Source organism: Pituophis catenifer, unplaced genomic scaffold (assembly GCF_029215685.1).
Source record: "Pituophis catenifer annectens isolate HBS135680 unplaced genomic scaffold, rPitCat1.0.hap2 SCAF_1, whole genome shotgun sequence".
NCBI lineage: Eukaryota > Metazoa > Chordata > Lepidosauria > Squamata > Colubridae > Pituophis > Pituophis catenifer.
In genome coordinates, this window is record NW_027256881.1 from 339,293,750 (window position 1) to 339,365,838 (window position 72,089).

Sequence of the window (72,089 nt, forward strand, 5' to 3'; positions counted from 1 at the left end):
AAACCTGGAAGCTTTCAGATTCAGATTTTTCCCAGATATGCCAATATGACATCTCTAATAAAATGAAACTTTGAGGAAACTCAAGCCTCAAGAGTTTTCCTTTGTTGGGGGTGTTACTTGGAACCCTGACAGTTACCTAGTTTGGGCAATGAAACGTCTGCAAGAAAACCACCAAGCTCAGAGAACACCAAGGACTCATGTCAACTCTAAGGTACAAATATTCTCCTTTATTAGTAACTTCTCTCTTCACCAATCCTTGGTTTACCAAGGAGCTCCAGAAAATACAGCAATTGATGATGGAGTACTGAGAGAAATTAGAAAAGAACTTGACCAAATGTCAGTAAGAGTGTTAAGAGTAGCAAGAATCAAGACTTCTCTACCTTGATGGCTTCAAATTATGTCCCAGGAACCTAAGAGCTGCCTGCTCTTCAGATCCTGCCTTAGGTAAATTTGAAGGACACCATGAGCTCAAAGTCAACAGAACAATGTTCCTGCTGATCCTTTTAGGAACATTGTTCTGTTGACTTCGAGCCCATGGTGTCCTTCAAATTTGCCTAAGGCAGGATCTGAAGAGATGCCCTGCCCAACATCTCACAATAGGGTCCATTTTGGAAGTACGAAAGAGCCTGAGAACTATCACTTTTGGGCTCTTAGCATTTAATCCCATCATTCATGGTGTTCTTCTGGGCTGCTTTTGAAGGTTCAGAATAGAGACCCTGGGCTATAGCAGTTTCACTTCCTGAAACGGAAGTTCCCCTTGATGGGTGGAAGTGGAAAAAACAACCAGATAGTTGCTTCTTTCCAGAGTACTGGCATAGTTTCTTCTTCCTAGTTTTTCAGCATCTGCATAAAGCCAGTGTGACTGTTGATTTAGGATGTGGTCTTGGTGTATTGCTGACACCCATATATCTCCACCCTATTTTGAGGTAGTTGTTAAACAAGGCAGTTGTTAAGTGAGTTTTGACCCATTTTATGACCTTTCTTGCCATAGTTGCTAAGTTAGTAGCATGGTCCTTAAGTGAATCTGGCTTCCCTATTGACCTTGTCAGAAGGTGGCAAAGGGGAATCACGTGACCCTGGGACACTGCAACAGTCATAAATATGAGTCAGTTGCCAACCATCTGAATTTTAATCATGTGACCATAGGGATGCTGTAATGATCGTGTGAAAATTGTCGTAAGTCGCTTTTTTCAGTGCCATTGTAACTTTGAAAAGTCACTAAACGAACTGTTTTAAGTTGAGGGCTACTGGTGCATTGTGACTTGGAAGTTCTATTTTCACAGGTATTGGTAGGTGGGCAGGAGCTCTTCCTGGAATGGGACACCTGGGCAAAAGTAACCCACACCTTCAGTTCACTCTTCTGGGGTAGTTATTATTCAGAAACTGCCAACAGAGTAAAATGCAGCTGCTCACTTGCTGGAGGGGAAAAAAAATAACACTAGTTATGTGAGCAGCACTGACTGCCAATAAGTTTTAACAATACAATTCAATGTGATTTTTAACATGGGGGTGGGAGGGCTTTATAGCTTGACTCCCTAAGGGCAGGAGATAAGATTTTCTATCATCCTCCCATCCTTTTAGAATAGCTGAGGTTCAGATGATGCTCTCCCTAGTGGTTAGTAGATGGTTAAAATAAGGCTGTTTCACAGATTTTTAAATCTGTAGTAACAGTTACTTTGGACCAGAGACACTAGATAAGGTTGGTGGCTTTGTCCCTTTGGAGTAATTGATATTTTGACAATGTAAATTTGCTGGAAGTTCTTAAGAATTGGACAATATACAAACAATAAATAACCCGTTAAGTCTGCAAAGATAGACACGAGTGCATCTACCTGCAGATCCTATTGATAAATTTAGAATTTTCTCCTTTACAGCAAATCATTTTAACATGCAACACAAGCCAATTATGTCCTGGTGATTGACATGCTAGGACTGCATGAAAAGGGGAATCCGAGCACTTTCTTAGTGTTTTATCAGAAACAAGATGGAGTCAAGAATGAGGGTCATTTCATACTTATGGCAAAAGTGGCTGTATTTTGAAAAAGTTAGGAATTAGCGGATTTAAAAGTTGCCACATGGCTTCAAGCCTGAAGGGCATTTGGGATATATATATATATATATACCAGGTCCCTCTAGTTGTGTTTTGTTCTTTGTGTGCAGCACTGAGCAGGAATCATTTTGGCCAAATAGTTGACAGGCATGTGAACTTCAATGAATCATAGAGCACAAATTATCCAGTGGCAGAAGAGAGAAATATGAAAATGGCTCCTGACCACCAATACAATCCCAAAAGTAACTTGCAGTTTAGAAGGTCCTATGAGAAATTCAAGCATTTTTTTTTTGTAAAAAAAGAAAAAAGTGGAGACGAGTTTGCATTTCTAATCCAAATGTACTTTTCTTTATTCAAACCAGGGGTAATCGCTGGTTAGTGCAAAATGCACCCCCATATTTTTTTTTATTTTTTTTTTGCCTGAGGGAAATCTACATCTTCGCAAGGCTTCCATTAACCCCCTTAAAGAAATTCATATCCCCAAAGAATTTTTTTTAAGAACATGAAGCCTCAATTGAAATGCTGTGCTTCAAGAAGTGATACGGTGATCCCTTGCAAACAACTCTGCTCCTGGACTTTTTAATCAGATCCAAAACCAGTAACAAAATGACAAACGGACATACTTAAAATTCCTTTCCTATTTCCACTTCCCACTTTTTTTCTTTTTTTTTTTAAATAACTCCCAGTTTCTGGACCAACCACACATTAACAAAAGGAGGTTCAAAACTTGACCCTCTAAGCAGTGCTAATGGAAACCCTGTTTTTTTTTTCTTTTAAATTAAAAAATAAGCCTGCATACATAGTAGAAAATTTCTCTTAAAAATCTCACAATCTGTAAATGTATATATTTTTCTTCTTCTTTGAACATAAAAGTTTACAATATATGGTAAAACAAAGGCTCAGGAAAAAAAATAAAATTTTCAACAAAAATAAAGAAACCTGAAGATTTTTTTTTTAATTAAAGCTGAAGACATTTTTAAAACCCTGTAGTTTGAACCAGTGACACTCTTTATTTTGTGCTGATGGGTTAAAGAAAAGATTTTTGTTTAAAAAAAAATGCAGTCCAAACACCACTGACAACTTTGCTTTCAAAAGCTGCCTCCTCTTTCTCCCCCAACACCCCTCCAAAAGATGTTACATTTGTGGTCCCCCCTCCCCCCTCTGGTAAAGTAGGTGATTGTCACAAGTTCATAAGTCTGGGCTTCCTGGGTTTCAGCTGATACCAGATATCCTGCTCTGGACAGAACTCCCTGATTTCTAGGTGGGCACGCTAGCGTCGATAGGGGTGAAAACCTTGAACGTTATGGTTCTGTCCACGGCCAAAACCACTGCCCCCTGCGGGCGGCCCACTTGAGGGTGGTACTGAAGGGCCTCCATAGGAGGGGGGCTGTTGGCTGGGGTCGGCAAAGCCTTGTCCAAAGCCACTCAAGTCTTGTCCATATCCTGGAAGGAAGGGAGAAAATAAAAGGAGAGGGTTGATGAAAAGTCAAGAGATGGAATCCTACCAACAGTCAGCAATTGAACTCCAGAGAAACCAGAATAATAAACTCGAGGCCAAAGGAAGGAAACACCGGGGTGATCTCCAGATTATACAGGTAGTCCTCAATTTACGACCACATCGGAGGCCAAAATTTATGCTGCTGAGTGAGAAATTTGTTGAGTGAATCACGGCAGTTGTTAAATTAGGTTTTTTTTAAAATTTGATTTATATGCCGCCCTTCTCCGGAGACTCAGGGCGGCGTACAATGCGTTAAGCAATAGCCTTCATACTTTTGTATATTTTATACAAAGTCAGTATAGTAACCCAGTTGTTAAGGGAATCTGGTTTCCCCACTGACTTAGCTTGTCAGAAGGCTGCAAAAGGGGATCACATGACCTAGGGATGCTGCAACCATCATAAGTGGTGAGTTAGCTGTCAAGCATCCAAATGTAAATCACGTGACCACGGGGATGCTGCAACAGTCGCATGTTTGAAAAATGGTCACCAGCCACTTTTTCCGGTGCCAAATGTCTATGGAGATTCTCAGTCATCCCGATCATAGTTGTCCCAAAGCAACTGGACTTTCTGGTTTTTCTTTCAAGATGTTTCGCTTCTCATCCAAGAAGCTTCTTCAACTCTGATTTTTTTTTCAGTGCCGTTGTAACTTCAAACAGTCACTAAGTGAACTGTTGTAAGTCGAGAACTACCTGTGATTGCCATAGACTCTAACCACCAGTCATACTAGCAGGGTTGGCTGATGCTGGTATCGCAGAACATCCTCCTCCAGTGTTATTTACAGGTAGTCCTCGACTTACGATCACAACTGAACCCCAAATTTCTGTTGCTAAGTGAGACGGTAATTTTACAGCCTTTCTTGCCAGAATTGTTAAGTCAATCATTGCAGCAGTTAAGTTAGTAACATGGTTGTTAAATGAATCTGGCTTCTCCGTTGATTTAGTTTGTCAGAAGATCGTAAAAGGTTGATCACATGACCCCGAGACACGTCAACCGTCACAAATATCAGCCCGTTGCCAAAGGCCTGAACTTTGATCATGTGACTGTGGGGGGGAGCGGTATTGCAACTTTCGTTAAGTGTGGAAAATGGTCATAAATCACTACTGTCAGTCCTGTGGCAACTTTGAACAGTCAATAAATGAATGGTGGTAAGCCGAGGATTACCTGTATACAATTCATATGGCCACTCATCTCATTATAGAGATTTTGGGTGACTAACCACATACAATATACATAAGACATTTTAAAAAGCCCAGCATACATTTAATGATCACCAAAAAAAGACACTAATCTGTAATAATTCAAAATGATTAACTCACAACCCCCCAACCCTTCCACTCCTGTACACCCAGGAACAAATGTGCGTTTTTCAACGCTTTCTAAAAAGTTGGCAAGGTTAGGGCCAATCCAATCTTGAGATGGGTGCACTCTTCCTGATAAATACCATTGGTTGATTAGGTAATAGTACTTTGCAGTTCTGGGTCTGTGAATAGGTCAGTGCTTTAGTATTGAAGAGTAGGGAAAATGGGATGGAAAAAAGGAACCCTTTCCCACCAATTTTATGCTTTTCACAGCCAAGTTACTTCTTGGTCACGTCTAGGTATCTGCCTAGTCTCATTGACAAGGTAGTTAAGAGGAACAAAACCAGCAAATCACCCAAGACATTGGAGCAGATGCAGCTTGATTTAATTTGCAAATAGACTTCTCGACAAAACCATTCTGACTTAATCTGCAGAAATAGGAATTGGGCTGCTTGTTTCTTTGCTGTAAGCAGGTCTTTTTCCTGAAAATCCCATCTAACTTAAAAAAAATCATAAAAGAGAAGAAATTGAGGAGCAAGGAGAGCTGAGAAATTCCAATATAGGGAGCTACATTATATCAAGTCTGAACAGTAGTCCATCCAGCCCCCTCCAGTCTGTTCTTACTGGCACTGGGATTCGGTCTTTGGAATGTTTTTCCCCTCATTTCCTTTCCGATGCTGCTCAACAGGGGGTGCCAGGGGCTGATCCTAAGACCTTCTGGATGTGGCCATGAATACTAACTTATGCTCCTACTCCCAACTATTAGCATCCTGCTTTCGCAATTGCTCAGACTGCACAGATTGTCAATTGCAGATTTTTTTTCAGTGCCTTCCCCTGTACCCTAATCTATAAATAGGAATCTCCCGTAAATAGGAACATCAATTTCTTTGTTTGCTGAAGGGGAGGAGTGTGTTTTTGTACAATTTTACCTTTCTAATGCCACAGCACACAGACTGTTTATGTGCAAACCTACACAACTGAGCCAACTGGAATAACATTTTCAGATTTCGCTTTTTGCTTTCTTTCAAATATTCCTTCCTGAAAAGGACTCCTTGTAACTTGAAATCTGTCATTTGCCTTCTTGATTAAGAAAATTCAGAGAAAGGAGGCATGGAAGTGGAGGCAGATATCTTGAAATAAACAGAGCGTCACTGCAGCTCCTTCTCTAAACTGTATCCAATCCTCTTTGAGCATCGAAGAGGTAGAAATATAGGCTACAGGAGCCGAGATAGTCTTGTGTAGTTCTATATTTGCAGTGTCTTCCTTCTTTTAATACAGTTAGTGTTCAAACCTACCAAATAATTGTCAAAAACTTTCACTTAACTGTATCTGAATGCATTCAGAAGTGCTGCACTAGTGCTATCCTTTTGCATCATTTTAACAAAATGAAAAAAAAAACCCACCATCTTAAATCTTTCTTCCTCATTCAAATAATTGGGTGTTTTCATTAACTGAAATTTATATGCGGTTCACTTCTCCTGTCACACATTACATGTAATCCTTGACTTACAACCATAATGCAGCCTGCTAATCACAATTATATGCTGTGACAATCATAAACTGGATCACCCAGGTGACTGATTTGATTGTGTGACCTTTTTTTTTTACAGTGGTTGCAGTTGTTAAGTAAACAAACGGTTTGCTATGGGCTAGGATTTGCTGAAAACCACTAAATGCCTTTCTTGCAAAAACACTGTGAAACAAGTAATGTGGCCACGGGATGCAGCAAATGGCCATAAATGCAGGCCAGTTGACAAGCGCCTGACACAAGGTCATGTGACTGCCACACCCCAGTTGTCATAACTGGGTTGTGAGTGCCCCGCAGGGAGGCTGTTGTAACTTCCAATGATCACTAAGCAACCAGTCGTAAGGCGAGGACTACTTGTATGATCTTCTTCAAGCTTGATCAACAGTTCCCTTCAGAAACGTTAAGACTGCAGTCTGCAAAGTTTTCAATCAGCTTGGTTCCCAGGTGGGAGAGACAGGTTTGTTTGTTTGTTTTTTAATTAGATTTATATGCCGCCCTTCTCCGGAGACTCAGGGCGGCTTACAATGCGTTAAGCAATAGCCTTCATCCTTTTGTATATTTTATACAAAGTCAGCTTATTGCCCCCATAAACTGGGTCCTCAATTTACCTACCTTAGAAAGGATGGAAGGCTGAGTCAACCTTGAGCCTGGCGAGATTCGAACTAGCAGTAATTGCAGACAGCTGAATGTTAATAACAGGCTTTTTTTAGTCTGTTGAGCTATCCAGGTTTAACCAAAGGTACCAAGAATTAAAACTGGGAAGGGGGAGAGAAAGAAGAGGAACTAAAACCCACCCTCTTCTTTAAGGCACTGGCAATTCACTAATGGTAAACTACTAGACTGAAGTATCCCTGATATTTAATAAGATCGAAGATGTGTCTATTTTCTAGAAAAATCTCATTTTTCTGTGTTTGATTGCCAATGGAAAAAGGTATCTAGAATTTCGTTCCAATAGTTAACCTGAGACTTTTTCCACCCCTTCTGGGTGTCTTTAAGTTAGTTTTTGATTCCTGGTGATTGCCTGAACAAATCCCTGAAGTTTTGGGGGCAAGGTTTTGGGGAAGTGTTTTTCCTCCTAAGGCTGAGAGAGAGGATCAACCAAGGTCACCCAGCCGTCGTTGTGCCTAAAGTAGGATTTAGAACTCATGGTCTCTTGATCTCTAACTTGATCCCTTTACTACTGCACCAAACTGGCTCTGTAACGTGAAACCTGTGTTACTGAAATTGCAAGGGGGTAAGAAAAGATGAAAGTTTAACCTTTTAAACTTATTTTAAACCCAGTTTAAATTAAAAGTTTTAATTTGTCAGAATGTTAAAAAACCTCTTCAGGTTTTTGAAAAACAAGTTCTGATAATTACAGGTAGTCCTTGACTTATGACCACAATGGAGCCCAAAATTTATGTTGCTAAGTGAGACATTTGTTTAGTGAATTTTACTTTTCTTGCCACAGTTGTTAAATTAGTAATACAGTTGTTAAAGTGAATCTGGCTTCCCCACTGACTTTGCTTGTCAGGAGGTTGCAAAAGGGGATCACATGACCCCAAGACGTTGCAACTGTCATAAATGTGAGTCACTTGTCAAGCATCCAAATGCAAATCATATGACCATGGAGGTACTTCAACAATCGTAAGTGTGAAAAATTGTCATTAATCACGTTTTTCAGTGCCGTTGTAATTTCCAACGGTAACGAAGTGAACTGTTGTAAGTCAAACACTACCTGTATTACTTCTCCCTCCTTCTGCTATTTTTTTTTATCTTCAGCGTGTTTTTGGCTCAATCAACTTTGCAAATTTCGTATTAACCCCCCCCCAACCTCATTTGTTGAGACCCATAACTCCATGTCACATACAGCTTCTCCACTGAACTTTTATCAGAGGCATTTCATACATTTAATTCCCTTGCACATTAAATTGGACTTGTCGCATTTATTCTAAGAAAAAAAAAATCTGGAGTGTGCCCCAAAGTGAAGATGAGATTAAAAGCAAATAATTATTTTTAAATAACCAAGTTAAGTGTGGGAAGAGCAAGTCTCCTTCCACATACGACACACCCAAATTTGTAACTCATTATCATCAATACATTTTTCTAAAATTGAGATGTTCTCTTCTATCCACAAACCTTGATATTTCACCTACCCAAGAGAAAATCCTCTTTAGCCAATTTTAAGAAATGTACGTTAACAAGAACAGAAGGTTACCACACCTAAACCCCAGGGAGCAGATGTGCACAACAGTATTTGTGTGAAAACACAGAAGATTTTTTGGTATTAAATAAGCAATTCAGCAAACTATTTGCGTATGGTAGCAAAACAAGCTTGGGTGAGATGAATGACTCCTTGAAAGGATTTTTCAGTGGAAAGAATGCCTTACCCTCTCCATACATTGAAAGAGGTTACACCCCTGCAATGAAAAAAAAAGGTTACTTGTCTCCCACCACCCCCTTCCCCACAAGAGATTACAAGTAAGAGGATTTGGTGTAAATAGGCTCCACCTACCTACGGTAATTCACTTCTCAGCCTGACCATAAGTGTGAAAACAAAGTATTGGCCCGAAGCCTGAAGGTTCTTGAGAATAGGTACCCAGCCCTGGTAAAAAATGGAAACCAGGGTGACTAAACCCCCAAGAGAGCCCTGCACAAAAGCTACAATTCTCTTGGAAAGGCGGCAAGGACGACTTACCCATATTGGAAACTTAGGATCACTTTTGCATTTGAGATTGGTGCTGAAGAGTCTGGACTAATGCCAGAGGTTGTTTTTTTTTTAGCCATAACTATAGACCCCACTACTGCAAGTATCTTAGAAACAGCTATGTATTTTGAAATGGTAACATGCAAAACAGGAAAAAAAAATCCCACCCTTTGGTTATATTGCTTACGTATTTGTGTAGATATATACATGAAAAAAGAACTTAAACACATAATCTTTGCTGAGCTCTTAAGTTCGGTAGGGATCTTATCAAGTTCTGGATACATATATTTCATAGAATACTTTGCTATACTGAGATCTAGAATTTTTTTTGTTAGAGGAGGTATACTGGGATTATATTAAAGAATATAACAAGTTTCATAATCTCCCTGTATTTTTCCCTGTCCTTCATTCTCTCAGGTTCCTCTCTTGAAAAATTAGTGATTTAATCGGATGATAGACTTTATGCAAAACTCATGTCAAAATATTAAGAAAATATTCCACATAATTATAAAAGGTGTGTGGGTGTATATGAGCTTGTTAGAATATGACAAATATCTAATCTGTTCCCTTAGTCTGACTTTTTAAATTCTGTCCTCTGAAATTTAATTCTGGCAAGGATGACCTAAGGATTGTGCAACATAGCATGAGATATTAAGTGTGCTTATCGTAACAATTCAGCTAGCTCTGGCAAAAGGCCATCTGCCCCTCAACAATATTCCTTGAGTGTAACTCAGTGGTTCCCAACTTTTCTGACCTCACGGACTGCTGGTGCTGGGAGGGGTTTTTTTTTCACACGTGCAACCTAGATCCTGCGCATGCACGAATGAAGCTTTGTGCACTCGCCTGCCATTTGTGCAGACCGGTTCACAACAACCTGCGGATTGATACAGGTCCTACAGACTGAGTGTCAAGGATCCTGATATAACTGAAAAACACTTGATAATTTCCTCAATATAAGAATCTGCCCAGTAGGATATTTAAATAGTGTACATTTGTACTGCTTTCATCTGTCTGACATAAAAAAAAGATGTCAAAACATGAATTCCACATGCGCCATCCATTATGTGCAGACAATTTCAATAAGGCACTTCTAGGCAATGCTCTAACGAAGAAGGCTTCCTGATGGGGGATGGAAGACACTTTCATTCAACTTTACTTTTTTCATTCCAAACATTCATTCATTCTTTGTCTTCCTCTACTCAAAAGCCATCTGATAAAAGGAAAAATCTCTTCAAATAGCACAGTGCCACTCTTAATTTAAATAGCTGTCTTTAAAATTAGAACAAAAGATGAAGATACTAACGAAGAATATAAACATCCAAAAGCAATTGATGAGAAAATGGTTTTAAGATGGAGAAAAAATTGAAAAACTGGCTATCACTATGACTAATATGATAATATAATATCAGAATTATGTGATGACATGGAGTAAAATTAAGAAGGATATGTTAAGGTGGGAGAAATCACAACTGTCATTGGAATGAATATTTTGCTAAGGAGGAATTTTTTTGTTTTGTTTCAAACATTCTCTATTCTGACATCTGAGGTACCATTTAAACAAAGGCAGAAAGATATTTTTAAGTTTGTATGGCAAGAAAGAAAGAAATGGGTTAAATGTGAAATACTTCCGGATGCAAAGGAACAAGGAGGAATGGGATTGCCCGATTCAAAATTGTATTTCGCAGCCTGCAACTTGGTTTGGGTGAAAGTATGGGTTTTGCTGAGAAATAAAATAATTTTAGAATTGGGAAAGCACAATCAGAGATTTGGATGACATGGTTTTTTATGTTACACTAAAGTCAAGGGAGATTTTAAGAATCCTAATTTAGAAATGCCATATTGAGGAATATGGAACATAATATTTGGGAAGAATGCTTGGAGAAGAAAAAAAAAAGAAGAATCACAATCATTGCAGGAGTTTTCTTGATTTCCCCCAGAAACCTAAAAATGGGGAGCAGTATGTCTCTCAATTGTGTCATCAAGGCAAAGAAAGAAAAATTGTGGATCATCAAGAAAATGGAGGATATGCATGTGTAAGACTGTAACCGGGGGCGGGGGGGGGAAGGGAATTGCATTCAGGGCCAGATTAGTTCAATTGTAACTAGCTGATCTATGAAGATCCAGTGATGAGTATTTCACATCCAGCTAATAAAAGCTTTACAGATAGTCCTCAAATTACAACTATTTGTTCAGCGACTGTTTGAAATTACAACAGCGCTGAAGGTATGGTTGTTATAACTGGACTTCCGCATTTCAGTCATCCAAGCACTGCTGCACTAACATGGTTATGATCTAGGCACCTGGCAACAAGGTTGCATTTATGATCAGTTGTAATGTCCCACAATCACATTTGCAACCACCACCACCCGGCCGGATGGGGTAAGTCTCCCCCACACATCCACCCTTCCTCAGCCCTTCTGCGTTTGTGCCTGGTACTTATGGTACTGCATTTGCACCTGGTACCTGAACCCCTCCCCGAGGGGTCTATGACAACCCACCACGGACAACTCGTCACGAAACAACCTGCCTCTGACAACTTGCCAAGAGACAATATAATATCAATAAATGATGGAATGGAATCATTAAAGGATGCAAAAGAAGGGGAAAAAAATTAAACATCAATGAGAAAAATTAAAATGATTTTCTAAATTATTTCAAATAATTAAACTGAATTATTAAATTGTCCTTCGAGTTGTCACGTGGTGAGTTGGCCGAGGCGAGTTGTCCCATTCTGCTCCCCAAGCTTTGCTGCACCTCCTTCCCACGTCCATGCACCCCCACATCCCTGTGCGCCCTTCACTGCACTTCCTTTATGCACCCCCTAACACTCTTCTCAACTCAGCAGCATCTACTTACCTGCCCTACCAGCCTGCTTGCCAGCCACCTGGGACTTGCCAATTCCTGCTGGCTTCTCCGTGGGCTTGGTTGAGAGAAACCATCAGGAAGTTGCCTCACCTAACAAATGTGGGATTCAGTTAATGATTGAACTGAATCATTCAACCGGGACTGCAGGGATTGCTGTTGCTAAGTGATTGCCTTTGATGACTGCATTGCTTAGCGACAGAAATTCTGGTCCCAAATGCTGTCGTAAATCGAGGACTATATGTATCTTGCTTCTAACAAAGCCTTAGCCTTTATTATAAAATAATTTCTGCTAGATGGGAGGAGAACTTTTTTTCGTAAGTAGATGGAATCCCTGCAATCCCAGAAGGAAGTCAGCCTGGATCTAGGAAGGCAAGGGAAGAATTTTTATGGAATATCTGCTAAGACATTAGGACTTGTTAGAATTAGTTATTAACTTAAAAGCAGCACTAAGATTACTAAACAAGAATAACTCCGAACAACGGTGAAACTGTACTATTTAACTCAAAATGTAACATCTGTAACTTCATCCAGTTTTGAATGTTGAAAATTGCAAGTATCTTCCTGAAAGGATTGTGTATTCATGTATATACAATTTTTTTTGCAACTAACATTTCAATAAAAAAATATACATTTATGCGATGTACAACTTATTTTTCCAAATCCAATTTTTTTCAGATGATTTTTAAGTACCCTTTAATTCAAGAAATATGTTACTTGTGATAAATTCACATTGACCTAGATTCAAAACTACTGCCAGTGCCCCTGTGCAGGGGGTTGGACTAGAAGACCTCCAAGATCCCAGATTATACAGATTAACAGAGTTGGAAGGGACCTTGCAGGTCATCTAGTCCAACCTCCCACCCAAGCAGACCCTGTACAGTTTTGACATCCCTTTCAACTCTGCTTTTCTGCCACCTCCATGCCAAGCCATTATTCCTCAAGGCAGCAATGATAGCTACAACTTTAAATGGCAAATGGCTATCCTCTACTAGTCCCTTCCCATGAATGGGCAACATATTCACAGGACATGATTATCCTGTCTGGATCCCAGAGACCAATTACCTTGACAAATGGTGATCCTAAGTTTCTAAAGCTGGCACACTTTTAAAATGTGAAATTGATACCACAGTGACAAAGGGTAGAGGGAGATCCTTTGTCAACCTTACTCACATTACAGCCCCCTAATTCTATTTCCCAACAATATTATTACAAACAAAATGAAAGGTAGCAGAAAGAAAGACAAGCAGCAGGGAAAAGCTGGGGCCCGGAGCAAGGGCCACAGCTCTTGGAACTGTCACTTACCAAACTGGCTATAGGGGAAATCTGGTTGGGCAGCTGGAGGCTTGTTCATGTCCTGAGTAGGCTGAGATGGTGGTGGAGGTGGAGGGAAAGCGAGTGGTGTTGCCCCAGGGGTGGCAGGTGGTGGAGGAACACCGGGAGGAGCAAACTGGTCAGGTGGAGGAGGTGGGGCACCATACCCAAAGCCTAAAGGGAGGAACAGAAACCAGGTAAGCTTTTACAGTACAATTCACGTCCAAGTTCCCCAGCCGTGGTGGCGCAGTGGTTAGAATGCAGTACTGCAGGCTACTTCTGCTGACTGCCGCTGACTGTAATTTCGCAATTCGAATCTCACCAGGCTCAAGGTTGACTCAGCCTTCCATCCTTTTGAGGTTGGTAAAGTGAGGACCCAGGTTGTTAGGGGCAATAGGCTGACTCAGTAAAACCGCTTAGAGAGGGCTGTAAAGCACTATGAAGCAGTATATAAGTCTAAGTGCAGTTGCTATTTTACTGACTTGAACCAAGGCTAGGGAAACAAAGGGAAATGCCATCTGGCAAGGATTTTTCAAAGACACCTCCTCAAATTAAAATCAAAATAAATTTTTCCTATTAACGACTCTGTAATCCCTTGCATCAGGGTGGAGTCAGGGTGACTGAATGGAGCTGAGCATTTGCTGGCCGGATGCCCTTCCTGAAGCCTATATGGAGTTCACAGCAAATATTTTCTTTTTACATCTAGAGAGAAATATCTGCCGCTGCCTAGGATTGACCTCACAGCCTCCTGATTGTGAAGTGACAGCTCCACCTCTAGGCTACGACACTGCTCATCAAATTAAAATCAAGGAATAAAGCTAGGAAAATAATGTTCAATAAGAATTTGGAGCGAGTGGACACCAGCATCAGTCCAAAACATGAAGCCTTAGGCTCAAATTCAAGCTTGGTTTTAATAACATACTCTCAACCTATCCTACCTTACAGGTGGAGGTGTGCCACATATGAGCTATTTCATAAAACCTGGAATTAAAAATGTTACACACAATTAGAGCTGGAAGGAGTACTTACTGAAGGGCGGAGGGGTGCCATATCCCTGTGCGAAACCCTGCGGGGGTGGGAATCCTCCTGGAGGTGTCGAAACAATGTACGAGGTAAAAGGCGGCGGTGGAGGTGGCGCTCCTCTACCTGGTGGAGGGGGACCATACCCACCTGGAGCCAGTAAGAAGTGTGTTGAGAAAATCAAAGGTACTTAACAGATGAGCCAACCCCAAGAAAAAGGGTGTTCCCAATCTATTGCACTAGGCATCATATTTCTCCAAAACTTGGGGGCACTAAAGTCAAGAGGAATTGTGGAATTAGGCATTCAAGCTATTGAGACTGTGGAAAGAATCCAATTTAAATCATTCTCTGGTGTGAATAACTAGCTTCTGCATGAATATTTCTTTCTCCCTTTTTTAGGAATTGGTTCTACAGCACTTGTAGCTAGTAGACTTTTAGTATTTAAAATAGTCTCTCTCCAACTTCCATTTCTTACATTCAAATTGAAGAAACCAAACACTCAAATTTTTGGTTTTTTTCAACACTGAGGAAGACAGAACGATTTACTGTGGGGAGAAATCTCTTCTGACTTTTTGGTACTCAGGAGTTCAATGGGCAACAGCCATTCTCACAAAGTACCGTATTTTTCACTCCATAAGATGCACTCCCCTCCCTCCCCCCTTTCCCCCCCCAAAAAGGTAGAAATGTCTATGCATCTTATGGAGCGAATGAAGCTGGTCATTTGGTGAATAACAGCCAGGCCACGGCAGCGAGCTCCTTTTACAGTGCTGAACCCCGCCTCTTCTGTCTTTGTCATTGCCCGCCTCTGTGGTCCTCTCAGGCTCCACCACATGCCCTCACTACACTGTTGCTCCATATTCGGCGCTTCATATTCACCATGAGACAGCGCTCCATATTCATATTTTTTCTAGTTTTCCTTTTCTAAACCTAGGTGACTCTTATATGTGAAACATACAGTATTTCATAAGGACCCCAATTCTCTTCTCTAGCTTTAATCAGAGTTGATTAAACTCCGATTACATGCATTTCAGCTCTTTGAAAATAGATCATAGGTCACTCTGTGACTCACCTATTATATATTTTTCATCCTACACATTTGAGGATAGTGCAACTAAGGTAACAATAGACAAAAACCTGTAGTGTGGTAAAAGATTGTTCCAGTGACTTCCGGAACATTCTATTGCCAGACCACCAAATGGTCCGCCACACCCCTTTTTAAAATATTTTTTTTTAAAAGCAACATTAGATAAAGTACAAGAATGCCCCCATTTTTAAAAACTGCCATAGATACAATTCTATTTGCTTTGAAAATAGAGGAGGGGGGAAAAAATATCTGAAGGTCAAATCCAACTTCAGGTTGGCAACAAGGCTTGCCAGAACAAAAGCAATTCTTAATTATTATTCAATTCTTAATTATTTTATCCCACTTATATACCATCAAGCTCATATGAACTGGTCTGTTATATTAAGATTAAAAATACAGAAATCAGTTAAGCCTAAACTCAGCAATAGACATAAGTAACAGTAACAGAGCAGCCCATCCATAATGTGTCAAGAAAAATCATACACCAAATGGCCTGTTAAGCAATATTTATCTTGCCTTTTATTATTTTTATAAATAACTCAAGGTGGCAAACATACCTAATGCTCCTTCCTCCTCCTATTTTACCCACAACCACTACCCTTGTGAGGTGTGTTGGGCTGAGTGATTGGCCCAAAGTCACCTAGCTAGCTTTCATGCCTAAGGTGGGACTAGAACTCACAGTCTCTTGGTTTCTAGCCTGGTGCCTTAACCACTAGACCAAACTGGCTCTCGTGGTCTTGATGCCTTGTGAAATAGCTACAGGAAGGGTGCAAGGTGTAGCTCCAGAAGCAGCCTGATCCAAAGCTTGGGGGTTGCTACAGAGAAGGAGTATCAATATAACCTTGGTATTAGATCCCCCTGATTTGATGCAGGGAGGGGGCCCTAAGCCTTCCCATCCCACATGCACACCTGGGCTAGGGCAGATTCCACTTCATCCGGCAGGTATCTAGCAGCCACGCCATGCAGGGCCTTGTAGCCATGCAGCACTTTGTATCAGAAATGTAGTGGTAACCAAGGGAGCAACTGGAGCAGAGGAATTCTATTACAGTAGGGACTCGCACCTGCTAGTATCCTGGCCATTGAATTTTGTACCAATTGCAGTTTCCAGGTCATTTTCAAAGGTAGCCCCATGTAGAGCGCATTCCAGTAATCTAATTATGTGGAGATGAATTACAGCCTACATATGGAGAATCTGTAACTGGAGATTTTATTTCTAAGTACAAAATATATAAATGCACAAACCCTGTGCATAAGGAAACTGGGGTAAGATTAATATATCTATTGTCCTGTTTCTTTCTCCATACATGGAACAACTTCTATGCAGGGCTACTGCGATGTCATCGGGTTGAAGCTATTTTTCACATGGCCGTACTAAATTCTACCGTCTGTTTTGGTATTAGAAGAACAGCCTCTTTGTGCACAAACACACCATGTGGGAAGAAAAAGGACTAGGCCAATAGGAAAAAGGGTGATTCCCTCTCTCCTCCAGATCTTCCCAGTTATCTGACAAATGATTAAATGTACACACATACATACACGCTCACACAAGCTTTGATTATCTATGGGAAGTTCTAAGGTCCAATTATTGTCTCCCATCTCAAGAAACCTATGAATTCTTGTTCAAAGGGCCCGAATGCTTCAAAATAACAGATGCAAAAAGATCTTTGGAGAACAAAGGCAAAAAATGCGCACAGAATAAGATTTTGCTAAAAATCTGAACCTGCATAATTACAATTTCAATACTGAATATGCACGTTTTTAAAATTTTCAGAACATACTTACCAAGTGCTTGTCCAGCTGGTACCCACATACCTAAGGCAGATGGAAGAGAAGTAGGAAAAGACACACAACACACACACACACAAAACAAAAACAAGTTACCACAACTGTTTCATCAATTCATTGTCAGTGTTATGCACTTATCATTCTGCAAAGTTTAACATTATCTATTAAGAAAGTTACTAATACTCTGAAGATGTTCAGGATATCAAAATGGGGAAAATGTTACCGGGAATTCAAGATGCAGATGCTCCAAACTAAGAAGTCCACAATGGAGTAATGAAACTGGATTTGCATAAAAATGGGATTTAATCTTCCCACCTCATGACAAAATTCAAGGAGAGAGACTCTTTTTTATAGAGCTTATGTCCATTTTCAGAAAGCAAGAGTGAATTTCCTTGGAACAAATGAAAAGGCAGAGCTTGGTACTGTCTCACAAAAGCTGCATAAGGTTTCCAACACAGACAGTTCTCAACATGGGAGTCTGCCCACTACAGTGGTAAGTTGTGATAGTCATAAAATGGGCCAGTCACATGACCAATCCAATTGTATAACAGTTTAAGCAACAGTCATTAAGCAAACCAATGATTAAGCAAATTGGTTTTCAGCAAAACTGTCACAAATGTGACTTTAGATTGCTGCAAACTGTAAATGTGGCTGTGTGGTTGGGTGCCTGAAGTTCAGTCATCTGACCCTGGAGGGGGGGGGGCGAACTGTCAGAACTTCAGATCCAGGTTGTTAGTCTGTTCAGGTTCAGGTCTGTTGTAAATTCAATTAGTTGGTAAGTGACTGGTTGTGAATCAAGGACTTTCTATACTCAAATGGATAAGGAATTTGTACTACCCAACAAGATCATGGAAGTCTCGCATTATAGCATAATCAGGTGGTACAAGAAACCACATAATTCTGCATCTGACAGGAACCTAAGTTTTTTTTTTATTCGGGGCCTGGTCTGAATAAGCAGACCTGATCCTGATTTGAGTGAACCGACAAATGGGCCTGTGTCAAGGCAGACTGAAATCATCCAGGATCCCAAATCCCAAATGGAAAACTGGTACCTTGAGGTCCGTATCCTTGTTGCCAGGTAGGTGGGGGCTGTCCTGCCCAGCCATTGGCAGCACTTGGCATGATCCGGCTTCCCCACTGGCTAGTGCCTGTTGGCCCTGGAGTCTGGCTCTTGCTATCCCGAGGTTCAGCTCGCTTCACCTCCACCTAAACAAAGAGGACAAATGCTCAGCCCTAGGAGGCAGAAAGACAGCTTGCCCCCCTTTACCCATCACACACACCCTTATCTTTACACTTAAAAACTTTATCTTAGCATGTTATGACTTATTGCTAAGTACTTAAAAGTATTGCAAGCTTATATTTTAAGGCTGCTAATTTAATCAATGTTTCTCAGGTACAATGGATAACAGAGTAAACCATCTTGGAAGTCTTAACTTCATACGGTGCTAGGATAAAATATGCCTATTCGTGATTTCTCTTCTGTTTTGTTACTTTCTTCCTCATTTTTAAAGCAGCAGTACCATCTCCTCAGTGGGTTTTCACTCTCCGTACGTAAATCTTGATGCCAAGATAGACCAAAATGGTTGTTATAAACAAGGATGAAGAGAACATTATGGAGGAGGTACTAAGGCTTTAGCCGGTCCTTGGGGAGGGATTGTTCTGGACAATGTTGAAAAAAGAAGTTAAATTGATAGCTAAGATCTATCGCAATTAAATTGCTCTTCAGTTTTGTTCATACCTGAGAAACACACGTTGTATTCATGTTGTCTGTTGTTTCAAATCCTTTTTATCTTAAAGATTTTTTAAAATTATTATTTAAAAGTCTAATGGAAGATAGAGACTTACCTTCCCCAGGCTAACGCTTAAAGAACCTCAATTAACTCAAACAATGTCAGAAGGAATGGATGTGATAAGAGAACCTTACATTACATCTAACAAAAAAAGTAAACAAACATGCAGGTAATAAAAAATGGACAGTTGAGTCAATAAGAAGCAAAACCTTCATACTGTGTTCAGTCATGGAAAAACATTCTTTGCAAAGAAGGGGAGGAAAGACCAAAAAGGAAGGGCACCGCTGTACGGTGGGGCTTTAAAAATGGGCCTGGCCTATGTAAAATAAAATGACCTCCCTGCTGAATACAAACGTCCTGAAGAATTGTCTGGGGTTAATCTAAATACACTCAGCAAAGCTGACTGCAAGATTTAATGGGAAGGATTCAGCTCTGTATCACCGAGTGAACCTGAAAACAGAGCAGGCTTAAGAGTCCAGGTTCTCTCTCCAGCTACATTTCAAGCATTTTTACTTTCAGAGTTTAGTTAAATGGGCACAGCACCTTCCTTAAAACTAAGTGGGCCTTATTGTGGGAGACAATCAAGAATCCTTCACTTTCTCTTGTGAATGGCATGTGAATGGCAGAATTAAAATAAAACCACATCTAGTATTCTAGGCTGCGCTTCTATGCTAGAACAAATCAATTTCTGCCTTCAAATGTCCTGGAATCTTCCCAAGGTTTAATATTCTAAAACCAATTTGGTTACCACCTGTATAAGAGGGTGGAGCAGGATGTTGGCTTTCACAATGAGTTTTCAGATCACAGAGAGCACAGGAAGTCTTCAACTTACAACAGTTCATTTAGTGGACTGTTCAAAATTACAACGGCACTGAAAAAACGTGACCTATGAATGTTTTTCACATTTAAAACCGTTGCAGCATCCCTGTGGTCTGTGATCAAAATTCGGACGCTTGGCAACTAACTCATATTTAAGATGGTTGCAACATCATATGATCAACATTTGCAACCCTCTGACAAGCAAAGACAGTGGGGAAGCCAGATTCACTTGGAACAATCGCTATTACTAATTTAGCAGTTGCACTGATTCACTTTAACAACTGTGGCAAGCAAGGCTGTAAAATGGGGCAAAATATACTTAACGGTCTCGCTTAGCAACTCAATTTGCTCAGCTCAATTATGAGCTGAGGACTACCTGTAGATGTGTTATTATTTTAAATTTTTTTCCCAGTAAGATTTTAGGACATTTGAACTCCTGCAGTTTTCCCAATAATAATAAGACTGAGGAAAAATAGGGTGGGATTTCTCAAGATGTCAGCAATTTGCATTTCACTAGCCAACAAAACCCTTTGCATCTGAATTTTGTTTTGCTCTCGCTTAGCTTGCATTCTTAACTGTCTGTCCCTGTGCTTTAGTCTGGTCCATTTGAGATTTTTGTCTCCAGTTTGTGAGGATGTTTCTTCAGGAGGGACCGTGAAGGATGCTACTTTTGAAACTGGTCCAGGAGGCCCTGGAGGTTTGCCTGAACTGCTCTGACACTTGGAAGAGTTGCTCTCCTGGCTTCACCGCACCAACGTTAGCAGCTCCTGGATTTAAACCGAAGATGTAGTAGTTCCAGTTCTTGCTTAGAAATCAACTTCACTAATTGTTTAAATGACATCAATTGCTCATGCATTAGTAAGGATATCCTAGAATACGCTTCCAGGGTCCAGGAAAATTTAATGGATTTTCACAAGAAATAATTTAAACTTGAAAAAAAAAATTATTGAACAGTTGTAAAAATATAAACCAGAATGCATCAAGAGGATAGGATATCCTGTTTTTCAATAAGCAAGTATTTTTGGAAAAATTATTCCAGTTGAAGGCTTTGCTGTTTTGGCGACACAATCCAGCAAAGTGGCAAGGCTTTCATATATTTATCACTACAACCTATACGCTGCTGTTTCGTGTCTGGAGACTTTGAGCAGCTTATAATTTATGTTTGGTATAAGAGCCTTCGATGTTCCCTCTTCACCAGACTTTTCCTACAAAGGTCAAAGCTGCACTCTGTAGTTCTTAGTTACTCTTCCTCTGGCTTGGTTCCTAAAGCGAAGCCATGCTCAAAGGCGAGTTCCTTAAATCAGAGTAAGAAGGCAGAAACCTTTTCACCCATAAAACCTCTTCAAAAGTGCTGACAACACAGTATGAAGATAACAACAATCAAAAGGTCACTTAACTGTATTGTGGTTAAAAAGTACTATTAAAAGAATATGTGGATTCATTTCAAAGTCTCACAGTAAGTGACCCATTTTTTTTTTAATTTCAACCATTCCTTCAGGATGCTCTGTCAATTGGTTGCTTACGTTCAGTTCCCTTCCTGCCCCCACCACCCCCAAATCCCTCCACCCCGAGTTTGAAGGTGAAACAAAGAACACACATCTGAAGGAATAGTAATGGGAAGCTGAGCCTTTGGCAACATAGAGATTTCACTGCCGTTTCAAATGGAAAATAAAGGTTAACTTCCATTCCCTTTTTGTATTCTGTACTTTCAAGGTACAAAATACGTGTGAACAGTAATGACGGTACAACTTAAAATCTAGACAAGCAAATGTAATGGTCTTCAAAATATTAGGACTTCAAACTAGTGCATTCTGTAACTCAATAAAGTGATCTTAATTATTAAAGTCAAGGTTTTCAGAGACATACTGTAGCTTTTCTCCATGTTGGTTTATTTGAAGTGCTTCATACTTCAAACAGACAAAGCATGTCTGTTTTTCAGTATTTCCTATTCTGTACTTGGAGATGAAGAATATCTAATTCCAAGCATTGCATAGTATGAGGAGGTCCTTGGTGCTCTCCGAGTTTGGTTGTTTTCTTGCAGACATTTCATTGCTCAAACTAGGTAACATCATCAGTGCTAGGGTAATGAAATGTCTGCAAGAAAACAACCAAGCTCAGAGAGTACTAAGAACCCCTTATTTCAATCCTGAGCTACAAATATTCTCCTTTAATTGGCATTGCATGGTATGATGAGCAAGCTGGGTCAGATCAAATGAGGTAATTTCAATCCAATAAGCCATTCTGCTGCCTATTTGGCTTTTGTTCTCTCTCACAAACATCTTGATACGATGTGGTTTTATCAACCCTGAAAGTGTCTTGCGAAGGTGCAGGAGAGAAATGAGTGAGCAGATTGAATGTTTCTTTTTCTGACTCATAAACCTTGGTTTATTGGACTAAGTTCATGATGCCTGAACTCAAATATTAGCTTTTATGGAAGTTGGTCTGCCATGATTCGTCTCAAAACAAAACATTCCAAAGGGATCTATAGGCAGCTGTAACATACATTTTTTAAAATCCAAAATGAACTAACTTACAAAATGTGTTTCTGAATGTGGTTTTACCCACTCAAAATTGTTATTTTTTTTTAACCCCCTCTACTCTACAACCCAGTTTCTATTCGCCAGCCAAATTGCTAGTTGCCTCAAGACTCAGCTTTGTCTTAAGGTAAAATAAAACTACAACTACACACTTTTTTGCCCATGATGTCGTGAAAATGCATGTTGACAGCCTGGTCCACTGATTGTTCGTCCTCGAAAGTAATAAATCCAAAACCTAGCCAACGACGAAGAGTGAATCAAGGTAGCAGGGTGTTGTGACACAAAACAGGATGATGAACAGTATTAGGGGCGGACCAAGGGTTCAAACAAGGGCTTCAGGTGGACTTGGGCTGAGGGTAGCTCAGTGCTAGTTTGCAATTACCGGACCATCTTGGATCAGGGGAATAAAGTGGTTAGCTCAGCACTCCATGCAAAATTAACTGATGGAGAAAACATGGCTCAGTGCCTACAGACACCCTTTTTTGTCCTGCTAATGAATGCTGGGGGAAAAAAATCCGACTTAGTTCTGTGCAGAACACCTGCATCAAGTTACCGTGGCCAAGTCAATTCATAACCTCCATTACATGATATTCATAAATTTGTTTTGTTTAAATGACATTTGGCAAATTTAGAAAAGCAACTGAGCAATAGCACAAAGTGACAAAGAGAGAATGGTACTGGACAAAACATTTTGGGATAGGTTGTTTATTGGTTCCCTCCCTCCTCCCCGAAACCCGAGATTTCCCCCTTGGTTTCATTTTGCTTTGCAGCTAGTGCTGACAGCAGCCATTTATTGCTCTAAAGCGTTCAACAGAAAAACAGATACAGTCTCTGTAACAGTTAGTGTCTCTCTAAGCTTATCCAACGTAGTTGGGTAAACTCGTAGAGCCTTATTGTAGAGATTTATACTTAATAAAGACACAAAGATACAGGCCAAGATCGGTTGCAGCAGGTCAAAATTCTGCTGTCAGCAACAAGAGCAAGAAACAAATTTAAGAAATAAATGGGAGTTGAGGAGGCGGAGGAGGCAACTTTTAAAGCATCTCCTGCAGGCAAGTGTTTGCATTATGAGTTGAACCAGTGACACATGAGCCTTTAAAGTACAAGGAACCTTTTTAAAAGCCAAAATATGAGTCTGGGAGATTTTTTTAAAAAAAAAAAACTGCAAAAAGGGACATGTCTGCCTCCCAATGAAAGCACAATATAAAAATTTAAATATTGATTCTAGAGGAAAATGTAGAATAGTGTGTTATTTTCCTTGCTTGTTGTTAGGAGAAAAGAAAAAGGCTGTGGAACAAAATGAAAAGAAACCAGGACTGCAGCATTAGAAGAGAAGACACAGCAACACCTAAAGAATTTGAGCCAGATTTGATGACTAATGTGTTTATGGGATGGCCAAAGTAGAGAGGATACTTGGGTGCTTTCGGCAGAGATGTCATCATACACAAATCTGTGAAATGAAGGGGGAAAAAATCTCAAGAACCAAAGAGTAAATAAAGGCTGGATGAACTAATGGTGCACTGCAATATACTTCATATTCAGAGCAAGACAAAGAGAAAAGTGTCCTTTGAAAATACCCTTAAAGAATATTGATGAAATAATCTGAAGAACTCTTATAAGAGATGGTAAGATTTTAAACCTGATTATGAAGATTTAAATAAATTAAGAGAGGTAGAGTTGGACTCAGACCAACAGCAAAATGGGTTTAAAAAGGACAGAACATATATGCCTTAATTTCTTTCTTACAGGTTTTTGTTGTTTCTTCATAACAAAAACTCTAGGGAGAAAGAGAAAAAAGAACGAAGGCATTTTTTCTGATATCCTCAAAACAATCTCTTCCCAAGATGAGTGTCCAAAAGGCTTATAGCATCCTTCAAATTGTTGTAAGACCCAAATAGGCAAGTGCTGTGCCAACCAGATGTTTTGATTGGTAAAAACCTAAACGTTTGACCACAACTTGCCATCTTGGTAACAGCAATGGGGAATTCTACCTGGAGGGCACCAGGTTGCCTATCTCTGTCGTAAATAGCCAGGTACCTCAATGGAGGGCTCTTCTCTGCCTCTTTTCAATTAGATCCAACTGTCAACTGTCCAATGATAATCACTGAGGCAAGGGAAATCCATCTGGTTCCTCAACAGCTGAGATGAGATGGAGTTGAAAGGTCCAGTCAATGGATGCATGCTCTTTACTGTAAAAAATTCTAACTATATGCATTTCTCACACTGATTTAAAAAAAATCTTCAGTTTGCTGGGCAAATTATCTATGTTGTCCCTAATGACACAATTAACCTGGCTATTTTTTCATCTTAATTATTCAGATTTTGTAAACAAAATCTCATGTAAAGACATGATTAAATGTCAGGTTCATAAAGATGATTTATGAGGGGTGACACTACTGTACTCCAAGTCTAGAGAGCCATTCTTATTTCGAGATGACTTTGTTGTTTCAAGAAACTTAGCTGTGCATCAACCGGTCTTGCAACCAGACTTAGTGCAACCCAATTGGGAAAGATGTTAGTCTTGGGGGGGAAATTGTGTTTAAGCATTACAGCTCAGATTTGAAAGCATTGGCTGATTTCGCTATGAACAAAGCATAATTAAAAGCAAGAGGACATGTAAGATTCAGACAACTGTTGAAAAAAAAAAATACAAAAAACATAGGAAGTAGGCCTAAGTGTTTTACTTGGGAATAAGGAAGTTGTCCTAGCAATCTTATTAGGCTGCCTTTGCAGGTTATCATAGTGCCAAATATATTTGTTTTTACTGGCCTGCTGTCTGATTTTGATCAAACTTATTCAAAAGGGAAGAAGCATAAGACAGTAATGGGAACAGTGAGTACAGGTAAAAGCAAGTACTATAAGCCACGAGCTCAAAGGAGATTGCTTGTGCCTGGAATGTATGATTCAATTACAGAACTGTAGATGAACATTGAACACAGTGAGCCAAGGCAGCATTTTAGAGGCCCTTCAGCAATCCTCAAGAGGCACCCTGGTTACAATATGGTGCCCGCAGGCAGAGCTGAAGTCAAGAGGACCAATTTCCTCCACAACTCCGAGTCTTTCTGAGGGGCGGGAAGCACATTTGACTTGTAGGTCAGAAAAGGGAAAGAATTGAAGATTAGACAGCAAGTGTTTTATAAAGGACTTTATAGGTGAGTTAAAAGTGTTTTAGTGATAGTATGTGGGAAAGTCAAAGAGTTCCAGGGCCATCCATCACAAATGTCTTAGGTTTACATTTTATTTACTGAGAATATGGGGTGGACTGATGCAAAATAAAACAAGATCCTTTGCTCATGTGACTTGCTTCCAAGACTCCTATGTGGGGTTTTTTGTGTTTGTTGTTGTTGTTTTGCAATGAAAGAACATTCGGCTAGGCAGAATTCTTAGTTGATTTCTTCTAATATCTTAAGCATATAAGTACAGATAGAGATAGGTACATAAAGATGCTGCTCTTTGCTGTGTCAGTGAATTTTTCTGTTGAAATAGTGCAAAGCTGTCGCAAAACAAATTAGAGCAACTGCCCCTCGTAGCTCCTCCCACACCACATAGTAAAAACTTTATTTACACTCCATTAAAGACAAAGCCCGGTCCCTCCTCCGTTTGTGGAAATGGCCTGTACCTCTGTGATAATCTATCACCTAGAGAAAAGAAATCTAAAGAGATATTAATCACAAATCAGTTTACAGAGAGAGAAAAAAAGAGAGGGAAAGAAAGAACTTAATGTTTACTGTACTTTTACTATGAAACACTTATATATGTCACTAAAGATGTGTCTAAATTAAAGATAAAACTAATACTTAACAGCTTAATAAATATGAAGTGAAGAATTTATATATATATATATATATCTATATATATTTCTTTAAATAACAGAAACAAGAAGGAGAAGTGGAAAGTCCAGATGGCAAACTGTTTTCCAGCATGTTTCACATGCTATCGTGTGGTTGAAATGCAACTCACACTGATGATATTTTAAAAATATTGCTTCTTTAAAAAAAAAATACTGAAAGGTGACTGGTGCAATGAATAGCTGGAGAATACAATGGCCACTTTCTGCTGAGACCAAAAATGAATTATGTAAGTGGCTCAGGTCTGCCAAACTAAGGGAGTTGCTTTCTCCAACATACAACCAGAATCGCAAAATTAAAAGTGCCACACTGACTCCCATCTACAGAATGTTTCAAGCAACAAATGGCTTTTGGCTCCAAATTTCAGCTGTAGCCACTTAAAAGAAAGAAAATGTGAGAAATGTAGCAAGCATTAACATCTGTTCCAGTCTGGCACCTCACAAGGATTCCTGTCCTAAAACCAAAAATAGGCCCTTGGTTCTTAATGGTGCCCACATTTAAAGGTGGAAAAATCAAAGGTATCCAGTTACTCCCTTCTCATGGCTTTGAGTTATTTGAAAGGAGCAGATCAATACAGGTGCCATGCCTTTGTTAAGGAAAACACCCTTTCAGAGTGGTATAAGTGAACAACATGGCAACATAGTATCTGACTTCTAAAACAATAACATTAGATGAAATAGCATGAAAAGCCTCTGTGAAAGTCTGCTCAGTGAAATAAATTCCTGAGGCAGCTTACAAAAGACATATATACATATATGAGCACACATGTCCATACATATATATGTGGATGTTGTGTAAGTTTGCCATCTGACATAGGAAGAGGATAAAGAAATTTCAAAGGTTAACTAGATTCTTCTTTACCTCGGGGTCGCTGTTTCTCTGCATCATAGATCATTACCACTTCGGTAACCTGAAAAAAGGATAAAAAGGTAATTCTACTAATGATTTTATCAGACAAAACTTAAGACGAACCTGGTTTTATCAGCTGAACCTTTATCAGCAGGATGAAGTGAAATATAAAAATATAATTGAACTTTTCCTGCGGTGCTTTCTGAGTTTTGTTTCCTTGCAGACGTTTCATGACCAAACTAGGTGACATCGTCAGTGCTGCATTGATAATGTCACCTAATTTGGTCAAGAAATGTCTGCAGGAAAATAACCAAGCTCTGAGGTCACCAAGAACCCCACAGTTCAACCCTAAACTACAAATATAATCTTCTATCATGAACATTTGCTATGTGGCTAACTGTGGATAAACGTCCACAAATCAGGCTCCTTTCTTCAAATGGGGCTTTGATATGGAGGAACATTTCATGGCTTGCTTCCTTATGTATTGACAAAATACAATAATGGTTCCTGCAGATTGCCCAGCCTGGCTACTTTGGTTGTCCCTTACCAAGTGTGGGAAAAAAACCTTGGCTTCAGAGTAACTTCTGCCAATATGAATCAAAGCCACAAATACATAGCAGGAGTGTACTGTGGGTATATTAAGGAGACTTTGGTTGGTGAAATCCATAGTCTTCCCATTGCTGCCTCCAAACATAGTATACTAGCAACTGGAGCTGCCATCATAATTTCTTATTAGGAAGAAAATCAAAAGGAAACAAACTTCTTCCAGTGTATGTCTTACAGACTGAGGCCAATCCCCTTCTATTTGAATCTTCTCACTTTAACAAAAGGAATATGCTGCCATTACTATTATTACTGGTACTGAATAATTATGAATAATCAGCAATTTAAATACCAACAGGACAAGGCAAGGCCCCTCTTGAGAATCCGGTACATAAACTACTACTCTGAGCCCTTTGAAAGCATTCAACAGATGTGGCCATGGTTAATTGTGCTGAAGCAGCAGAAAAACATCTTATTAAAAAAGGAAGAAAAGCAGGTAGCTCTGGGGAATGAGGACTGATGCCTTAACCAGATGAAAAAACAAGGAACACTGAGTACAGTATACTTTACAATATGTCTTTGTAATTATTTTAAACAGGTAATTCAACTCCCTAAGGTAACAGAGCCTGTTAGCCTAAGTAGCTGTCATGCAATAACTATCTTTACTCACCTTTGATTTGCTTATGTATTCAAGAGGCAATTTAGAGACTGCTACAGTGTGATGGAGAGCAGGAAAAAATACAGAGCTCCCGATTATAGACTTTCTTCTACCTTGAGACAGCATGCTTCCCTCAACTTTCAGCCCCATTTCCCAAGCAGCCCTTTTTTTTCTTTCACACCCTATAAAAAGAAGCTGAACAATGTGCGGAAGAGCCATCGCTCAATCCCAACTTTAAACTTGAGTTTATATGTGATTCTTTAAAATCAGGAAAGGGTTAGGGTTAATCCTTAAACACGAGATGGATATTTTTCCCCTATTTAGAAAGAAAACAAAGAGCTTCTGTAAAAAAAAAAAAAAAAAAAAAAACAAGGTATCAATCTAAGATAAAGGAAGTCAGTCAACTCTTCACTGCATCTCAACCAGTATTTGCTACAGCAAGAGGCCCTCTCACATACAGAGGCTCTTTTGTTGAGCACCAAGAAGCTACTTTTCACGAGGGGAGGCTGAACCTACGCTGGTGGAAGAACAGCAGCTCAAAAGATCATTGGAAAAAAGGGAACATATTGATCATTCAAGGGCTTTTAAGGATGGTTTGTCCTAAAAGCTACAAATTTCTCCTTAGGGAGGCCTTTTAGACCCAAAGGACAATTACATAATGAAAAGGAATAGGCAGGGTGAGGTTTTAATGTTAATCTGAAGACTGTTTAGTTGCCTAGGTTCAAATTACCAAATGAAAATCCTTCTATTGTAAATTAATTCCCTTTTGGGGCCTACCCAATTATGCCTTGACAACTGTCCTCTTCCAAAAGGAAAGTCAAGTTTCTAATTCAGCTGGGCAAAATAGTCAGTTAAAAACACTCCTTTGATTCCCTTTACTTCTACCTTGCCTTTTCTGTGAGTTCAAGGCAATTTACCTCAGGTCTATCCTAATTTTACATCTAGTACCAATTACTGTACTTTGTGTGAAGCGGGTTAGGCAGAGAAGAAAAAATGAATGGACTGAAGTTATTCAAGAAGTTCCACAATCAAGTGCATACTTGAATCTAGGTCTCTCTAAACTCAGCATGGGGCCAAATTTATATATATATTTTAACTGTATTTTAATATTTGTATTTGATGTTTTTACTTGGCTGTTCACCGCCCTGAGTCCTCAGGGAGAAGGGCGGTATACAAATTCAAAATAAAATAAAATAAATAAAATAAATCCTAACCACTATACTAAATTAGCTTTGTCTATGGAGATTCTCAGTCATCTAGGTCATGGTTGTCCCAAAGGTGCTTTTTCAAAAGGCAATTGGATTTTCTTCCTTTTTCCTTGAAGACCTTTTATTTCTGATTCAAGAAGCTTTTTCAGTTTTGACAGTTCTGACTTCTTTAGTCAGAACTGAAGAAGTTCTTGGATGAGAAATTAAATGTCCTCAAGGAAAACAAAGAAAGTCCAGTTGGCTTTTGAAAAAGCACTTTTGGTACACTGGCTGTTTTATTTTGCAAACTATTAAAAGCTCACATAAAGCTCAGCGAGATAACTCAATTTATATCTGCCAGGTTTCTCTAGAAGGCATTCATAAACTTAACCCCTCTTAAAAGTAGTTAAGCTTACTACAAATAAAAATAAGTGTGGTTCCAGGCTGGCAAGACGTAAATGGCCCTTTTGCCATATAAACTATTTTAAAGATACAGCTATACAAGGCAGCTGTTTTTACCCACTAATTTACACTAATCCTCTTCCATATGCGCTGGCTCACTGTTTTCAAGAAAGTTATCCAATAAATCTACACTGCTAATTTCTTTCACACTGCCCTTTTAAAAATGTACCAGTAATAGTTCTGCAATTTAGACTGCATATGTAACCCAAAAGAACTTTAGTGCTTCTATAAAAGTATCACTAGTCACCTTCCTAAAGATACTTATATGCTGCACTTGCTTTTGGGGAGAGGATTCAGTTGGAGATTTTATTACCTCAAAATCAAAATAATAAAAATAAAAGTATTTTTTAAAAAGGAAATAGAAAACCTAGTGATAGCCCTAGTTTCATCAAACATTTTTCTCTATCAGTCATAATTTTCTAAAATGCCGGAATACTTTCTATTCTGGACTTCATTGTCGACGTGCCCTAACAGTAACTTCACCTTGTGGGATAATCCATGTTTAAACTACAGTTTAACATGATGTCATGAACAGGATGTGATTATCATGGTTCAGACATGTTAAGCAAAATAAACCACCTAATGGCTGACAGTGGTGTAGTGTGCAAACCAGGCCTCTCATTAAGTGAAGGTTTTTGATAAAAAGTCAAGGGATAGAAAAATTTACAGCATATGTACTTTTTATCTTTACGTGCCACAATTGTTTTTATGGGCTTTGTTGATTTAATAGAGTCCTTTGATGAAAGCTACCCTGTTTCCCCCAAAGTAAGGTATCCCCTGATAATAAGCCCAACTGGACTTTTTGAGCGCATGGCAATAAGGCCAAGCGCTTATTTCAGGGTTCAAAAAAATATAAGACAGGATCTTATTTTCGGGAAAACACGGTAATAGGTATAATTCAGTATAAATGCTAGATTAGCACAGGGGGACTGGAGCAGAGAAGTAAGACAGGATTTATAGAGTGTGACTCCTCCATACTATTTTATATTGACATATAAACCTGGTTTCCTTCAGAGTTTTGGACTGTATCCCACACCATTCCCAAATGTTATTGCCAATTGTGAGGGATTACGGGAACTATGCTCCATAAGATTTAAAGGTATTTAGACTAGGAAAGGCTGCTGTACAACACACAAAAATCTTACGAATAAACTGATAAATTGCATTTGTCTATGTAATGAAGTACTTTTACTTACCTATTTTGGGAAGAGGAGAAAGAAAGAAAACTAAAGGATAGGGTCGTGAACAGAGGAGGAAAGTAATATAACCCAATGCAAGGTGTGTCAATATTTAATGAAAACACAACAATCTTGCCAAAGAGGCAATGAAAAGGTTGTCTGGGGTGGGAGGCAGAGTTGGTATTTTATTAGTCAATCTTGCTTATGCAAAAAAGCCAGAAGCGCTGAGTATTAACACCCAGGAGAAGGAATAGACTACCGTATACAATACAATAGGCTATATCTCCTTATATTCCTATTATAAATTTCCCAATTTGCTATCTTTCAAATATGCTGACATTAAGACACCCGTCACCCCTAAACAATAGGGTATTAGGAGCCAAACTTGGTTAAAATGTAAAAAATCCAATGCAATCCAATCAAAATAAAACAAACAAAAAATCCAAATGCTCTGCAAATGATCCAAGTCAACAAATTTTATCAAATTTATTGTTGTCCAAGCAGAAAGTTAAATAAAAGTCCTTACTAAAGGCTTCAGGTTGTTACTTAGATACTGTTTATCCATTAACTCTCCCCTCAACAAAACATTATTACTACAGCAAAACCACTGTTGAAATCATATGAAAGTAAACATGTAATAAAGCTTTCTAATGTTGCAAAATTCTATGTTACATGGTCAAATTACATGGTGTCCAGTTAATAAAAATGCCAGAAGAAGAGATTAAAAGCACAAGCTCAGAAACTCTCAAACAGAATGTTAGAATGAAGGGCTTTTGTAAACAAAAGAAATATCATTTTTTAAAAAATGAACATCAACCACTCACAAACTTATTTATCCCACCAATTGAAAAAAATAATATTTTAAAAAGTTAGAAGGTGAAAGTCAACACTCCTTCATGAAATAATGTATTCCATCACAATAACTCACCACTCCGAACTTCTTGAAGTATTCCCTGAGCTCTGTTTCGCCACAGTTGTGAGGGATCCCACCAACAAAAATTTTATGGGACTTGCTATCACTCCTGGATCCTTTCTACCAACAGAAAAAGGGAGAGTTGAACTAAAAGAAGGATTTCTCTATTAAAAAAAGTTATTTATTTCCTGACATGTGGAAATTGGTAAGAATATTTCATCTCATGCTGGTGGAGCTGATGGCTCTAGAACATTTAAAATAAATAGATAGATAGATAGATAGATAGATTAATTAAATAAATTAAATTGTAAAGTGTTACCTTGCTTACCCTCAAGGCATTTGAACTGAAATTAACCACATGTAATACATAGAACAAAAAAAGACAGGGAAGGAAAGAACTCAGCTATAATAGCTTATGCAGAAGAAAGCAAAGTCACAGAAAAGATTAGGAAAAGGCTGATGAAAAGAAAGGGCAAAGCAGGGATTCGTAGGGCAAGAGCATTTCGGTGCTGTAAAAACAACGGCAACACAACTGGGAGAAAAAAAGAAGGATGAAACCAATGATTTGAAGGAGAACAAAGGAGCATTAAGGGAGGCAAGAAGTATGATTCAGAATCACTTTGAACTTTGAAGTGGGTGGCAAATAAATTAAATAAATAAATAAAAATGATTCAAGTTGGAGAACATTTAGATAAACACCTACAGTTCACTTGCCCTGCCTTACTTAACTGAGTTACCCTCTCTACCTTCACAACGCTTCATGATATAAACCCAACGTAACTGAAAAGTAAATTCTCCTATAGAACCTCTTGGTCCTCTGAGGATATCATTTAATTTACAAAACAAATTTTTGCAAACTAGTATCATTGGCAAATTCTATTATGGATTGGTGGGTCAAAGGGAAGCCCAATAGGTTATATTACCTAAAAGCAGCAGGCAGAATGTTAAGAAATTTTTATTCAAGATTTTTTTTTTTGTCAATGCATTTCCTGGTTTGTAATATTTATTTATTTTTACTGGAATTAACCACTGTAACAGTTGTAACCAATAGTAACTGCTGATCCAACTGTATTTTTTTATGAGTTTTCTACTTTTGTTTTGAGAAACAGTTTAGAATAATATCTGAATGGGAGATTTTACGCCTACCTGATATTAAACCTCGCACAGTAGAATGAGAACATGTATCACGCCAAATGCAGTTGAAATTTCAGATCTTGTTTTTTAGAATCTGCTGGGAGCCCTGTGAGTTACTTTTCAGCAAAATGTGACATCTCATCAGCTAGGTTTACTCCTGAAAACTCCATTTATTTTTAGTTGGCACATCTGCATTTGATAGCCTGCTTACAACAAAGCCTCTTGGTCTTGGGAGACAAAACCACTACATTTCAAAGAAGACATCAAGAAGAGGGAAAATATGAATATGAAGCAACGTAAAGATACTTCCTTACCCATCCTTCCTTTGGTCGTGTTCTCTCAGGCTGCATTCCTCGAGGGGTACAGGGTTTGGGATCAATCTGTCAAATGAGGGCAAAAGTGAAGAGGACTAACTGGTACCAGCATTTGAGAAAATAAGATTGCATATTAATTCCTGCCACCTCACTTTCAAGATGGTGGAATAAATTACATATTAAGACGCTCGTATGATGACATAATGGAAAGCACATGGGTCAACAGTGGTAGAAGCATGTGTAACTCAGCAAAGTTATATTATTCTCCTAGAGAAAACTAGAGAAATGTGACACAAAAAAGAACCCTGAATTAAAGGAAGGCTTTATTTAAAAATAATCTGTTAAAATGTCACCTTGGAAAGGTCACATGCCAGAGGAAAGTAGGAAAAGCTGGAGGTGACCAAGTAGAGATGAAATTATAAACCAAAAGAAAAAGTTTCTTTTTTTAGACGCTATTGGGCCTTAAATGGTATATGACAATGTAGTACACAGTCACTATTGAGGTTTAGTAACATTGGTGAATCCAAACTCTACCATCGTATTTATATTGATGATGGCTAACCCAGGAATTTAGAATGTTGCAGTAACTCCCAAAATAAGGGGGGAAAGGACAATAATTGTAGTGATAAAGAAGTAATTTCTTATATACACGTATTAAATCGATTTATATGACTGCCCAACTGGTGAAAGCAACTCTGGGCATCAATAGCACATTAAGACAATAAAAATGTTAGCAAAAAATAAAAATCTACAGTGGTCACCAAAGAGAAACTCAGATAAAACTATCAACAAAAACCTCTCCATCTAATGTCCCAACCCCAGGTCCTGGAGCAGATTATATACAAATAATAGGGGCAGCATGTAAAATAAAGCTGAGGTCTAGTAGGTCCTAGTCTCCAGTACAGTCAGGATTCAGCAAAGACATTATCACTTAAAAGGCATTATTTAATCATATTCATTTTAAGAGTCAATCGGACATGCAGTTGTATTCCTGCACCCAAGTGGAATAACTTACATTTCGGCCATCTAACGTATGGGGTCTGCTGGCCAGGACAGTTCCCACACAGTTGGGATCTTTGAACTTGACAAATCCAAATCCTCTTGACTGATTTGTAGTCTTATCTTTCATTATTACACAGTCGACAACTTCCCCATACTGGGAAAAATAGCTACGGAGAGTTTCTGTTAAAGGAAAAACATACTTTGTTGAGATTAGTCTGTCAAAAATAGAATATGGACCAATATGAAAATAAATGCACCCTGGGAATAAAGATAGTTTGCAATTTTACGGGAGGGTATACTCAGATGTAAGTGAAGACATACTTCTGGGCATGCAAATACAGTCTGTGGCCCTCCAGTACTCCTTTTTGTAATCCCAGTGTTGGACTAAATATTCGACTTTTTCTCCTCCTGCTCCTCATTTTGCAAGCTAAAAATGCCTTTGTAAATGTAAACCTTCCTGTCAAGCATCATTCAGAGTATGATGTTCGACACACTGCAATAAGCCCACCTTGACTTGAGTCAACCACAGTTATAAGCCCCTTTTTTAGGACTAAGAGAGCAACATATAAAATAGTATTACCTTGAAATGGGTTTCCAACCACTCGGGGCTAGAGAGGCAGTGGAACTCTGTTCAGAACAAACTAACAAGGTCAACTGAAGGGGGATATGATGGTGGTGGTGGTGGTGGTGGTCAATGGGCCAATATATACAAGCAGGATTTTAAAGACCAAGGGAGATTTCTGAAGGTTTCTGTTTGACCCCTAGGAAGACCAGCCTACCTATCACTTCTTTCTGTACCTTAAAGGAGAACAGAGCATGCAGAACCATTAATGAATGGATTTTGGAGGTTGTGCCGTTCAAAAAGAAACCACAAAAGGCTTAAAACAAGTCCTTCTTGGGATCATGTAAACTGCTTTCAACTGGGAGAAAGTCATACTTTTAACAATGATTATGAGATAGTTTTAAGTTAAGATGTTCAGGACCAATCTAGGAAGCAGATCAATTTACCTTGTGTGGTGCTCCAATCTAGGCCTCCTACAAATAGTTTCCTGAAATTCAAAGAATAAGTTAGTTAATTATTTCCCATTCCAAACATAAAAGATTCTCAACAGCAAAGCACTTTCAGTACTCATTATCCCAAAAGACTGCTTGAGTGGTTTATAACAATCAGCAGGATGGTAACTGTTGCTCTTAGATTAAATGGCTTTTCTGTTGTGATGCTTGCCCTCTGGAATAATATCTCTCCCCAGAGATTCATTCGGCTTTCACCTTAATGATGTTTCGAAAGTCTTTGAAACCTGGGTGTTTACCTAGGCAGTCACAGAACCTTTATAAGGTTTTTTGGGGGTTGTTTGTTTTGCTGTCTATTTTTTTATTGTTCTTGCTTTTAAAGTGTAAATCACCCAGGGCCATTTGGAGTTAGGCAGCCTCTAAATTACAAACAAACAAGCAAGCAAAATTTCTAAAAAAAAAAAGGTAGTAAGGAAACAAAACAATTCGGGCACCTGTTCTGAAAGTTACAATTGTATGATTAAAGAACAGCAGTATTAGTTTATATACTTTATAGATCCTGAAGTCATTGGCAAGAGAAATGTTCTATTCTACTTTTATTTATATCATGAAGCATTTTTAAAAAATAAGGTAAGCCAATAAACATGTATGTAAGTACTGCAACCAACATCTGCTGTAAGATTTCATTGATAAAATATAGCATACATGAAATAATGCATTTTGAGTTAACAGTCACTAAAAAGAATTCACTCTTGAGTTAGATAATTTTATTCCCATTTTACAGATTCCCTCCCCCCCAAAAAAGGTAGCAATTTGTCATTTCAACCAAAAAACTCTCAGCTAGGCTGAAGTTTGATCTCTTACTAATACTGTCAGTGAATGTTTTGGAAAACCATTTTGGCAAACTAAATGTTTTCCTGTAAGTGTTTCATAAAGCATCTGAGCTTTGGGACTTGGACCATATCCGGAAAATTGTCCAGTAACATGTCATTTACCAGCAAACTACTTGCACGTTTATCTTTGGATTTCTTAAATACTGAGGGAGGATTCCACAATTTTTGTAGCATTCAAGCACTTGCACAAAACAATATCTAAATCCCAGTTAAAGGCTTGAACAACAGAAGACCCTCTTTGCATGTTTTCAAAAACTCCCTCTTAACTCAACCTGCTACTCCTCTCTTCAAGTTACTTTTGTAATTTCTTCTACCCTCATGGGATGAATGAAGAGAACGGTAGTTCTGGAGAACCCCAGATGGTGAAAGTCAGTTCTTTACATATTCCACTGCATTAAAACCACAGTTGCACAGTGACACAACAGTGTAACTTGAGCACTGCTGACATATGATCATGGTAACACAAAAGCTGTGACTCGGTATGGTTGCTATACCAATGGAACAATTACAGGCAATTAACAGCAGCCATTCACTACATCAACAACATGCCATAGGGGGCAATTATCTTCTTATGCAATTTCCCTCTCTGCTACCTTGTTAGAAATGCATTCTTCATCCTCCTAGCACTTTCATAAATATGCACAATTTTATTTACTATGCTGTGAAGAAAAGCATCTTCAGTAAGAAAATTACATTTTGCTTCAAATCTGAAAGTTCTGCCAAACTATTTCAGATGAGCCCTGGCTAAGTTGAAATAAAAACCAAAATAATGTTGGCTGTTCAGAAAACAGAAAATTTAGAGGGGTCCCAGAGTGATTTTAAGGTTCAAACATGGCAAAGCTGATTTACATTGCCCTTTCCTCCTGCCTCCAGAGTTTATCTACCCACCCCATCTTCTCAGAATCTTTTCTTCTGCTTCCCCTCAACCACTGATAACCCAGCATAGCATATATACCCACAATTTTGCCTCACACCCCTACGGATCCTTTACTTGTCCCTGCTGCCTGTTGCCTTCCTTATGGAAGGAGAAATTATTTTACAGGTAGTCCCCAACTTACCTTACAACCACAACTGAGCCCAACATTTCTGTTGTTAAACAAGAGAATTGTTAAATTAGTCTTGTCCCATTTTATGACCTTTCTTGCCTCAGCTGTTAAGTGAATCACTGCAGTTGTTAAATTAATAACACCGTTGTTAAGTGAATCTGGCTTCCCCACTGACTTTGCTTGTTAGAAGGTCGCAAAAGGTGATTAAATGATTTGGGAACACTGCAACTGTCATAAATGAGTCAGTTGCCAAGCATCTGAATTCTGATCACATGACCATGGGGATGCTGCAATGATTGTGTGAATGGTCTTAAGTCATTCTTTTCAGTACCACTGTAACTTCAAATGTTCAGTAAATGAACTGTTGATAGCAGCTCATTACAGCTGCTAAATGAAGACATGGGCCCTACTGACCAAGTTCACAAAACTTTTACAATGGGAATGTCTGTGGAGATTTTCAATCATCCAGTCATGGTTGTCCCAGAGGTGCTTTTTCAAAAGGCAACTGGACTTTCTTTGTTTTTCCTTGAAGTTGTTTGCTTCTCATCTAAGAAGCTTCTTCAGTTCAGAACTGAAGAAGTTTCTTGGATGAGAAGCAAAACGTTTTCAAGGAAAAACAAAGAAAGTCCAGTTGCCTTTTGAAAAAGCACCTCTGGGATTTACAATGGGAGGGAAGGTAAGGACAGCAAGCCCAATCCTGTTCACTGCTGAAATCCAAACTATGAAATGGCAGGCAGATCGTTTCTAGCCTCTGCTTCAACATGTCCTGTATAGTAAGCTCACCACCACCCTTAGTAACCTTGGTGTTGGTTCCACACTCAAACCATACATTCAATTTTGGGGGGGAGAGGAAACAATCTTTCCATCTGTTTCCTTGCAATTTATGACTATTACAGGTAATCCTTGACTTACAAAAGTTCATTTAGCAACCATTCAAACTTACAATGGCACTGAAAACGGTGACCTATGACTATTTTTCACATTTACAACTGTTGCAGAATATCCATGGTCACGTGATCAAAATTCAGATGCTTGGCAACTGGTATGTATTTATGACGGTTGCAGTCTCACGGGGTCAGGTGATCACCCTTTATGACCTTCTGACAAGCAAAGTCAATGGGAAAGCCAGATTCACTTAATTACCATGTTACTAACTTAACTGCAGTGATTCAATTACAACTGTGGCAAGAAAGGTCGTAAAATGGAGCAAAACTCACTTTACAGCTGTTTCACTTAGCGAAATAAATTTTTGGCTCAATTGTAGTTGTATGTCAAGGACTACCTGTAATGAAAGCATTGAGATAAACCATGTTTACACACAATTCAATAGAGGCAATAAAAACCTAGAAAGAAAACAAAATGACTAGAACACCTCCCTTCCAGCAGCTATTGCTCAGATAAGCGAGATCAACACCAGACAATCAATCAGGCAGAATGAAGGAAACCATTCCTCCAACAAAACTTGCACAGCAAGCAACTATATATAAGCAGGCAGCAAACCCACACACAATCGCATTGATTATGTTATCTATTTGAATAATGAAAAATCTACAAACGACCAAGTTTAAAGAGCACTAGAAACTTCGCAGTTCATCTCTGAGTTACGTATATTCTCTTCTATTGGAACTTCGTTCCAGTTTTACAAGGAACCATAAATCATTCCTCTCTGGCTATGGTTTTAGTACCAGGTCCCCTAATAGACAAATATTTATACTTTATTAATGTATTACCCTGTTTCTCCCAAAATAAGACATCCCCTGATAATAAGATTGGGCTTTTGAGTGCATGACAATAAGGCCAAGCACTTATTTCAGGGTTCAAAAAAATATAAGACAGGTTCTTATTTTCAGGGAAACACAGTAGTGTATTGAGCTACGGTGGCGCAGTGCTTAGAGGGCAGTAGTGCAGGCTACTTCTGCTGCCTGCCGGCTGCCTGCAATTTGGCAGTTCAAATCTCACCAGGCTCAAGGTTGACTCAGCCTTCCATCCTTCCAAGGTGGGTAAAATGAGGGCCCAAATTGTTGGAGGCAATATGCTGACTCTGTATACTGCTTAGTGAGGGCTGTAAAGCAATGTAAAGCGGTATATAAGTCTAAGTGCTATTGCTATTAATTGGATTGTGATGGAATATTTTGTCGCATCTTTTCACAACTGCTAGATGAAATATTATAAAAAATCCCTAGTTTTAAGTATGGTGCAACAAGGTTTCCTAAAGCCTTGATCCCATAATGAGACATTTGAATAAATAAAACTCAGCTTTTGTTTTCCCAAAAAAGCCTCTCCCATCTAGTCCCATTAATATAATGGCACAACTGGTGAAAACAAGGCTGCACCCTTTTTTAATATTTTTTATCCCTTTATTATTTTTTATATAATAACTCAAGGTGGTGAACACATCTAATACTCCCTTCCTCCTCCTACTTTCCACACAACCACCACCCTGTCAGGTGAACTGGGCTGAGACAGTGACAGGTCCAAAAGTCACCCAGCTGGCTTTGATGCCTAAGGCGGGACTAGAACTCACAATTCTCATTTACAGACTGATGATCCCTCAACCACCAGAACAAACTGGCTCTCGTTTTATAATTCAACTAAAGGAAGTTAGGAGAGCTTAGTCACAATATAATTTAGAATTTGCCAGCTAAGGCTTTGGACGTCAGAGATACAATTTTTTTTTCTTGAATGGACAAGGAGGCAATCTATCTCCCTAAATGAAATTGTCTTTCAATTATCTTCCACACCAAAGGATAGAGCTCCATTAAAAATAAAATCCAAGCAGGAGCCCTCTACCAATTTTTCTGTAATGACCTCTGAAAATATGCTGAAATCCAAGAGTTTAAGGAGGCATTAAGAAACTAATTTAGCTGACTGTATCTATTTTAATTAGAAAGCTGGGTGTTGCCTTCCCTTGTGTTTCCTATATTTGCCTTTTCCCAATAAACTCCTTTATATAACTGGAGATTTGGCTTCAATACATAAGCCATTTTTAATTGAAACCTTCCCTCTATGCAAGGCAGCAGGGTTACGCAGCCTTCCTTTGTGCTTCGGAATTGGCAATAGGTTTCTTAAATTCTGAATTTCTGAGCAATGGGGATAAAGATCTTAAGACACCTATTTTTTCTTAGGAGTAGAGGGACAAACCCTTGATAGGTAAGGTGACAACTTTCTATCTGGACAGATTAGGAGAGTGGCAGGCGATACGGCCCAATTTGTGGTTGTCTATTAAAGGTAGTCCTCAATTTACAGCCGTTCCATTTAATTACCGTTCAAAGTTATAAGGGCATTGAAAAGGGGACTTATGACCGTTTTTAACACTTATGACTATTGCGGCATCCCCTTGGTCATGTGATCAAAATTCAGATACTTGGCAACTGGCTCATACTTATGACTGTTGCAGTGTCCTGAGGTCATGTGATTCCCTTTTATGACCTTCTGACCAACAAAGTCAATGGGGAATCCAGATTCATTTAACAACCATGTTACTAACTTAACAAATGCAATGATTCACTTAACAACTGTGGCAAGTAAAGTCGTAAAATAGAGCAAAACTCACTTAACAATAGTTTCACTTAGCAACATAATTTTGGCCTCAATTGTGGTCGAGGACTAAGCGTATAAGCATTTTATGCTATCAGCTTCTAGGTAGCTATCACATACAAACCCTTCATGCCTAGGAACTGGCTATCTGAGAGGCTGCCTTTCTCCTACTGTCTCTGCCCATCCCGTAAGTTCCCAACAGAATGGGTGTGTTTCAGATCCCACCTATTCAGCAATATCGTCTGATGGGATCCAGGAAGAATGCCTTCTCTGTCACGGTACCTGCCCTCTGGAATGGTATCCCCTGGGGGTTTGAAAAAACACAATCCTGCTATTCTTCAAATGAGTCTTCAACACCTGACTTTTCTCTCAGGTTTTGGGTTAGATTAGTATCTATGCCCATCAGTATCTGATCTGAATTATATTTTAGTATGTTTGTAGTATGAATGTACTCCCTAGCTATGATTATCTTAAAAAAAAAATGGTTTAACCTCTCAAGTTTTTGCTATATTAATGTGTATGTTGCTCAGAACAACTGTAAGCTATGTGGCTGTATCCATTTAAAATATAAATAAAGCTTTTACTGAGGAAGCTTTGGAAGGAATCTGCCAGTGAGGTTTTAATATAAACTGCTCCCACTTTGTATCAATCAATTATCCACTTCACAAAGGAAACTGAGCCAAAAGAGAGGCTAAGTAGTTCTGCTTCCTTTTGTCGTTTGTTTTCATGCAATATTGCCACACATCACAGATTATATTTCTCTAAACTATAGTTTGCATACTATAATGGCTGGGTCCACAAACCATCCTAAGCAAAACAACAACAACATGATGGCTTTGATCAGTGTTGGGTTGCTACAGGTTCGGCCTGGTTTGGGAGATCCGGTAGTGACGATGGTGAGGCGAGAGCGAACCGGTTCGCCCGCCCACAAACTGCCCCCCCCCCCGCGCGCGCACTATACCTACCTATATTCGTTCATTTTTAGGCCAGTTGATAGGCACGGCAGAGCGGATTGCTGCGCCTCAGCTGTTCTGAAATGTAATGCACTTGCGTGGAGTGCAAGTTTGGCGTGCGTGTGTATGTGAGCAAAGCGCGTGTGCGAAGCAAAATGGTGGTAACACCGGTTGAAACCCACCACTGGCTTTGATAGAGTAGCCTTATGAAAACAAAGGAAGAAATAGTAGACAAATTTAGTTTAAAGTTACCACTCCCTCTGAAGGATAGCTTGGATTCCTAAATGCCCATCAATGTTGCTATGTGTTCTCTCAACACGGAAACCGCAACTAGCAGTAATATTTGGGGGAGGGGAGGAGAGATAACAGCATCCCAGTTATTAATCTGCACAAATGGCATTTTTTGTTGATCACTTTTCACTGGGCAGATTTATTTATGAGACTTCATTCACAATAGTAGTACAAGAAATCAATCTCATGGATATTACTTACACATGGATGGGCAAGATAAGTCCTACAGGTATGACCCAACTTTATCCACTTTGTTTCTAAATGCAGCCCTGGTCCAAGCAACTGAATTTGGGCACAGAGGGGCAGAAATACTACCCTACTCACTAGAAAATGTTTCCAAGAGTCTAATCGGGATCAGTAAGATGCATTGTTAGTGCTACCCTTCTCCATTACCATTCCTGACCAAACTGGTTGTGGTCCCCAGTGTGATATGGAAATTCAGTTCAGTAGCCCTTGGGGACCACAACATTTACAGGTACTCCTCAATTTACAATAGTTCATTTAGTGACCGTCAAAAGTTACAACAGCACTGAAAAATGTGATTTATGACCGTATTTTATAGTTACGACCTTTGCAGCATCCCCAGTCACAATTCAGATGGTTGGCAACTGATTTGTACTTATGACCACTGAAGTGTCCTGAGGTCATGTGATCACTTTTTGTGGACCTTCTGACAAGCAATATCAATGGGGAAGCCAGACTCACTTAACAACCAGGATACTAACTTATCAATTGCAGTGATTTACTTAACAGCTGTGGCAAGAAGTCATAAAATGGGGCAAAACTCACTTAACAAATGTCTCACTTAACAACAGAAATTTGGGGCTCAATTGTGGCTGTAAGTCGAGGATTACCTGTACATAAGGATGCACAAATAAGGCCAAATGGAAATTCCATTGCTTCTATGAATGCCATAATCAGGTTAATATATAGGAAATATGCACGCTCTTGATTTAATTTTGGCTAAGAACAACATGTTAACAATGGACAATGCAGAAGCCAGTTTCTGGAGACTTGTGGCTTTGTAGCCTCATTGTCCACCTGAAAGAGTAAGGAATACATTAGGATGGTCCATCCCAGACAATTGTAGAATCTGTTGATTTCTTGAATGTTCTGGAAGATTTTACCAAAGCCATAGTAGAGATAGTGTCAGTATCCTTGTTGGCCTATAGAATAGAAGGCCAGGCTAGAAGCAAAGAGACACTGAGTTCTAGTTCCACCTTAGACATGAAAGCCAGATGGGTGATTTATGGTCAGTGACTCTCTCTCTCTCAGCCCAACCCATCTCACAGGGTTGTTGTGGAAAAAATAGGAAGAGAAAGGAATATTAGCTATGTTTGCCGCTTTATAATAAAGGTGGGATACAAATAAATAAATAAGTAGAGCACAAATAGTGTAAGGTCTTGAATATGACCATTCACACCTCACTGTATACAGTACCAATGTACTGTGGTACAAGTACCACAAGTATCTGTGGCAGAGAAGATCAATGTCTCTCAACCTTGGAAACTTCCTGAACTGTGGCTTTCTGTACCCAGAATTTTCCAGCCAGTAAGATCCTTCTTGAGAACTTTGGGAGTTGGAAGTCCATACAACTGAAAGTTGCTAAGGTTGTAAAAGAGTATACTAGAAGATCTCCAAGATTCTTCCCATTCTAGGATTCGATGGACTCTTAAGAGATGATGGCTAGCTTATTGTCATCTCCTCCAAAGATTTCAATGCTGGAACTACAAAAAGAGATTTGTGAGGCATTTTGAGAATGAAATCACTTATTTTCATGCTAACCTGACTTCAGTTTTTATACAATTTCCTATAAAATGTCCTGTGCACTATCTACCGTGTTTCCCCCAAAATAAGACTGGGCCTTATATTAATTTTTGCTCCAAACGACGCATTATGGATTATTATTTTGGGGAAATACAGTACTAAATGCCTCCGTCTGCTGACGATCTTAACTGGGGCTTATTTTGGGGGTAGGGCTTATATTATGAGCATCCTGAAAAATCATGCTAGGGCTTATTTTCCAGTTGGGTCTTATTTTCAGGGAAACAGGGTAGTCTAAATCTGCAGGATCATTTTCCAGTCAAGAAATCCAAAGAAGGACATTTGTAGCTCTCCGGCCCATCATCTGAGCTCATTTGTACTTGCCAAAAGTGAAGGACTGGGTAAATCCAGAAAATAGATACATGGGTACATGATGGAATGGTACCATTGATCTTAAAGAAGGCAATGTTCTATTTGCTTCTGAAGACGGCTTCCCCAGTTGCAGGGAATGTTGCCAACTGTTCCTCTATTAACAATGCCCCTTAAACAAGGTCTTTAAGAGAGTGCTATCTGTGCAGCTGCAGATGTACTTGGATATGCTGAACCTTTCAGTCTAGGCTCTGGTTCACACTGCCCTGATGGTCACAACAGATGTCCCCTTAAGTAAGTGCAATTCTTTTGAAACTATTTGATCTTTTTGCAACCTTTGATACTGCCACCCAGGGCTCCTTCTGGTTATTTGTGTAAATTAGAGGCACCCTCATGTAGTAAGGTTCTGGTCTTACTTGCAGTGATGGTATCAGAAAGTAGTACAGGTGGTCCTCAACGTACGACCACAATTAATCCCAATACTTCTGTTGCTGAGACATTTGTTAAGTGAGTTTTGTCCCATTCTATGACTTTTCTTTCCACAGTTGTTAAGTGAATCATTGCCTTTGTTAAATTAGTAACATGGTTGTTAAAAGAATCTGGCTTCCCCATTGATTTTGCTTGTTAAAAGGTCACAAAAGATGATCACATGACCCTGGGATAATGCAAACGTAATAAATATTAATCAGTTGCCATGAATTTTGATCATGTGACTATAGGGATGGTGCAATGGTCGTAAGTCGCTTTTTTCAGTGCCGCTGTAATTTTGAAAACTCTTGTAAGTCGAGGACTGCCTGCATGAAATGACCATACTACCATGTGGACCGGAAGCTGCAATACAAGACAGTAAAAGGCATTATTTTACCTTCAGTATTATTGAAATATACATGAAGATACTGGGAATAGTGATCAGGTATTTTGGAGCTGGATGTCATTAATATGCCAAAAATAGTCTATTTTTCCACATCATCTCAATCACCATTTCTCCACAAAAACTGGAAACATCATAATCCTTCACGATATACCGTAACAGAACCCATTCTGCAAAACCGCCCAATATACACAGCCCTTAAATCTTAATGTGATAGCAGACTGTCTGTTCTTGTGCTAAAAATACATCTTTTCAAACATTGGTTGGGGATTTGACCCCTTATGACTGAAATTCTGTGCAAATAGAAAATGCACTCCTTTAATGCTAGACATTTGTTCCATTACAGATGGTACTTGTGAGACTGAAAGCTTTTTATATACAACAATTGGCCCAATACAGAGAAGTCAAAATAGTTACAGATTAAATGTATCAGGCCAGACCTGGAGAACATCAGGTTCAAATCCATTTCTAGGATATCAACTCAGCCTAGTCTAAGATAAAAGATTGTTGGTGTACATAACAGGAGACTGTGGGATGGGGGGGAGGGGGGGGGACGGACAACAATTCACTATATTCCTTGGAGGAAAGGTAGGATAAGCTTGCACCAAATAACTATTGGGAAGAGCATACATAAACCTTGCAATCAACATAGTTTTCATCTCTTCATTATGATTCCTTCGTGAGTTGAGCAAAGAAATAAAAAAGTGCCATATATTTAGATCTGTAGAATTAGCAGAGGTAGTGGTATTGCATGCATGCATGCCAACTAAGGGCAAGGACTTGCTGGTGTGACTGAAGTGATAAAAAGCCTTCACAGAAAGTTTTTAAAAGTCATAAGCAGTTTTACTGCTTCAAAGATGGCCTATTGCCATTACTTACACTCTCCTGACAAAAATGTGTGCAATTCTTTTATTGACTTTCTTCAGAATTTCTATTTTACTTAATAAAGTAAGTCATTATTATTTATATTCAGCCTCAAATGCTAACAGTGTATTATCTAATAGGGTTGGGACTATTTCTTTCTCTCTCTTTGTAGGAAATTCCTATAAAGAACGAACTGCAGGCCTAGTGACATCAAACTGCCCTGGGCTTTCCAGCAGGGAGGGAAATTCATTATGGATTTATTTTCCAAGTACAATATATTAAAGGAAAACAAAAGTTGCACATTTGTTCCTCACTCTCTTTGCGGAACAGCAGTAAATCAGTTTCTCCATGGACTGCCATTTAAATTAAGCAACACAATTTTACAAAAGGGGAGGGAGGTTGAGGTCATCGTAATGTTGATTGCTATCTATTCTAAAGGGTGGAGCACAACCAAATGTCCTTTTGTATCATACCCATTTTCAATAGTTTTAGCTTCAAAGAAAGAGGAAATAATGTTTTGGGACTGGATCAACTGGTAAAAGGTGAACAGGATTTGATAATGTGATTTTTACTCCAAATGCATCCTTTTTTACCTGCCCTACTCACATGTGACCAATACCTTCCAAACTTGTATTTTTGACACCCCCCAAAAAAAGTTTATTTAAAGAATAACTATCATGTTTGAAAACCAGCAGGGCTTCCTGAGATACAAGAGTTGTGGGTTTGTATACAGTGAACTCAAGTGTAACGAACAGTCAATTTTCAGTTCATCTTTCTCCCTTGCAGCTTCCCCCAGATCTGTCCCAGAAAATCATCCTCCTCTCCTCACAGATTTCAGGGAGTCATAGAACTGCTGGGAGAGTCAAATCCTTTTGCAATGAATGGCATTCTAAATCTTTTTCAAGTGTACAAATGAAAAGAAAACTAGGATTTTACTAAAGTTTCAGCAAGAAGTTGAATTCACAGCAGACTAATAATAGGATTACTGCATTATGATCTATTTGGGGCTACCTTTGAAGACCATCCTAAAGTTAGAATGCATGTAGTGATGGGTGCCCCTATGTTTAACCAGCTCATACACCTTTTGCGCAAACTGCACTGGCTCTCTGTTTCTGGGTGCAATTCAAGGTGCTGGTTATTACTTTTAAACCCCAAATGGCAGAGGTTCAAGTTATTTGCAGGTAGCCTCTCCCAAAGAACATCTGTCAGTCTACCAGACAAGACAGAGTAGGCATGCTGCTAGTGCTTTCTGTAAGATGACATTGATGACAGGAACCTGATATTGCCATCTTATGATACGTAGGAAATATGTCTTTTCCATGGTAGAACTAAAGAAGCTTCTTGGATGAAAAGCGAAACATCTTCAAATAAAAACAATTGCCTTTTGAAAAAGCACCTTTGGGAAAAATCAGCAGTAAGAATCTCAGTCAGTGTTCATTTGACAGAGCTTCAGGCTGTTAAAAAGATATAATTGAACGTGGCAAGTATAAACTATAGTAAGTACAGCCTCATGCTTTTCAAATACTACAATGACAATTCTAGTCCCAATAATCTGGCAAAATAAGTCTCATGAGCACTAAAGCAAGGCAAGATAAATTTAGAATAGACCTCAAAGCCAGCAACATAAGCCAAGAGAATCCCTACACACAATGATATCATAACCCCACAGGTGGGGATGCCAGGTGTCCTTCAGTAGCTTCTGAAAAGAAATTTAAGTACTAGAATACCTAATTGTGTGTTAGCTTTTCCAGGGAAGATTATTCAAAGTGAATTTAATTCAATACCCTGACTATTCTCCTAGGGGTTGGGGACAGGTTAGTTGCCAAGCCCCTACTTGGTGGGATTTGTGGATTCATTTGCTTCTTAAAGCACATTAAAATTAAGTTCAGATTCAATCTGAACACAAGAAACCAAAAATTGGTTTCAAGTTAGACAGTTTTTCTGTCATTGATCTTGGGCCTCTACCACTTAGTTAGTTAGTTAGTTAGTTAGTTAGTTAGTTAGTTAGTTAGTTAGTTTATTTTATTTATTTATTTTATCGGACTTATATGCCGCCCTTTCTCCACAAGGATTCAGGGTGGCTCACAACAATAAGCAGCAACAAGTCCAGATTAAAATTCAAACAATAAAAGAAACTAAAATTCCCATTAAAACCCCATTCAGTCCAGGCCAGCCTGGTGAAACAACCATGTTTGATTGTATCTGTGAATCAGAATCAATTTTAGCATAAAACTACACAACTTTGGCTCATTGTTTCAGAGATATTTCTTTAACCTAAACAGAGAAATGGAATGACCAAGAGTGGGTAAAAAGCAGTAGGAACCAGAGTGATTTCTGATTTACTGGCTTCCCCATTGAGCTTCCTTGTAGGAATCTGTCAGGAACTATCAGAAACTGTGGAATTTGGACACATTCTGGAAGTCAGTCAATTTGAGGTACCTTTTTGTTCAAAAATTGTTGCCCCATGATTACTATTTTGCCCAGTTAAAAGGTCATGACAACAAGAGTCTTAGTAGTGTACACACTCTAGATCCAGTTTGGTATAGTGATTAAAGTGCTGGCCTAGAAATCAGGAGGCTGTGAATTCTAGGCCATGAAAACCAACTGGGTGACCTTGGGCCAATTACTCTTTCTCTTAGTTTACCTCACCTCACTACTTGTTATGGATAAAATAGGAGGCAGCATGTGTGCTGGATATGTTTGCCACCTTGAGTTATTTGTAACAATAATAAAGGCATTAAAATACAATAAATAGTAAAAATATCTGAAAATTGTATTTTGAATACAGTAGTCCTCGACTTATAACAGTTGAGCGTTCAAAGTTACAACAGCACTGAAAAAAGTGATTTATGTCTATTTTTCACACTTTCAATCGCTGTAGCATCACCATGATCACGTGGTAAAAATTCAGTTGCTTGGTAACTGACTCATATTTATGATGGATGCAATGTCCCAGGGTCATGTGATCACCTTTTGCAATATTCTGACAAGCAAAGTCAATGGAGAAACCAGATTTACTCTGGGTTACTAAATGTTCAACTGCAGCGATTCACTTAACAACTGAGCAACAAAAGTCGTAAAATGGGGCAAAATTCACTTAACAAATGTCTCACTTAGCAACAGAAATTTTGGACTCAATTGTGGCCATAAGTGAAGAACTACCTGTACCAGGAATGAGCAACATGTCATATACCAACAGTTAAATTCAATTCCCAGCAGTCTAAGTAAACAATGCATAGCTAATGTTGGAGGCTGATGGAAGATTCAGCCAAATATGTCTGAGGATCACACAACAGGCTATCCCTGTTGTTAAGCAAACATTTATAAAGCTTTGGCAAGCAGTAATGTACTGGCTGGAAATGACTGTATCAATAAAGAGTTACAGAGAACTAAATCAATTTGACTAATTCACAAGATGAAATGGGAAGCCATATAGGGCAATGTAAAGCTGCCCAACTGAAAAAGAAGAGTATTTTATTAGTACTAGGTATCTCTGTATGCTTGTCTAGAATCATAACTCCTATAATTCTGAGAGAAGGGCAAAGAAGTCCAGTTCTGGCTAAGAACTTAATCATCTATCTATATTGATAATCACTGGTATAATTATTAATCGAACTGGGAAGAGGACATCTAGGAAACTTGTAAAAGAGGTGCCGTTCCATCTCTCAAGGATTCATAAGTTAATGAACAATGCTTGCTTTCTCTTCATTCTGATATGTGCCACACAACAGTGGTAATGAAGTCATAATATTGCAGCTTTAAGTAGTGCCTAAGTCATTCATGGTAGGGCCACACTCTACTTCCATTTTCCAACACCAATAAAAATGTTTAAAACACCTCCCAGTGCAAAAAAGCACTTGTTTTCTATTTTTTTAAGTCACCAAGACAAAAGAAAACCAACTGTTCTAATTATTAATGCCTTTGTCTCAATCCATCTTGATCTTGATGCACTGGATCTATACAATAAATGAGCTATATCCTGGCAATGACTGCCATTAGGCAGCTAGATTAAAAAAAAGTTAAGAGAGTCCCTGTAGATTTTACTCTGCTAGTCGTTGCCAATTATATAGGTTGGTGCTCATCTCCGTTTCAAGGCCATTGAGCCAGTGCTATCTGAAAACATTTCTGTGGTCATGTGGCCAGCATGACATCACAGAGCAGAGTTACCTTGCCATCAAAGTGGTAGGTAGGTACCTATTTATCTATTCACATTTGCATCCTTTCGAACTGCTAGTTTGGAAGGTGTTGGGGCAAGAATTGGAGCTCAGCCTGTCGCGTAACACAGCTAGGACCATTTTATATAAAATTGAGCTATGGGATAAACTGCACAAGGTTATCCAAATGGCAAACTAACTGATGAGAGTGGAAATCACAAAGTGAAAAGAATTCTAAAACTGGAACTGAATTTTGTTTCCTGATTTTCCACAAGCATATTTCTATTGGTTTTACTTTTATTTTGATAACTTATTTATTCTTCCTGCTTTAAAGAGACTAAAAAAAACCTTGATTACAGAAAGGAAATGCACATTTTTCTAAAACATATCTCTGCAAAGAGGCACCAAAAATACAGTATGCAGTCTTAAGCCACCTTGCATATTTACTAGAAACTGAATTTTATATTATCTTGGACTAAAAGCCGCATAAAATGAATGACGATGTACTGAAACATCACATTCACACTGGTGCACTACCTATCCTGTATTTGACTGCTTACGTGCAACCATTTCTGACACATGAAATAGCACGTGGAATGCAGATTTTTCCTTTCTCAATGGCCATTGCAGTCTCCCAGCTCTACTTGAAATTATTTATGGACACCTTGATGAATATTCAAATAAAAAAAGGCAAGGTTTTCTGAGGTCAAGCAGAGCAGCTGTATATAAACACAGTGCTGCTATTTATACATGGCTCAATAGATTACTACAAGCTAAGAGAGTTTTGGTATTTGACTTTGTTATGGATGAATTCTGGTATACTGAGTAAATGTAGATTAACCAATGCCACAGAGCCTGAAAAAAGTGTGTAAAAAATAAAAATCTGGATGGGCGAAGAAAAAAATTAATCAAAGGACACAATTGACATGATAATTATATCAAGACATTATACAGGTAGGAATGCTGAATTTTCCTGACCTTTATTTTTTGGGGGGGGAGGGGGGAATCACTTTGCTTATTATATGTGCCAAGTTGTTCCATTTAATAACTCACATGCTGATTGTGTATTCTGCCAAAAACAAACACTTTTTTCAAGATTTTTAGGGTAGTATAGATCTAATATTGGCTGCCCAATGTATCTTTATAGTTCCTGCTCATTTATTTGTACTAAAAAAAATGTAGTTTTTAATCTGTATCTGATTGGTGGTCTTATAGCTGTAATAAAGTTTTGATGATGATAGTATTTTTGGTATATTTGTTTTAAGTAATATTTTCTTTAACAAAACTAGCTTAAACCTTACCAAACTGAAACCACAAAAGAAGCCAAGCAGATGTGATCAATTACAAACTCCATATCATTAAGCTTTAATAAGTTTGAATAATTAATTTAAAAATACAGGTAGTCCTGTACAATTGATTTAACATAGTTTCAAACAAGCTGCCCATTATAGACATAGTTAAAATGGAGGACAGCTGACCAGCAACTTGATCTGACTCAAAATGGCAGATGGTGTCCTCCTTGAGCCAACAAACCACTGATACCATGCAAAGCTTTCATCAGTGTTTCAATATACTGTTTCAATGGTTCATGAAAATATTGCAGTTTCAGCATTTGCTGACTTGAAGGAGGAGAATGTCCACCATTTTGAGTTCGATTATGAGTATCTAGCCAGAACATTTTGCTACCTTCAGGACAGTGAGAGACGAATTATTCAATGTGAACTGAGTTCTAGTGGGTTCTGAATTGGGTTTCCCTTGCTGGAAGTTGGTTTCTTCCATATTTTTCATCGGAAACAAATTTTACAATCCTAGTCTATAATTTCTAAAGTAACCTATCTGTATGATCCAAAGTAAATCTTATCTTGTATTTTTTTTTATATTTGCTGCTTCTCATGCAAGAGATTCACGTTAAATGAATTTAAATTGCTTTAAATAAATAATTGCTTTAAATAAATGCTTTAAAGGCTTTTCAGTGCAGAAAGGGCAGAGCACGCTTAAGAACTCTTTATGCAGTAGGATAGATGCTTCACATGTAACATGTGAGAAATTCAAGACGGTGTGAGATGAATCATGAGAACTGAATTCCAGTGATTGAACATGTGATTGAATGTTAGTTGAACTTTACCACAAGGATTTATAGGCCTTCAATCTTGTTTAAAATACAGACAGGTTAATTCTTTTAAAATTGCAGATAGTCCTTGATTTACAACCACAACTGGAACCCAAACATTCATTGCTAAATGATGTGGTTGTGATTTGTGCTTGATTTTTATGATCTTTTTCACTGCAATCATTAAGTGAATCTGGCTTTCCCCATTAACTTTGCTTAACGGAACTCCCTATGAAGATCATAAATGGCGATCCATGTGTTTCAGACACACTGAAACCTCCGGAAATACATGTCCATTCCAAGCATCCAATTATTGATGTGATGGCTGAGATGTTGTGATGGCCATAAACCACTTTTTTCAGTGCTGTCATAACTTTGGTCATTAAACAAATTATTGTAAACTGAGGACTATCTGTATTCAAATAGAGATCTCTATACTTGATCCCCTTCCTTCCTTCCTTCCTTCCTTCCTTCCTTCCTTCCTTCCTTCCTTCCTTCCTTCCTTCCTTTTTTCTTGGGTCTGTAATTCCAGTTTGATACTGGCAGCTAGATTATAGCCAGAAATAGCTGCCAAACAAGTTGAAACTCAACCCAGAAAAAAAGTAATGATTAAATTTTGGTTTGAAGAAAAGTCAGACTCATAGAGATAAGCTTTGAACTGTCAGAGTGACCATATTAATTTTCTTTAAAAAAAAATCCATAGAATCCTGATAAAAGAACGTTGCCTGCCATTTTGAGTCATATCACGTTCCAGTTTTTTCTCTATTGACCATGCCTCCAAAACAAAATTGCAATGCAAATGCTGGTGATGCATCAAAGCAAAAGAAAATGATCACCATTGAAAATAAAATGGAAGTAATGAAGCATCCCAAAAAAGGTGAAATGCCATCAAATGTTCAAAGAGCATTAGGCTACAGCCTAATAATCAATAATCTGAACAATTTTAACAGATAAGAACAATGGAGAATGTATAGCCTCTGTCCTGGTGAAAGCTACAATTATTACTAAGCAATGCAGTGGTTTAATCACCTAAATGGAAAGGTTGTTGATAATTTGGCTAGAGAATCAAAATCAGCATCAAATACTTATTAGCCTTACTTTACTGCAAGAAAAGACTCAAAGTTGCAGGGGCAGCAAATAAAGGTGATTTTTGATGAAGACTATTTTGGGAGAAGGTTCAATCATTTCAAAATGAGGGCAAATTTACGTAACATTAAAGTGCAAACGGAAACAGCAAGTGCTGATGTTAATCACTGATGTGATTTTCCTAATATGTTTATTATTAAGGAAAGTTATTTCCCAGACCAAATATTTAATGTAGATGAGAGTGGCTTATTTTATTTATTTATTTATTTATTTATTTATTTATTTATTTATTTATTTATTTATTTTGGGGGGGGCTCCTAAAAAGACCTACATTGTAAAGTGCACCAGGGTGTATAGCATCGAAGGATAGACTATTGTTAATGCTTGGATGACGCATCAAGGAATTTCAAGTTCAAGCCTTTGCTTGTTTGTAACTGCCTAAATCCGAGAGCACTTTACTGTATAATTAAAGCATCTTTTCTTATTATTTGGAAAGCAAATGCAAAGGCCTGGGTTATAATTGCCATTTTTCAAGAATGGTTCTTGAACCATTTGTTGAATGCTATTGCTTGACCCAGCAAATTCCTTTTAAGATTCTCCTTGTGCTTGATAAAGCATTGGTGATGGACATCCAGGCACTTTACATAACTTTCACCCCAATGTAAAGACGGTTATTTTTATCCTCCAACACCACACTGCTACTTCAACCAATGGTGTAGGGAGTCAGGCTACTATTTATGGCAAACCTTCTCACAAGCAGTTAAGGCTACCCAACATGATGTGATGAGCTTAAAGGAGTTCTGGAGGAATTATAATATCTATGATGCCATCAAAAATATTGCTGATTCGTGGGATGAAGAATAAACCAATAAAGATCGTATGGAATTAAAGCAACAATTGATAGCAATTGTGGAAGAAGACTGGGGCATACAAATCCAAAATCAGAAAAAGGTTTTGACAAAAGGCTTAGCTGAAGACTTTTGTCTCATTGAAGCAAGGATGGCAAAGTTAAAGGAGCAGGATCCTGAAACAGAGTGGTTTACAAAGTTAAACACACAATTGCAGAGAGCTTGAATTGCTACAAAGCCATTTATGATGAGATAAAAAATATTTTTTTTCAAAAAAAGCTATGCCCAAACCTCCCTTGATGCCTACTTCAAGAAACTGACACCACTACCTGTGTTTCTCTGATAATAAGAACCAGTCTTATATTTGGGGGGGCTCCAAAATAAGCACTAGGGCTTTTTTTCTGGGAAGCACAATTTCAGAGTGATCAGCCAGCTGGGTGCCCTGCCCACCAGCGCATACACAAGAGGCAACAAGCACAGAGGGGGAGGGTGGGTTTGTTTCCAGCAGCAGCTGCAGCTCACCAATCCCTTGGTCAGCCAACTCTGAGGGCTGTGCAGAGTTGAGTTGATTACCTGTCCAAGCAGCAGACGGAGGCCAGAGGCACGGGGTGGAAGGCAGGTGATTTCTACGTGCTGTATGGGCCACAGGGAAGCTGAGAGCTATGAAGATGAGCCTCCCACGGCCGGCTGGTCGCTCTGGCCCACTGACTCTTGACTTTCCCGTGGCCCATGCAGCACCTCCAGATCGCCTGCCTTCCCCCTGCACCTGTCTGTCTGCTGCCGGTGTTGCTGTGCGAAGACGAGCCTCCCACGGCCGGCTGCTCCAGCCCACGAACTCTTGGCTTTCTCACAGCCCACGCAGTGTGTTCAGATTGCCTGCCTTCCACCCTGCCATGCCTCCATTTGCTGCTTGGACAGGTAATCAACTCACCTGTGATGCATGGGCTGCGGCTGCTCCCGGACACCATTGGCCCATGTATGCTCCCCACCTCTTGTGCTGAGCACACTCACCCCATTCACTAGGGCTTATTTTCAGGGAGACACTGCCCCTCCAGCAGTAGATTCAAATCTTTCCAGCATCAGGCTTAACAGCTTCAACAGTAACTATCCTCTGATAAGCTTTAATCATGATTTCTTTATCTAAACTGTTTTTAAAAGTGTTTCCTTTATTATTATTATGGTTGGTCACATAGTCAGCCAGAGTTTAGACTGGATTACATTATTATTACTATTATTATATAATGTATTGTTTAAGATGTTGTATACTTGGAAGCATTTTATGTGGTTTATATACATAGAAATGTAAAATAAATACTACATACTAAGATAAATATTTAACAAAATAATCTGTTATTTATTAAATTTATATGCTACCAGTATTTTATTACTGTAATAAAAAAAACCGCCAGCTCATATAAAATGATTATGCAAATATATACAAACCTTAAAATATGTTCACTCTAATACTACTGATATCAGAACCCCAAAATAGGCATTTAAAAATCTTATTTAACATTCAGAATGATGTCACAATTGACAGAATGGTTGCTAGAAATGCTATTTTAAAGCACGTGTATATTTATCATAATGTATAAAATATCTTAAAAGACATCTGCAAATTTAGCCCCTTGAACTGAAATGACAGTCTTGTACTTGTACTCTTGTACAAGTCTGAGATTGTACAGTATTATATTGGCATCATGATCTAGAATGTCCTATATGGCTAAGAAAAATATCTCTGAGATGCTATTGGGAATAAAATCTAGAGTAGATCCAGCTCTTTCATAGGGAGCTCTCTGGGTTATTACTTGAACATACATACATTGACTTAGTTCATTGATTACTTTAAGCCATGGTTATCACTATTACTTGTGTTTATTTACAAATTGCAATGACTAGATTCACCAAACACTAAGGTCAAATCAAAATTTCATTTTGGGCTTGGACAATATAGTAAACCTAGCAAAGCTGTCCAAAACCTGTGATTTTGGACATTGTAGCCTTCTTATAAAACCCAACTTTTTCTGACTCAACCACACAGAGGAAATCCTTTGAATCATAAACAACTGATAAATCTAGGTCATTTCTCTATAATCTCCTTTCAACTATATACAAAATTTAAATACACTTCAAATGAGACACTTTCAAGAACACTAGTTATTCTTGTAATGTGAGGCTCAATTTTTAAAATGGAAAGGCAAAACTATTTTCCAAAAGGAATATATCTGTATCAATGCACTTAAACTTTAAAATGTAAATCTAAGCACTTAAGAGAGGCAAGAGCCCTGGTGGCGCAGCAGACTAAAGCACTGTTATTAACATCAGCTGCCTGCAATTACTGCAAGTTCAAATCTCACCAGGCTCAAGGTTGACTCAGCCTTCCATCCTTTCTAAGGTAGGTTAAATGAGGATCCAGTTTGTGGGGGCAATAAGATGACTTTGTATAAATATACAAAAGTATGAAGGCTATTGCTTAATGCATTGTAAGCCGCCCTGAGTCTCCGGAGAAGAGCGGCATATAAATAAAAAACAACAACAACAGTAAAAGTCAAAATGAGAAATGTCATTTGGTCTCATCAACTGAGAGCCAAAAGCTAAGCTACAAGGAAAAAATGGGTTTTGACTGTTTGATTTAATAAAGGAGCTTTAGATCATATAGGATCACTGCCAAAAGCACCTTTTCTCAACACTGGGCCATTTTTTCTTCTTCCAAGCTTGGGTGTTTGCTCTGGAAGCTGTTTTCTGTCACCTTTGTTTGAAACTACTTTCCTTCATATTCTTCACATAGAAGCAAAGTGACTATGCATGCACACAACACATGTAAAAGCAGCAGAAAACAGCTTTTCAAAGCAACTGTGATAAACTGAGGGAAAATGTGGCTGCTTTAAGGTATTTTGTATATGCTCTTATAAAGGAGTTCTAGTCCCTTTTTTTAAAAAAAGCAGTATATGATTCCAAGTATAAAACCTCATAACTACTTGCAGCATCCATATTTCCTGCCCTGGGATATACTGTGGCTTAATTTGTAAGTGCTTATTTAGTTTGATATATTTATATTGTTTGAATGCTCAAAATTAAATATATTTTGATAATGTAGCTGTTATGATAAAACCATGGCAAATCTTCAGCTTAAACAAACTATTTTCATGTTAGTACAGTATGTCAAGGTTCCAATTCTGAGTTATCTATACTTAATATATTGTACTATCAGCAGAAAGAATTTGTGACAATTTAAAGTGTTCCTATAGCTCCCTTCCTACATACACTGCCAACATTCTGCACAATATTTGGAAAAGGGTGATTAAGGAAAACATACAAAATGACACAACTGATGAACTATACTGGGATTATAAAATAAAAATATAAAATCAGTTGAGATTTTATGAAACAGAATTGATAGCTCTTTACCTTTTGCAAATTCAGACATTCTCTGGGTAGAAACTATTATGTGGATATATGTCCAAGAACAAAAAACATGGATGCCCAGAAGGGCTGGCAGAAAAATCAAAAGAGCCGCCAAAATAAAAGCTTTATATTAATTTCAAAACTTCTTATACAGATTTCCAAAGCCACTCATGCTTTTGGAAGTCAAGAGGAATACACTCAGACTTCATTAGAAGTACTGAGTCACCAATGTTCTATACAGGTTGTCAAGCTCCATCAACAACAGGATACATAATACTGTAACAGCAGCAAACGTCCCAATATTATGAAGAATCGTTTATGCTAAAAAAAAAAAAAGAGGTGAAAGTCATTGCTAATTTGGCCAATATCTCCCTTAAAAATGCAAAGAAACCAGAGAATTAGATGAATTCTGCATTTCTATAGAATGCAAGGAAGACAAAAGAACAGTTGCAGATTCTCCCCTGTAAGGCTGATCACCTTATGACCTTGGGACCTTTCTAGTCTTAACACTGAGACGCCAAGTTAGAAACCCAGTACCCAGAAGCAGACTGGGTTTCAACATTTGTAACAGAAAACTCCATTATGTACATGGTCACAGATAGACTACATAACAGGTAATTTAGTCTATATTTTGATTACATAGTAGTAAATAGAGAGCACTGAAAAATGTTTCAAACGACCTTTCAGTACTACACAAAGACATAAACATATACAAAAACCCTGGGTAGTTTAATTTAACTTCTCAAATATGTGGCAGAAGAGATGGACCCTAGAACCAGGCTCAAACAAGTCGAAGCATATGATCGCATGTCACCGCACAACTGAAGGAGCCTGATACCACAGTTCCTCTGGCCTCCTTTGTCTCTTCACGCCAAATGTGGAAAAGAAAATGTATTTCTCTAGTACCACAACACTCTTCCCAACTACTGAGGGCTTGAACTAAAATGCAACTATCAGCTCCATTATTTCTTTCAGTAACCCAATATTAAGTGTTTCTGCCCTGAAGATAGTGATTTCCCTCAAAAACGGCTGTTCTTCAAAATTTGCCACATTTAGTCCAGGATGTTGCTTCATGACCTTAGGGAACGAACACCCCCACTATTCTTGCTGCCAAACACCCCATACAGCTTCCTCATATTGCCAGTTTTATCTCACTATCGCTAATTGCTTTGTTGTATAGCCATCCTTAATAGATATAATTGTCTTAATCTTTCATGAATCCCATACACTTCCTTTTAAATATCCTGAATCTCCAACACCCCCCCCCCAATCTTACACAATAATAGCTCTATTATGAACAAGATCATTTCTCAATGTCTATGGAGATTCTCAATCACCAGGTTATGGCTATCCCAAAGAACTTTTTCCAAAAGGGAACTGGACCTTCTTAGAAGTTTCAAAAAAGTCCAGTTGCCTTTTGGGAAAACCATTTCTACCCACTCTCACTTTATACAGCATGCATAATTTCACAGAGCATTTTTATTATACCCTCCCTTTTCACACCTGCTTATCCTGAAAAATGAAAGAAGCAGATCCTTACATGCCAGCTCTCCACACAAACCCCTTCCATCTTGCTCTCAAGCCCTTTGGCCCCAATTATCAGCAAGGAAACTACAGGTAGTCCTCAACTTACAACAATTCATTTAGTGACCAAAGTTACAACCACACTGAAAAGGCAACTTATGACTGTTTTTCACACTTACGACCATTGCAGCATCCACATGGTCATCTGAACAAAATGCGAAGGCTTGGCAACTGACTCATATTTAAGAAGTTGCACTGCCCCGGGGGTCATGTGACACCCCCCCCCCCTTTTGCAATCTTCTCACAAGCAAAAGTCAAAGGGGATGCCACATTCACTTAACAACCTTGACAAGAAAGGTCGTTAAAAAAATGGGGCAAAAAAAAATTTCACTTAACAATGGTTTCACTTAAGCCACAGAAATTCTGGGCTCTAGTGCAGTCGTAAGTCGAGGACTACCTGCAAACAGAAGACCTTTTTTAAAAAAATACAGCAATCGCTTTCTCAACTTCCTTTCTCTTTCCACGGGCACGCTGTTCCTTCCCCTGGAACACAGCGAGGGCCGAAGAGATCAGGGTTAACCGGAGAAAGAGAAAAAGAGCACTTTGGCGATCCCGATCCCGATCCCTATCCCCATCCCAACTCTCTCTCTCTCTCACTGAAGAGAAGTAATAGGAGGTGTTTTTATATACCCGGCTCTCCAAACCAAACCAGGAAGGCTTGCACGATTCCCAGCAAGGCCTCACCGATTTCGCCGGTGCGGAGGCGCTTTAAACCCGAGAGCAGGGCGGCTTTCATCGGGGCCAGAGGCGGAATAAAGGGGCTCCCCTGGGAGGAAGGGGGGGGAGATCACACTTGACGACCCTCCGCTTTCCCGGCTTTCTTCGGCTCAAGTCAGACACCGAGCAGGGGACTCCCTCCCACCCCATCGGATGCTCCATGCCCTGGAGAAAGGGGGTCCTTTCTCCCCACCCGCCCCTCGAGACTCTCTTTCGGGTGGGGGGGGTCTGTCTCCACGTGAGACCGGGGGGGGGGAAACCTTCGCTGCCCACGTGACACCCCCACCCCCCGCGGCCGCCTGTCGCTTTCCCTCACGTGCCCCCCCCTCCTCCTCCTCCCCAGCTCCTTCGCCTTCAAGGGCCGCCTCACCCGATCTCGTCGGCGCCCCCGACGCTATTCATGGCGGCGACGGGGGCAGAATGGCCTGCGGGGGAGGGAGGGAGGGGGGGTAGGCCCGCTCAGCTGCCCCTCCGCTGTTGCTCCTCTTCTTCTTTTCTCTTTCTCCGGCGGAGCCGCGACGAGAGGCGGTGGCGGCTCTTCCTAACGCCGCTTTCCTCCCCTCCGCTTCTTCCCCCTTGGGGGTTCACCGCCTGCCACAGGCGCCCTCAAGAGCTCCAGGCGCCGCCGCCGCCGCCGTCCTCCTCGCTGCCGCCTTCTTCAGCTTTACCTCACACTAGAAAGGGGCCCGGCGACAGTCAGCCAGCGAGCCGCCGCCGCCGTAGCGCGCCTGCGCAAGCGCACGCGCTCGCTCGCGCGCGCCGCCTTACTTTCCTCCTCCCCTCCCCCTCCCCGCCCAATCTCCTTCCCGAGTCTCCTGCTGCCGCCACCAACCGCCGCTGCAAAGAAGAAGAAGCCGGGGAGTAATACGCCTGCGCGGTAAGCGTCGCGAGACTCCTTTCTTCTCCCCCCCCCCCACCTTCCAACAGCCGCCAAGAATATCATTGGCTGCTACGGGGTTTCCGGTAGTTGAAGGTGGGCGGGAGGATAAGGAGGAGGCGGGGGAAAGGAAGGGAAGCCCACGCACAAGAGCGTCTGGGCGACTTATTCGCTTTGTTAGGAACCGGGTAGAGTGGGGCACGCGGTCTGACTTCCGTTTTAGAGAACAAAGGGTATGATGGGGGATGTAGTTACTGTACTGTTCTTTCTTGGGGGCTTTTTAGTGTGTTTTTTTTTTAAAAGGAAGTGGACCGCTTGAGCGTGTTCGATTCCGGAAGTTTTGCCTTTGGCCGTTTGGGAAATGTAGTCCGTTGAAGAAGGAAGTTCTGCTTTCGATTCTGCGTCTCTATGTGCGGTTTAAAAGGAGGAGGAGGAGGAAGAGAAACGGAAGCGCTTTGCATGTGGGTTGGAATCTGTACAATTAAGAAGAAATGATTCGGTTTATCAGAGGAAAAAAGTATTATTGATTAATCATATGCAGCCCTAGCTGTGAAACCCATCTATAGGATAAAAAAAAACACACACACACACAATACAACCCTAAAGTTACAAAAACAACAATAAAATATTGTCATGGTACCGGTATTAACACAGCAGCAGTTTTCAAACTAGCGTGCTCATCTTTTACAACAGTCTTAATCTGGTGGCTTCCAGGTAGTGTGGAGGATGGGAACTGTAGTTCCCGGCCCCCACCCACCCACCCACACGAGGTTCACGTAGAGAGGAATGAAATTAAATTCAGCTAATATTTTTGGTGTAAAATGAGCATGTGGGCATCTGATACAGATTACAGAAACAGATTAACAAGAGTTGGGAGCTTGTAGGTCATCTAGTCCAACCCCTCGCCCAAGCAGAAAACCCTACACCATTTCTGATATGGCAGTCCAGTCTCTTCTTGAAAGCCTCCAGTGATAAATCTCCCACAACTTCGGAAGGCAACTTCTGTTCCATGGCTTGATTGCTCTCATTGTCAGAAAATTTCTCCTTATTTCCAGGTTGAATCTCTCTCCTTGGTCAGTTTCCATCCATTATTCTTTGTCTGGCCTTCAGGTGTTTTGGAAAACAGCACGACCCCTTCTCTGTGGTAGCCCTTCAAATATTGGAAGACTGCTCTCATGTCTCCCCTGGTCCTTCTCTTCACTAGACTAGCCATGCCCAGTTCCTGCAACCGTTCATCATATGTTTCAAACTCCATATCTGGAGTTTGTCCAAGCAAGATTAACCACCATAATTTTACTGGACTCCGTTTTCTGGATTCACACAACCCCCACGAGCTTTGGGGTTGTGCAGTTAAACTGCCTTAGCTGCTCATATTGCAGAGAGAGACACACAATTTGTTCATCTTTTCCATAGACTTCAAAGCTGGTTTCCAAGCCAAGGGTTCCGTTCACCAAAATAATGGTTTTGTTTCGAATGTGTAAATAAACAGACCAACAGTGTTGCTATCATAAGGAAGCTTTCTATGATGTTCTGAAGGCCCTCCATATTGAAGAGGGTATTTAATTTACAGGTAGTTCCTCAATGTACGACTACAATTGAGTCCGAAGTTTCCATTCCAGACAGTTGTTAAATGAGTTGCATCCCATTGTACGACCTTTCTGCAGTTGTTCAATGAATCATTCCGTCATCAAGCAAATCTGGCTTCCCCCTGTAGGAAATTAGCACCCACCCCTTTCCTAGAAGAATGAAATATTTTAGGAAAGATTAAAAAGGCAGAATATTATGTTTCCCTGTATGAGAAATGGAGAAGCATGTTTTAAAGACAAAGCAGCTCCCACCTTCCTGCTCCCACCCTTTTGTTAATGGGCCAGAGGCAGAAACTCAATCTTTGTCAATGGACCATCATCTGCAACACAATGGGACCCATTTAGCAACAGAAACTCACCACATGGCACCTGGGAAGATTACATCAGCCAGCAAGGCTAGCTAAGACCCCCACCCCCTGGGAGTCTGACAACCAATCAGGATACTCTTTAGGGAGCCCAGGAAGTTCAAAGCCAGAGAGGGCATAAAACCCGGGGACTCACTGCGTCTTGCCCCCTTTTCTGTTCAGGAACTCAAGCCATGTGATCCTGTCCACCATTAAACCATCTTTCCAAGCAGTCTCCATGTTTCCAGTGTCTTTTTCCCCACTTGGAGCTGAACCCAGAAGGATATTTCTTCCTACACCCCATTGACTTTGCTTGCAGGAAGCCAATTGGGAAGGTTACAAACAGTGATCGCATGACCCTAGGACACTGCAGCCGTCATAAATACATGCCAGTTGCCAAATTTCTGAATTTTGGTCTCACGGCTATGGGGATGCTGCAGTGAGGGTATGAAAAATGGTCTTGAGTCACTTTTTTCAGTGCCGTTGCAACTTTGGTCACTACATGAATACCAGTAGTTGTAAGTTGAGGACCATCTGTATAGGTGAATGAAAGAACCTCTAGACTGGAGTCAAAACCCAGAGCTGCCCAGAGTCCCTTGGGAGTTGGGCGGCATAGAAATGCGACAAAATAAATAAATAAACAAAATAAAAACGTTTGTGCCTCAGCTCTTATCATCTCAAGAATCCAATTTGAAACCTTAAAAGTTTCTGCCAGACACCCTGGACAAGGCTGAGATTAGTCAGATTTTGTATATAAGGCACGGGGGTCAAACTTGCATCGTCATGTTTCACGACGTTTTTCCCATTCACGGAGATGGGGTGGGTGTGGCCTGTGTGTGACACATCTGGCCCGTAGGCTGTCAGTTTACCACTCCTGGTATAAGAGAACCTTGAAGTGTCCTTGGAGATCATCTAGTCCAGAGGTGTCAAACTCAAGGCCCACAGGCTGTTTAGATCTGGCCCACTGGGTCGCCCTGGAAACAGCAAAGGACCGCCCCACGGTGCCCCTGCCAGTGAAAACGGAGCTCCAGAGGGCCGCCAACTGTTTTTGCTGGCAGAGGCTTGCAGTAGGCTGTTGCAGCCAAAAATGGAGCTCGGGAGCCCGTTTTCGTTGGCAGAGTGCTCGGGCCACCACAGGCGCCCCCCTGACACGAGTGACGTCGAGCTGGCCACGCCCACCCTGGTCCCCCAAGTTCAACCACAACCCTCAATGAAATCAAGTTTGACATTCCTGATCTAGTTCAAGAACTTGGCAACTTTTTTTTTTTTTTTTAATTTGATTTATATGCCGCCCTTCTCCGGAGACTCAGGGCGGCTTACAATGCGTTAAGCAATAGCCTTCATACTTTTGTATATTTATACAAAGTCATCTTATTGCCCCCACAAACTGGGTCCTCATTTTACCTACCTTAGAAAGGATGGAAGGCTGAGTCAACCTTTTAAGATGGGCGTACTTCCATCTCCCAGCATGCTGGTGGAGAACTCTGGAGTTGAAGTTCATACAACTTAAAAAGTTGCCAAGTTTGAAAAAAAAAAAAAATAGTCCAAAAGGTGCTTTTTTTACAAGGCAACTGGACTTTGTTTTTTTCTTTGAAGACATTTCTCTTCTCATCCAAGAAGCTTCTTCAGCTCTGACTGGATGGTGGGGAATGGAAAGATTTATATTCCTTGCAGACAGCTGGTCATTTGCATCCTTTTAGAGGGTCATTGAAGCACTTAGAGGTTTATCTGTGTCCTTAGGGTCACCTGAGTGGTGCAAATGGGTGTGGAGCCTTCTTGGAACTGTTGAAAGGACTCTGTTGTATCCTGGAGATAGATGGTGTTGTATTCCTCTCCCTCTGTTGAAAGAGGGCTGTCCAATTTTGACATAGATGGCTCTTTATCTTGCTGTCTGCAAGGAGAATAAATCCTTCCATTCCCCACCATCCAGTCAGAGCTGACCAAGTTTCTTGGATGAGAAGCGAAACATCCTTCAAAGAAAAACCAGAAAGTCCAGTTGCTTCTTGAAAAAAAACACCTTTGGGACAAAACCATGACCTGGATGACTGAGAATCTCCATAGAAACTAATCTAGTCCAACTTCCAACTTGCCACTGCAGGAAATGCACTACTGTCATCTCCCCAGTTGCTGGGTATCCAGCTCTGCTTTCAATATCTCCAGCAAAGGAGCATCCCCCACCTCCAGAGACCTTCTGCTGTTGTGGAACAGCTTTTATTTTTTATTTTTTTAGTCCTTTTGAATCACTCTTGACTTCTAAAGTACCTGGATGAATAGGAATAGGAATAGGAATAGGAATAGGAATAGGAATAATAGGAATAGGAATAATAGGAATAGGAATAGGAATAGGAATAGAATAGAATAGAATAGAATAGAATAGAATAGAATAGAATAGAATAGAATAGAATAGAATAGAATAGAATAGAATAACAGAGTTGGAAGGGACCTTGGAGGTCTTCTAGTCCAACCCCCTGCCCAGGCAAGAAACCCTACACCACTTCAGACAAAGAGCCTTGGTGGCGCAGCAGACTGAAGTGCTGTTAAGTAGCACCAGCTGCCTGCAATTACTGCAAGTTCGAATCTCACCAGGCTCAAGGTTGACTCAGCCTTGCGAGGTAGGTAAAATGAGGACCCGGATAGTGGGGGCAATAAGCTGACTTTGTATAAAAAAAGAACACCGCTGGGGGGGCCCCGAAAGCCCTACTAAGCAGGTATATACAAAAGTATGAAGGCTATCGCGAAACGCATTGTAAGCCGCCCTGAATCTCCGGAGAAGGGGCGGCCTATAAATCAAACCAATAAATAAATAAATAAAATAAAATAAATGGTTATCCAACATCTTCTTAAAAGCGAGTGCTTACAGATTTCTTGGCAGTGGTTTTTCCTTTCTGGGGCTGAGAGGAAGGGACTGGCCCAAAGTCACCCAGCCGGCTTTCATGCCTAAGGCAGGACAAGACGTTTCCCTGTGTCTAATCCGGAGCCTTAACCACCAAGTTAAGTTGTTTTTATGGCTTGTGCCTACCTGCCTTCAAGTCAGTCAGTTTACACCTGGCAACTGCCTGGACAAATCCCTGCAATTTTCTTGCCAACGTTTTTTTCGGAAATAGTTTGCCGTTGCCTGCTTCTTCCCAGAGCTGAGCGAATGGAATTGGCTCCAAAAAGCCCCAACTGGTTTCCTGCTTAAGACTGAACTACAATTCATGGTCTCCCAGTTTCTAACTTGGTGCCTTTAACAACATTACTTGATAAGTAACTGAGGGTGGTGAACATACAAAAATGCCCATTTCCTCCTCCTACAGGTGGTCCTTGACTTATGACCATAACGGAGCCCCAAAAAATATCTCTTGTTAAGCAAGACGGATGCTAAGTGAGTCTTGCCCCGTATTAACGACCTTCCTTGCCACTGTCGTTAAACGAACCTCCGCAGTTGCTAAATTAGTAACATGGCTGTTAAGTGAATCTGGCTTCCCCCGTTGACTTTGCTTGTCAGAAAGTCACAAAAAGGGACCTAATCCTAACCGTTATAAATATGAGTCCGTTGCCAAGCGCCTGAATTTTGATCACATGACCATGGTGATGCTGCAACGGTCGCAGGTATGGAAAACAGTCGTAAGTTACTTTTTTCAGTGCCTTTGAACGGTTACTAAATAAATAGTTGTGAGTCAAGTACTATCTATATCAGGAGTCTCCAACCTTATCAACTTTAAGCCTGGAGGACTTCAACTCCCAGAATTCCCCAGCCAGCAAAGCTGGCTGGGGAATTCTGGGAGTTGAAGTCCTCCAGGCTTAAAGTTACCAAGGTTGGAGACCCTTGATCTAAATCAACCTTGACAACTTTAAGGCTTGTGGACTTCAACTCCCAGAATTCCTCAGCCAGCAAAGCTATATAGTATAGGATTTCCTGCCTGAGCAGGGGGTTGGACTAGAAGACCTCCAAGGTCCCTTCCAACTCTGTTATTCTATGTTCTATGACTTTTATTTATTTATTTCAAACAAATAATTCAAGGCAGCGAACATATCCAACACACCTGCCTCCTTTTTCCACCCACAACCACCCTGTGAGGTGAGTTGGGCCGAGAGACAGCAACTGGCTCAAATTCATCCAATCGGTTCGGTTGGACTTAAAAAGTTAAAACCTTAAAAAGTGATTAGCAGCACAAAGGATTAGACTAACCGTACTTTCCTCTGTCCTCCATCCCCATTTTTAAATCCCCATTATTAGAAAAATCATCCAACCTTAGTGGCTTCAGCTTTTTCCCAAATGTTCTGGACAAGAAGCAATGAATGGAAACTAATCAAGGAGAGAAGCAACTTAGAACTAAGAAGAAATTTCCTGACAGAACAATCAGTCAGTGGAACAACTTGTCTCCAGAAATTGTGAATGCTCCATCATTGGAGGCTTAAAAAAAATGGACAAGCATACAGAATAATGGAGTTGGAAGGGACCTTGGAGGTCTTCTAGTCCAACCCCCTGCTCAGGCAGGAAACCCTATGCCATTTCAGACAAGTAACTGTCCAATGTCTTCTTTAAAACTCCCCGTGTTGGAGCATTCACAGCTTTTGGAGGCAAGCTGTTCCACTGACTAACTGTGAGGAAAATTCTCCTTAGTTCTAGGTTGCTTCTCTCCTTGATTAGTTTCCACCCATTGCTTCTTGTCCTGCCTTCAGGTGCTTTGGAGAATAATTTGACTCCCTCTTCTTTGTGGCAACCCCTGAGATATTGGAACACTGCTATCACGTCTCCACTGGTCCTTCTTTTCATAAGACTAGACATACCCAATTCCAGCAACCGTTCTTTATATGTTTTAGCCTCCAGCCCAGAGGTGGGTTTCAGCAGGTTCTGACCAGTTCTGGAGAACCGGTAGCAGAAATTTTGAGTAGTTCGGAGAACCAGTAGTAAAAATTCTGACTGGCCCCACCCCCATCTATTTTCTGCCTCTGAAGTCCCAGCTGATTGGGAGGAAATGGGGATTTTTTTGCTTTGCTTTGCTTGCTTTTTGCTTTTTTTAATTTATATGCCGCCCTTCTCCGGAGACTCAGGGCGGCTTACAATGTGTTAATCAATAGCCTTCATACTTTTGTATATTTATACAAAGTCAGTTTATTGCCCCCACAATCTGGGTCCTCATTTTACCTACTTTTGAAAGGATGGAAGGCTGAGTCAACCTTGAGTCTGGTGGGATTTTGCAGTAACCTTCCCCTGGATTGGGGAGGGAATGAAGATTTTTACAGTATACTTCCCCTGCCAAGCCCGCCAAGCCACGCCCACCAAGCCACGCCCACAGAACTGGTAGTAAAAAATTTTGAAACCACCCCTGCTCCAGCCCCCTCATCATCCTTGTTGCTCTTCTCTGCACTCTTTCTGGAATCTCAACATCTTTTTTGCATCATGGAGACCAAAGCTGGATTAGAGTCGTCCAAACAGGGTTTTAGCAAAGCATTACAAAGTGGCATTAACACTTCCCGCGATCTTTTTTTTTTTTTTTAATTTGATTTATATGCCGCCCTTCTCCGGAGACTCAGGGCGGCTTACAATGCGTTAAGCAATAGCCTTCATACTTTTGTATATTTATACAAAGTCAGCTTATTGCCCCCACAAACTGGGTCCTCATTTAACCTACCTTAGAAAGGATGGAAGGCTGAGTCAACCTTGAGCCTGGGGAGATTCGAACCTGCAGAAATTGCAGGCAGCTGTGTTAATAACAGGGTGCATTAAATCACTGTACTACCAAGGCTCTTGATTATATCCCTCTGTTAATGCCACCTAGGACTGCATTGGTATTTTTCGGCAGCCAATTTCATTTGTCTGAAACAGGGTAGGGTCTCCTCCTGCTTGGACTAGAAGACCTGCAAGGTCCCTTCCAAAACTCATGATATTCTGTTCTTCTGCTTTATTATCCCATCCAATAGCAAGAGCCATTTAAACCTGACGATCTGCAATGGTTCAGTTTCTCCGGAAGATGTCCCCTGCCTTCTCCTGGCCCGCTCCCAAGTGGGAATTGCGAACTCCTTCCCCCACCTTAACTCCCCTTTGCTCACTCAGCTTTCCCCCTCTGCTCCACCCCCTCAACTATTTCAAGCTAAGCAGGAGCCCAGCAGCTCCCTTTCCAGGTTCCTGGAGCTCCGACAGCTTCTCCCAACCTTCTCTCACCACCTCCCAGGAGCCCTTAGGCCTTCCGACATGGCTTGTCCCATCTTTCTGGAAGGGGAAAATTGTAAGCCTTCTTGGAAGGAAGCCGCTGCGGGCTACAATCCAGCAGACACTCACTTGGAAATCATGGGGAAGCCGGTGATGGAGCGTTGGGAAACCCCCTTCATGCACGCCTTGGCCAGCGAGGCTGCTTCACAAGGTAAGATCAATTCCAGGAAGTGTTCTGTAGCCTCCATGCAGAGGGGCCTCGACTTCTGACCAAAACCGAGGCCAAAATTTCCACTGCCAAGAGAAACGTTTGCAAAGTGAGTTTTGCCCCGTTTTATGACCTTCCTCACTGCAGTTGTTAAGTGAATCGCTGCAGTTCAGGGGTGAAATATTCCCGGTTCGGACCGGATCGCCCAATCCGGTAGCGATGAAGGCGGGTGGTTCGGAGAACCGGTAGCAAAAATCCCTGCCCCCCCCCCCATGCCCAGCTGAGCCGTGCAATCATCAGAGGCTTTTTTTTTTAATTTTTAAAAGCATTTTTTCTACAACCTCTTCGGCCGAAAAAATGCTTTTAAAAGTAAAAAAAAAAAAAAAGAAGCCTCTGACGATTGCGTGGCTCAGCTGGGATCGTCAGAGGCTTTTAAAAGCATTTTTTTAGAGGTTGTAGAAAAAATGCTTTTAAAAGTTTAAAAAAAAACGGCCATGCCCACCCAGTCACATTACCCCCACCCCCAAACCACGCCCACAGAACCGGTAGTAACAGATTTTACATTTCACCACTGCTGCAGTTGTTAAATTAGTAGCATACTTTTTAAGTGAATCTGGCTTCCCCATTGACTTGGAGGGACCTTGGAGGTCTTCTAGTCCAGCCCACTGCTCAGGCAGGAAACCCTATACAATTTCAGACAAATGGTTGTCCAATCTCTTCCTAAAAACTTCCAGTGTTGGAGCATTCACAGCTTCTGGAGGCAAGTTGTGCCACTGATTAATTGTTCTAACTGTCAGGAAATTTCTCCTTAATTCTCAGTTGCTTCTCTCCTTGATTAGATTCCACCCATTGCTTCTTGTCCTGCCTTCAGGTGCTTTGGAGAATAGGTGCCAGAAAGTCACAGAAGGTGGACACTGCAAAGGCCATAAATGTGAGTCAGTTCCCAAGTGACTGAACCTGGGTCACATGACCATGGGAATGCTGCAACAGTCGTTAAGTGTGAAAAACGGTCAGAAGTCACTTTTTTTTCCAGTGCCGTTGTAACTTTGAACAGTCCCTCAATGAACTGTTGTAAATCGAGGATTACCTGTATCTTTTCTCCTTTGTCTTAGCTCCTGATGCTTAATTTCGTGGACTTGCTACATCCTACTCCAGGGGTCCCCAACTCCCACACCGCCACGCATTATCAGGCTGTGGCCTATTCGCAACTAGTCCGTGGGCTGGTGCGCATGCACACTGTTCTGCCCCAGCGACGGATCCCAAAGAACGCAGCACACACAAAGTCCGTTCAAACCTTAATTTAATAAATAAACCAGTCTTTTACAACAACCGCTGTTAATTAACTGCATTAACAGCCGCCAAGAATTCAAAGAATAATAACTGAAAGCTTACTATGGTTGGCAGAATGCCCAGAAGCAATTTGCAGGAAGCTGATAAGATAAGCAAGACAAGATACGAAGGTATGTGAACTAAGTTGTTCCCTGCAAATTGCTTCAGTCGGCCTTCCTCCTTAAATAGGCTAAGGGAGTGGCCAATTAGCCCCAAGCCTTACTCTCGAGAAGGCCTGAGGAGCCATTCCTGCCTTTTGGCAGCTCTGCGCGCCCGTGCATCGAGAAGTGGCTCCTCCTCTTCGTCCTCTTCACTAAAGGGAGCTTCTGGAGGTTCTGAAGGCCCTGGCTGAATCCCTGCCTCTGGCACCACATCTTTTCCAGCCTCCTCATTGTCTGACTCGAGCGCCAGCTGCACAGGCTGCTGGCGCAGCACCACACCAGCCTCCTCACTGTCGGAATCAGCTATTAGCTGCACAGGCCGCTGACGGGCCACAATACACACGTACGCAGCTTGACCCGGGCGACCGGTGAACTGATGCACACGGACATGCACATGCATATCGGCCCACCGCTTGCGTGGCCTGGTTCCCCTCTTTCCCCCCACCCGCCACCCAGCCCGGCTGCCAAGCTGTAAAGTTTAGGGACCACTATCCTACTCCTTTTCTACACTTTGCATAGCATTGCTTACTCCAATAGAGAATAGCATGATGGGTAGGGACATAGATATGTTCTTTTTTCTATTAATTTTTTTTATTTTTTATTATTATAAACATAATATGATATTACAAGACATACAACATTTATACTGTATATATATATATATATATATATATATATATATATATATATATACTCTCTTAACAGCTATTTCGTGATGATCTTCTTCTAATATTCACATTCTCTCCCTTTTCCCTTTATATTATTCCAGTTTCTTCTTGTCCCCTTCTCTTTTAATTACAGTGTATTATCTTAACATTCATATTAATTTCATATTTTCTCTACATTGACATATTCATTCTTTCCATTTTTTAAATCTCACCCCTATTTTTCTTCACCATCATTCCTATTCTCCAGCCACTTACACCATTTGTGCCAGATTATATAATATTCCGTGTCCTCCTTTCCTTAAAGCTCTTTTGTTAATTTATCTACACTCGGCACATTCTAAGATATTTTTTTTTATCAACTCTTCTTCCGTTGGTATATTTTCTTTTTTTCCAATTTTGTGCGTATACTATACGGGCAGCTGTTATAATATGTAAAAATCAAATATTTTATTTCCTTACTGTATTTTTCAATAAATATCCCTAATAAAAAGGTCTCTGGTTTTTCCGCTTGTAGGTTGTTCTATTATTTTCTCTAACCATTTTTAAATCTTAGCCCAGAACTTCTTTGCAGCTGGACAGGGACATAGATATGTTCTTGGGGGTCTTTTGCTCTCGGTGGAACATGTTCCCCACCCCCCAGCATAACCAACCACCCCCATGGATGCTCACGCCCATCAGAGTCGAGTTCCTGGTTATTCCCGTTGTCTGCACTGCAACGGAGATAAGAATAGCTCTGTGGTGAAAGGTCTCTGTGGAAAGGCTGGGGGGTGGGTGGGGGGTGGGCGTTTCAGGGGTCTCGCCCTTTGCTGACAGCTGCAGGCTGAGGCCCAAGATAAGGGCTGCTCCCTTGAGCAGTGGCAAAGGTCTCTTCCAACCTCCCAGACAACAGCTTTCTGCAAAATAGCAACTTGGGCCAAG

At 40.1% G+C, this 72,089-nt stretch overlaps 2 protein-coding genes across 4 annotated transcripts in view; one reads left to right on the plus strand and one right to left on the minus strand.

Moving 5' to 3' along the window:
- Nucleotides 1–2,369: 2,369 nt before the first annotated feature.
- DAZAP1 (DAZ associated protein 1) lies at nucleotides 2,370–60,623 on the minus strand. Of its 3 annotated transcripts, XM_070944339.1 has the most exons (13): nucleotides 60,233–60,623; nucleotides 35,368–35,408; nucleotides 34,373–34,539; nucleotides 33,358–33,423; nucleotides 31,925–32,029; nucleotides 26,981–27,029; nucleotides 22,424–22,506; nucleotides 18,178–18,331; nucleotides 17,123–17,152; nucleotides 14,266–14,406; nucleotides 13,228–13,410; nucleotides 8,869–8,958; nucleotides 3,405–3,493 (listed from the first exon to the last, which is right to left on the minus strand). In XM_070944339.1, the coding sequence occupies exons 1-12, from the start codon at nucleotides 60,262–60,264 to the stop codon at nucleotides 8,879–8,881; spliced, it is 1,131 nt and encodes a 376-aa protein (XP_070800440.1). In that variant the 5' UTR covers nucleotides 60,265–60,623; the 3' UTR covers nucleotides 3,405–3,493; nucleotides 8,869–8,878. The 3 variants fall into 3 exon arrangements, with proteins under 3 accessions (XP_070800432.1, XP_070800447.1, XP_070800440.1); XM_070944331.1 differs by lacking the exon at nucleotides 8,869–8,958 and having other exon boundaries at nucleotides 2,370–3,493; nucleotides 60,233–60,621; XM_070944346.1 differs by lacking the exons at nucleotides 8,869–8,958; nucleotides 22,424–22,506; nucleotides 33,358–33,423; ... (1 more) ...; nucleotides 35,368–35,408; nucleotides 60,233–60,623 and having other exon boundaries at nucleotides 2,370–3,493; nucleotides 31,925–32,015.
- An 8,134-nt stretch (nucleotides 60,624–68,757) lies between these two features.
- The window catches only part of GAMT (guanidinoacetate N-methyltransferase), a 14,516-nt gene continuing 11,184 nt past the window's right edge, over nucleotides 68,758–72,089 (plus strand). Inside the window, exon 1 of the mRNA XM_070944347.1 lies at nucleotides 68,758–69,016. Coding sequence (XP_070800448.1) covers nucleotides 68,848–69,016 — 169 coding nt within the window. The 5' untranslated portion in view covers nucleotides 68,758–68,847. The remainder of the gene's footprint in view (nucleotides 69,017–72,089) is intronic.

What these genes read in the sequence shown, in the direction of transcription:
- DAZAP1 (XM_070944331.1), bottom strand. Translation starts at nt 60,264, where the DNA reads ATGAATAGCGTCGGGGGCGCCGACGAGATCGG. An exon ending in AGAGAAACAGCGACCCCGAG is followed by an intron (nt 22,507 to 26,980) that starts GTAAAGAAGAAT and finishes GTCGTTGGCTAG; the next exon opens with GTTTTGGATTTATTACTTTC. An exon ending in TTTCCCCTATAGCCAGTTTG is followed by an intron (nt 3,494 to 13,227) that starts GTAAGTGACAGT and finishes CCTTCCTTCCAG; the next exon opens with GATATGGACAAGACTTGAGT.